The following is a 59,892-nucleotide window of genomic DNA, read 5'->3' on the forward strand; positions in this document are numbered from 1 at the left end:
TGGGGGCGACTGAGAGGGGTGCGGGAGCCCACCGACCACGGGTGAACAGCAGAGGAGGATGAGTGAATTTTAGATCCTTCCCTCACGGTGGGAAATTTTGATTCCGCTGTGTGGGATGTCTGTGTTAAAGTTTATCGTGTTCTGTGCTCTCTATTATTCATATGGCTGTATGATGACAACACATTTCACTGTACCACTTGGTACATGTGACAAATAAATGCATCTTGTATCTTGTATCTTGAGTCCTACCATTCACTGTGAAGGTTCGGCCCAATTTGACTTCCCAAAATCCAACACCTCACACTTGCCCATGTTAAACTCCAGTAATCATTCCTCAGTCCACCTGCCTAACTGATCAAGAGCCTGCTGCAATTTTTGATAGCCTTCTTCACTATTTTACAAAGTCTGGCTTTGAATTTCCACTGAGAAGTTGAAGTAGCTTACGATTTGTTGCTGGTTTTGTTAGGCGTCCATTCTGTTCAATTTATGATGCGCTGACAGAAATTAATTTCAAAGCTGTTAATGCAATAAGTATTATTAAGTATGAATATCCACACATAAATATAGGTGAGTTGGCGACTGATGGAGAGGCAAGGATCAGCATTCATTAATCTGGCCTGTGGGGCGCCGGAATGCGGTTAAGCGTCGGCAGTGGCGGCGGCGGCAGGTGTGGCCTGGAAGTGGCCAGAAGTGAGGGTGCGGGACGGAGGCGGCGTTGGTAGGTCCGTCCACTATAATCAAAACCCGTTATAAAGAGGTCCATAGAGACAACGGTTTACCGTAATAATGTAATTGTTTGCTGTACAAAGCTAATTGTAAAGTATTCAAATTGTTTTGTTGAAAAGTGTGACAAAAATAATGAGACATCACCAAGCTGATGTAACCAAGAAGCCAACTTCAAAGAAAACACAGTATGCAATTCTGAATACAAAGATGACATAATATGTACAGATTATGTACAGATTATGCACTACCTCTTGTCTCTTCCCAGTTGATTGAAACAATTGCTTCCCCAATCCTAGTGATTTGGAAATTTACATATGAAGGGAGGATTTATTTCCTACAACATGCTTTTTGGTGTCTGGTGTCAATTACTTCAAATATCTATTTCTTTAAATATTCACTTCAGGTGTGAACTTAATTGTGGCGTATTAAAAACAGGATGTGCATAAATAGATTAAATAGTGAGAAATATTTATTTTAGCAGAAGTATCTATAACCAAAAGTAAAGGGTGAAAGCATGTTTTAACCATCATCACACGATAGCTAAATTGAAGACACAAGGAACTGCCGATGCTGGAGTCCTGAGCAAAACACAAAGTGCTGGAGGAACTCAATGGACCAGGCAGCATCAGGGGAAGAAATAGACAGGTGATGTTTCAGGTCGAGATCCTTCTTCGATGTTTATGCTTTTGTCTAAAAGGAAGTCCTCTTAAAATACTTTGGAGTATTAAATACAGAGAAAATAACAAAATAAGTTGATCCTGACTATGGCTGCCAACTGACATCGATATGGAAAACTGTCAGTTTTTTTCTATGTTGGAAATATCAAATTTTGGGATGGCACGGTGACACAATGGTAGAGTTGGTGCTTTGCAGCGCCAGAGTCCGGGATTCAATCCTGACTACGGGTGCTGTCTGCACTGAGTTTGTATGTCTCCTCATGACCGCGTGGGATTTCCCCAAGTGCTCCGGTTTCATTCCAGACTTCAAAGACGTACAGGTTTATAGGTTAATTGGCTTCTGTAAATTGTAAATTGCAAAAGTAAAATCAGCTAAAATTAGTAATGTGCAATTATGGAGGCAACGGCCATTGGAAGTAAACTTTTGTTTCTTAATTGCGATTGATCTCCTTAACACAAATGCTTCTTGATATTAATAAGCATCACGGACATTCCGGGCAGAATTACTGTCAGGAGACAATATATTTAAACACAATAAATAAAATATCCTTTCATTCTACATTATTTTTTTAAAGGGAATACTTCTCCAAAAACATACTTTGTTGGTCGGTCTAGAAAAGCATCATGTCCCTTTCCATCTCCTACTTCATCCATCTCCATATGCCAGCCCTTAGAGCCCTTTTTGGCTTGAAGGGCCAAATGGCCTATTCCTGCACTTATTGTCTATGTCTATGTATCTAACCTCTATTGGACCATTCATTGCTTTATTACATTTTGCCTTGCACCGTTACCCATTGACTTCTGGAATCAGACTTGTCCTCCACCCTTCCCCTCACTCAGTTTTCCCTGGCTCTGTTTTTGCAAAACAAAAAGCTGTTAATCCCTAACACCATCTAGTTCTGAGGGAAAGTTATGCAGCTGAAACATAACCCTGCTTCTCACTCTACAGATGTTAAGTGCTGGAAACCAGGATTCCAGTATCCAAAACAACTCCCCCTGTTTTCTTTCAGATAACATCAGTAGCATTTTGTTCCTGTTCTCCTTTTTGATTTTGTTTCAACTGACCTTTCCTCATCCCAGCCTCTTACGGAAAATTATCATTGGCAAATGTTGCATGTCCTAATGTTTAAGCACACCAACAAATCAGGTCACAGATTCATGTTATTGTTATTTAGTTTAGGGATAAAGTGTTGAAACAGTCCCTTACACAAGCGCAGATACGGGGATTATGTCTAGATGCAGATCTTGGACTCTAATTAACTATAACCGACATTACTTATATTACTTGCAGTATATCTTCCATTGCTTTACTGTAGATGATAGTTAATTTTTACAGCTTTATATACATATGATTCCTGTATGCTTTATGTTTGACCTCTGGGCAAAAGCCCAAAAGGGGGATGTAGATCAAACAGTATTGCTGATTTGATCCGTGTCTGGGTTTGTTGCTGATGACCTGATCCATGATCCATGATCCATGTCAGGTTACCCACACCACCGCCACCTCGTGCATGAGGGCAGCCATGTTGGTTTTAGTTTTAACTTACGATTCAGAGCCTACTCATCTCGATGGTCTCTGTATGTCTACAAATTAAAGTACCTGTTATGATATATAATGACTGTATCATAAGTACTTTGCACAGGGTATACCCAGCATAGATCACACGAGCAATCTTTTAGGGTTGAAATTATGTCCTTCAGAAAATCGGTGGCGGTATTCTTGCACAATTCACACTCGTGGCCAACATTTGTCTGGTGACTGATGGTCCTGATACATTATGGGTCATAAACTGTACATTTCAATTATTCCACTGCAGTTTAGCTACAGGGGGGCAATCTATGACCCTTGCAGTTCATTCACTGAGAAGGGAGGAGAACATATGAGAATCATAATAGACAATGGCCCAATGCTGACAAACAGGGTTAGTATAAGTAGAGTTTTGACTATAATATGGCTCTGGATTCAGAAATAGGACAGCATTTTCACATAGATGTCTTGCCCTATCTGCCACCTTCATTGTTCAGATCATCTTGGTCTGAAGAACAGGCATGATACTCAGGTGCTTCCTTCACTAATTGCAGTCTCTATGTTCAGGTCAGTCCTGAGCTGCATGGGGTGATCACCCCGCCTCTTAGTCAGCCTGCACCCACTGTGGTTTGAGGCCGTGCGTCACATTGTGTCCGTCGAGCCAGATGATCAAGTGTGAACTCCAGGACACAATGGGGAGCACCAGGATATCTCTCCTTCCTCCCAAAATGTATTTTTCTTTAAACACAAAGTATCTATGGCAGGAATGGATGAGCAACGTTTCAGGTCAGGACCCTTCTTCAGAAGGAAACACTTTGTGTTTTTTTCAAAATTCCAGCATTTGTAGTTCCTTGTCTGCCTGAGGTTTTTCTTTATTTCTCGGGCAGTCTTTTTCTGCTACTGTACTGAGGCTGCCATGTGGTGAATCTTTTATGTTCTGACACACAACAGTCAGCACAACAGCTATGAGCTCCCAAAGGCCATTTATGCTTGTGAATCTTTGAGCACAAGACCACACTGTTACTTCTAAGATTTTTGCCGAATTTTCCAGATACATTTAGGTCATCTGAGTGTAGATTAATGTTGAATTACATGGCCAGAGCACTAAAAGCGGGTGAAACTCCAGAGCACTAAAAGCGGGTGAAACTCCAGAGCACTAAAAGAGGATGAAACTCTTGTTAATGGTAATGATTACAATCATTACAGTCAATCTGAAGAAGGGTCCCAAACCAAAATGTCACCAATCCACGTTCATGCCACAGATTTAGTTTATTTTAAGTTTAGAGATACTGTGCGGAAACTGGCCCTTCGGCCCACCGGGTCCACACTGACCAGTGATCCCCACACACTAACGCTATCCAACACACTCCAGGGATAATTTTTTTTTCTACATTTACCAATTTTTTAAAAACCTACAAACCTGTACGTCTTTAGAATGTGGGAGGAAACCAAAGATCATGAAGAAAACCCACGCGGTCACAGGGAGAATGTATAAACTCCGTACAGACAGCACCTGTAGCAGCTCTATCGCTGCGCCACCGTGCCGTCCAATGCTGCATGTCCCACTGAATTACTCCAGCGCTCTGTGTCCTTAACAAAACACAACTTTGTTTGCAAGTCCAATGGAAGAGTGTGCATAATTGGATAAAATAAAAACTGCAACGTACTTTAGATGACCAAAGATTTTAATCTCCCTTCCAAGCTCTTTTTAATTGCATAATATACATTTCAGTCTTGTTTACCCCATCTGATCATTTTGCAGCCAACACATATTTCCATGTAGTTAAATATCAATTGACAGTGGAAGTTTATAAATGTACAAGTCCAAACAAAGATACACCAGGTAATCTGAGAGAAAAGGAACATTTTATTGTTAAGTCATGCACACAATTTTATAAAATTATTAAAGAAGTTGGAGGCTTGTAAGTCTATTTAGTTTTATACATATATATGAAAAAATATACAATGTAATGCAGTAACAAAAATCAAAGTGGTTGAACAGCTATCCTTACCCCTGTTGCCCGACGCAATATATTACATTTAAGATCATCAGAATTTGCACATGCAGATATTCATTCTGACAGTTTGCAAGATACCAGTTGAAAGAAATAAAGAACTTTTTGTTTTTGTGAAGAGCTAACAAAATAAATCTGAAACTAATCCTAAAGTGGTGAATCTAATGCATGAATCCTGGGGTTCCCAAACTGTGAGCCTACCCATGCAATCAAGAAGAGCGCGCAGGGTGAGCATGGGAGGAGAGGAAAATTGAGGAAAGACTGATTTAACGCTAAACCTACTTCTTGGCTTGTTAGCTCTTTGTTAAAATACAAAATGTTAGACATATTTTAAAACATAGATGTGGTACTGTGTCCTCATGTGGAAAACTTTGAGGCACTTCGACGTTTATTTAAATTTATTTAAAATGTCATTCATCCAGTTAAAATATAAAACATGATGGTAAAGGCACTTTTAAACAGCTGAACAGTTTCATGCTCAGCACAGACATTGGGGGCCAGAGGTCCCGTTTCCTGTGCTGTACAGCTCCATATTCTATGGTAAATTTGAAAGCAGGTATGCCATAAAAAATAGTTTGGGAACCTCTCATCTGAATCACTGTTTCTTTAAATCTTACCTTTGTTTGTCACTCCTATACCACCACACTTTGGCTGATCAATTACTATGCAATTAAGAACTTTCACAACAAAGTTCTCTTTATTTTCACCTCATTCTGAATCCTTCAGCCATTCACTGTATGAACGCACTGAAACCATTAAGTTCATAAGGTCGTCAATAACTAACGATTGATAGAAGGAAAACAGTATGACAGGGGTCACGTGCTCCCAATAATGGAGCAAAAGAGTACTCTGACCAAATAAATACAAAGCTTCTGACAAGCACTGAGGGCAACTGAATAAAGAGGGGATTATGACGGTATTGTGGTGAAATGAACAATTTTTACCAAGGTCTAGTTTATTTGCAGAACATTAGATGGATGAGGGTGAAATGCACAGCTGTGTGTGGTCTTCCATTAATTCGAGCTGGTATTTACATGAGTGACACAGCCACAAGACACTTACAAAGCCCCAGTCAATGAGGCACCACATCCACACAAATGCACCTCATTCCTCGTTCGCCAAAGCATCCAAATTCCTTATTTTTACCTCAAGTCGTGCACCTTCTGTTTTTCATTTTAACCTTACTCCTGTCAGGTGCAAGTGTGTGCCAATGGACAATTGGTGCAGAGGGAGAGAAGATTATGGACAAGAAATCCACTTATGCGGGGAATGAGGAAATGGGTTTGCACATATTAGAATGCAACAGACCCATGGGAGAATAATCTACTAGCACAAAATGAACATTTGGAACCTCAAATGATCAAGCTAAATTTTGCATTATTAGCCCTAGAGGTTCCAAGTGTACTTCCACGCACACTGCCAGTTTTATTATTGTTGTGCAATTGAAAGCAGCTTTAATGTTAATATTTGGTAGCCTGCACGTCCACCAAATTTATTATGTATACCTCTGGATGAAAGATAAAGCTACCATGGTATTGAAAGCATCATGAAGGCCGAAGGCCCTGCCTTGACTGGCCTCCAGGATTTGTCACCTGCAATGTGCACGCATGGTACTTTGCTCATTGACCGCAATGCAAATAATCATACAGGAGCAATGCACCCATCATTTTCAATGAAAATCATTTGCACTGATATGAAGATCAAACTAGGAGTAAATACTTAACTATATTAATATTGAGCCATATAATTTAGCAGCACAGCTGTAAATAACTATATTTCTGCTTTTAAACAAAATATTAAATTTATTATGTACAATAACGAGAGGAATATTCGAACCAGAGTCCACTTTTCATCAGCAAATGAGATGCAAGGTTTGTAGTCCGAGGATGGGTTCAATTCTTCGTGTGATGAACATGTTCACTGCTGTTACGTGCGCCCAGTTTAGTTACTTTAGTTGCTTCCAGAATAGTTCTGCCAGAGTTCATTTCTCACTCATGCCACTGCAAATACTTTGAAGGCTTTTCCATTAGGGGGATTTTTTAAACTGAAAGAGATGAAATACCAATGTCACATTAGCATCCAGCGGGTAGACAGTCAGAAAGCATTTCCCAGGATGGAAATACCAAATACTAGAGGGCATTTCTTTAAGGTGAGATGGACAAAATTTAAAGGAGATGTACAGGGCAAGTTTTTGTTTTTAAACAGATGGTGGTATCCAATCAATGTGTCCAAGTTGCATTTCAATGCTTCAGAATAAGGACAGTCGAGAAAATTATATCAATCTGAATATCCATGGTGCAGAAGTCATTTCAGAGTCTCAAGATTAACAAATACCAGACAGCACCTCATTAATTTTTGGGTAGTGACATGAAATGGTCAGTATTATGCTTCACTAAGGAACAAAAAATATTTTCAATTGCATCATGCTGATAAAGCAGATTGCATATTTGAACTTCGAAAAAACATTTCTGTAATTACGAACTTAAATGAGCAACACCAATAATATAAACATGTCGAATAGTCTTAATCTAAATGGACACGTTGATGATCAGAGTTAATAAAAGAACAAGGTTAATGAAATTCCAAATTCAGGGATTATTCAGATCAGATTTGCACCTGATGTTTTAACCGAGTTTGCAATAATTGAGTAAATAAAAACTGTTCACTATCCACCAGATCATTTCATTATGTTTCTTTAATTGAAGAATATTTCTCATCAACTATTTCCCTTTACTTCAGATAGACAGAAAGTGCTGGAGTAACTCAGTGGGACAGGCAGCATCTCTGGGGAGAAGGAATGGGTGGCGTTTCGAGTCCCGAAGAGTCCTGTCTGAAGAAGGGTCTTTACCCGAAACGTCACCCACTCCTTATCTCCAGAGATGCTGCCTGTCCATTGAGTTACTCCAGCACTTTGCGTCGATCTTCGGTTTAAACCAGCATCTGCAGTTCTTTCATACACATTCCCTTTACTTCAGTTTGGCTTTCTCTATATAGCCACAATCGTCATTTTATAATAATTAAATTTCTAATACTGTGCAAGAATAAATCAAAGGTTTTTCATCCACTATTCTGATGTTTACCTCTCCGACATAATTCCGTTCTCAGAGGTCCCCTTATATCGGTTCTTTTTCTCCACTGGCATCACATCCACTAGTCCTCCAATGTGGTTCTTAATAACACCGGCATGCACCGCTGTTCGACAGATACTGGATCTCTAGAGGATAGGCAGAGAAATGAGTTGAACAATTTAGTGTTCTGTACAGCTCAGCTATTGCAAACAACTGAAATTACATGTCCACTTTAATACGGCAAAGATAAAATGAGCCTTTGTGTTCACGTTTCTTTGCTGGGGGGGGCGGGAATACGCATTTTTATGCCATTTGCCTCCAATATATCTGTCATAGTCTTAAATGAGCAAGAAACTGTCTCTCAGTTTTGATGTAAAGTGCTAATAACCTTCATTCAAACCCATTTCAAAAAAGCCAGGTTGACTGGTTGGGTGGCACCAGAGAGTTGGAAGGGAAAAGCATCATCATCCTTCTTCAATATAGCAAGAATAGGATAGAAAATAATGAGGTTGCGTCATTCAGAATAGAAAAGGGTTCTTCCATACAATAAGATACAGTCTAATTTACATTGGACATTAGATTGTCGTACAATGTGGAAACAGGTCATTCAGCCCAACTTCACCATACCAACCAACATGCCCCATCTACACAAGTCTGTTTGGTCCATATTCCTCTAACCATTCTACGTAACTTATTCTAAGGAAAAGACTGTGCATTTACTCTATCTATTTAATTCTCTATGGACATAATGCGCTACAATGCCGAGAACTTTATTCTGCACTCTGTAACTTCCTCTTTGCTCTATCTATTGTGCTTGAGCTTGCTCGATTGGATTTGTGTCTGATACATCCGACCTGATAGAATGGCATGCAAAACAAAGCATTTCACTGTACCTCGGCATAGGGAACAATAACAAACCTAAACCTAAACTTTATTTTGATTTGAATGTAAGATTGCAGGAAAGAATTTAAGACTGACATCCTGTCACCAAGTTGAATTGTTTCTATCCCAGACAAACATTCTCGGCATCTGCACATAGTTGAAAGAATCACTGATCAGGTGGACAGGACATGCCAGAAGAATATCTGATGACAGAATACCAAGGCAGCTACTGTAGGGAGAACTTTATGGAGACTGGTTTAGGGCAAACGATCATGTGGTGGACAGTAAAAGAGATTCAAAGACTCGCTTAGATCATTCCTGAAGTTTCAACATTGGCACAACGCGCTGGGAACAGCAATAGATAATCCTGTTTACCCATATAAAATGAAAGACCTCACAGTGCCAGATACCATGGTGTGAAGAAGGGTCTCGACTTGCAACATCACCCATTCGTTCTCTCCAGAGATGCTGCCTGTCCCGCTGAGTGTTCAATGTGACATTGGGTAATGTCTGCGTAGAGTTTGCATTTTCTCCATCCCACCGTGACTTTGTGAGCTTCCTCACACATCCAAAAGCTGCGGGGATTTGCAGAATATTTCACCTCTGTAAATTGCCCCTAGTGTGTATGAAATGGACGAGAAAATAGAATAACAGAACTAGTGTGAATGGGTGATCGATGGTCGGCATGGACTTGGTAGGCTGAACGGCCTGTTTCCATGCTATATCTTTCAACCAATCAATCCCAAAGAGATGTGGGTTGGTAGGTTAATTGGCCTCTGTAAATTTCCCCTAATGTAAACAGGTGATCGATGGTCGGAGTGTACTCTGTGGACTAAAGGGCCTATATCCATGATGTATCTCGAAACAAAACTAGAATGGATGAAGCAAAGGGGAAAAACAAATCTCGAAAATTAGGAACCACTGATGTTACAGCATACCTGCACTTCTGTCACTTGTGTGGAAGGAACCTTGGAAACCAGATCAGTCATACAGCCATCTCCGTTAACATCACAATACTGTTAACCGGATGCCATGGTTTTACTCAAGAACGAGTGACAACAACATGCTGCACAAGTTAAATCAAATAATATTTCCACTGGATATTGATGGTCTCTGTTTTGATAGACCTGGATCAAATCAAATGCAGTTGCGCCTCATAGACAGTATACAATTGGGTATTTAGTACATTCAAAATATATTTTAAACATGAAGTGCGCATGTCTTCCTTCCCGAAGTCTGTGCTACACTCCATTTGACAGAAGGCACCATGTCTGCACCAAAGCCAAGTCCCTCAAGAACTAATTTAGTTTAATTTAGAGATACAGCAAGGAACAGTCCCTCTGGCCACAATGACCATCAATCACCTATTCACACTAATTCTGTGTTAACTCACTTTTGCATCCATTCCCAACACACTAGAGGGATTTTTTTTTTTTTTTACAGAGGCCCATTAACCTACAAACCCATACATGGGATGTAGGAAGAAACTCGTGCTCACAGAGAGTACATGCAAACTCCACACGGCCAGCACCCGAGGTCAGGATCAAAGCTAGGTCTCTGGTGCTGTGAGTTGATGGATAAGGACTCAAATCCCATAGCTCGTCTGCAATTTTAAGCTTTGCCATTTTCAATGCAATTAATTTGGTTAGGCATCTGCCGCAGCAATGTATAAGGTCTTACGTATTAAAATAGATTTTAAGCATCTTCTCAGCTACCACTGTGAACATTAAGTGGCTGGCAAGGGATGACAAGAGAAGCTATTAATAGAAACTGCTCTGGGGAAATAGAAATATACGTCATTAGTTATATAACGCCAGCAGTGACTGGAAAAGAAACACAATTATAGTGAAATTATGAGAAGGAGGGAGGGGGGGGGGGGTCTCAATACACCTTGCTGATCACAAAAGACAGAAGGCAAAAAGCTATATGCTTTCAAGTTTAGAATTTGAAATGTTTAATATTTGGTTTTCTACAGCATCCAAATATTAATCCTGATCCCTTGGGCTAATACATAATACTGCCTAAATAAGCTGGGAACACAGATTTTTCTTGGCCATGAACCAAAAAAACCTGAAAATACTGAAAAATATGCTCGCCACAGTGCCAATAAGTCTGGGATGTAAACACACCTCGATAATTAGCCCACCAGTGACTCGTCAAAGAGTCCTTCATTGTATGATGAGTCGAAGGAAATCAGGATTCACTAAACACCCTCTCCGCAAGCCCACTGGTACTGAACAATAATAATCACAATGATATTGCCCAAGAGCAGAGACCTGCAACTTTCCATTAGTTTAATAAGACTCTGGTGATTTTACTTCACCACAGCTTAGTACATTTTCAGAAAATAATCACATGCATATTCTCCCTCCCCATCCCCCGTTCCCCCGCGCCTCATAACCAAGGCCAAGTTATGGATATCATCCCTTTGAGATGCACCGATGTACTTCAATAAAAAACATCCAGCTACTTGTAAACTTCGGGGTAATAACAATCCCTATAATCCTTTCTTCAAATTGTTAGCAGGCAACTAAATCATCCTGCAACAACCAGAAAGCAGTACTGAACTACTGTCTATCTCATTGGTGACCCTCGGACTATCCTTGATTGGACTTTGCCGGCTTTACCTTGCATTAAAAGTTATTCCCTTATATATCTATACACTGTAAATGGTTTGATTGTAATCATGCATTATCTTTCTGCTGACTGGCTGGCTGGCACGCAACAAAAGGTTTCCACTGTACCTCGATGCATGTGACAATAAACTGAAATAAACTAAACAATCTGAAGAAGGATCCCGACTTGAAACATCACCTACCCATGTTCTCCATCAATGCAGCCTGACCGGTGAGTTACTCCATTATTTTGTATCTTAGTAAACCAGCATTTACAGTTCCTGGTTTCAACCAGCCCACTGGTGACCGGAGAGTTGGGGAGAGATATTCATAACTTGCATAAATAGCATCCAGAGAAAACCCACACGGTCACAAGAACAACGTACAAACTCTGTACAGACAGCGCCCGTAGTCAGGATTGAACCCGGGTCTCTGGCGCTGTTCGGCAGCAACTCTATTGCTGCACCTCTGTGCTGCCCTGCAAGGGGAATATGAGGTGCTGTCCCTCCAGTTTGCGTGTGGGCTCACTCTGGCAGTGGAGGTGGCCCAGGACAGAAAGGTCAGTATGCGAATGGGAAGGGGAGTTAGAAAATGGTTAGCAACTGGGAGAAATGATGACGGAAGCAGAACAGTCTTGCCAGTGTTATTGTCTAACCACAACTTGATGTCCTCAGTTGATCATGGTGCTGGATGATAGACACAAAAAGCTGGAGTTACTCAGCGGGTCAGACAGCATCTCTGGAGAAAAGGAATGGGTGATGTTTCGGGTCGAGACCCTTCTTCAGACTGATGATGATTGATATAAGATATATGTGAAAACTGAACAAATATGTAGATATAATGTCACCAGAGGACAACAGGGTCGGTGAGGAACATTAAAGAGCCAATTTATATTATTAAGGAGCCAAGAATATTTGGGCATTTCAGATGAAGAAGCAGGTGTTTTCAAACACCATGTCTAAATTCAAGTTTTCACAAGTCTCACATCTCCCTGTGTAAATATAAAGGCAGACTTCCTGTTATCGTAACCACTTTGCAGTTTAGAAATAGGAAGAATTTGTTTATTGCTGGGTCATAATTCAACCAAGGGAACGTGTAACAAATTGACTTAAATATGAACGACACAGAATGGTCAAATTTCCCAACTGTTAAATAATAAAGCAACCATTATCTTTGGTCAGGGTGACACAGGTCTGAGTGTACCACAATAAAAAGAACTGGTCGTACACTTAAACAAAAAAAAAAAACTTTTTACATTCCGGCTAGACAACATGAACGTCTCATTGTTCTTTTGCTATTTGGACACTGGTGAAGAAGCTCTGCTCGACTGCTGGCAGAGTTCCACCTGTCAGCCACGATTTACTGCCACTGGGTAGAGCAGAGTACTCTAGAGATGTGCAGGAATGCGTTTACTTTAATCAGTCACACAGTGTCTCCATACATTAGCAGAATTTGAAGAGTCACGAGGATTTATCACAGCCAGGCCCTTTCCCCAAGAACGGCAAACGGCTGAACAACAAAATGGTCTGATTTTAAACTTAAACTCTTGGGTTTGCCACTTCTACTAAAGGGACAAATTTATTTCACATTTAATTTTAAATGGTATTGATCATTAATCTGAAATTATTTTAATAATCTGTTTGAAACTGGAACTCTCTGCCACAGAAGGTAGTTGAGGCCAGTTAATTGGCTATATTTAAGAGGGAGTTAGATGTGGCCCTTGTGGCTAAAGGGATCATAGGGTATGGAGAGAAGGCAGGGATGGGATACTGAGTTGGATGATCAGCCATGATCATATTGAATGGCGGTGCAGGCTCAAAGGGCCGAATGGCCAACTCCTGCACCTATTTTCTATGTTTCTATGTTTCTATGAAATGTTAGTGGACTCACAAGTTATAGGAGTAGAATTAGGCCATTCGGCCCATCGAGTCTACTCCGCCAGTCAATCATGGCTGATCTCTGCCTCCTAATCCCATTTTCATGCCTTCTCCCCATACCCTTTGACACCCATTCTAATCAAGAATGTATCTATCTCTGCCTTAACAATATCCACTGACAGCCTCCACAGCCCTCTGTGGCAATGATTTCCACGGATTAACTCCTGACTAAAGAAGTTCCTCCTCACCTCCTTTCTAAAAGAGCACACTTCAATTCTGAGGCTATGGCCTCTGGTCTGAGACTCTCCCACCAGTGGAAACATCCTTTACACATTCACTCTATCTATGCCTTTCATTATGTTGTAACTTTCAATGAGGTCCCCCCTCAACCTTCTAAACTCCAGCATGTAAAGGCCCAGTGCTGTCAAATGCTCATCATATGTTAACCCATTCGTTCTTGGAATCATTCTTGTAAACCTCCTCTGGACTCTCTTCAGAACCAGCACATCTTTCCTCAGGGGCCCAAATTTGCTCACAGTACTCCAAATGCAGCCTGACCAGCAACTTATAGAGCCTCAGCAATACATCTCTGTTTTTGTATTCCAGTCCTCTTGATATAAATGCTATCATATAATTTGCCTTCCTTACTACCGATTCGACTTGCAACTTAACTTTTTGGGAGTCCTGCACCAGCACTCCCAAGTCCCTTTGTACCTCAGAATTCTGGATTCTCTCTCCATTTAGAAAATAATCTACGCCTCTATTCTCATTACCAAAATACATGTCTCCACGCTTTGCTATACTGAATTTCATCTGCCACTTCTCTGCCCACTCCCCTAACCTGCCCAAAGTCCTTCTGCAAAGTCCTTGCTTCCTCTACACTGCCTGCCCCTCCACCTAGCTTAGCATCATCTGCAAACTTGGCCACAAAGCCTTCAATCCTCTTATCCAAATCATTGGGCTTCTTTTTGGTCTAAACATACCAAGGAAAAATATCCACATGCAAATATTTATTACTTGCTTTTGTTGCTTCATATTTGCAAAAATGGTTTCACAATATTAATGTGCAGGCACATTCTATCATGTGGAGCAAAATTGTACCGAATAGCTTAAAATAGAGACATCGTGACTGTCAATAGGACACAATATCAGACACACTATTTCCTATTCTCCAATGAACAATGGGTGTGGATTTTTTCAAATTTGTTTAGATGGTGATTGCACAGATTGAGAACGGGGTCTAGAAGGAAAATGCTCAGCCACGATTGAAAGGTGGGGTAGAGTCGATGGATCAAATAACCTAATTTTGCTCCTGTCTTATGGTTTTAGATTTTAGCTATACATTTAGAGATACAGTGCCGAAACAGGCCCTTCGGCCCACCGAGTCCATGCCGACCAGCGATCCCCGCACATTAACACTCTAGGGACAATTTACAATTTTACTGAAGCCAATTACCCCACAAACCTCAACATCTTTAGAGTGTGGGAGGAAACCAGTGCTCCCAGGGAAAACCCACATGGGTCACAGGGAGAACGTACAAACTCCATACAGACAAGCACCAGCAGACGAGATCAAACCCAGGTGTCAGGCTCTGTAAGGCAGCAATTCTACCGCTGTGCCACCGTGCCAGCGCAATGTATTAGGTCTTCACCCAGAATTGTAAGTAACCATATCAAGAAATTTAACGACTGAGTTGATGTTTAAAACATATGCTTTAAGCAGAATAATTTCCTTGTTGTTGGAACATTATTATTCCAGTAACACTTGTTGTTATAACATGGTTCAGTAAATGGAAACAACATCTTGGCTCAACTCTCCCTTATAAACTTTATGACACATTTCTCCCTCTCAAATGCCCTGAATGCGTAGATTTCCTTGCCAACATTTCTCTCTCTTTTACACCAATACTGATGCTATCTGAGTTTGTTCCTATTAAACTTTTATTGCTTTCCCTCATTTCTTCTATTCTTTTGACCTGATTAATGCATAGCACACCCTTGCACTTCTTTGACCAGACAGGCCATTTAACATCGAATTTGCTTCTGACAAACTACTTTTCACCGTGCGTTCTACATATAGTTAATCATTCCTTTTGTCTCTTTAGTAATATGGTCGGACAGAATCAAGCAAGTCCTGTAAAAGCAGTTCCCTAAGGGGAATGCAATTGGAATAAATTTGCAAATGCCAGCAGGAGGGTCTTTTTGGCTGAGGATGCATACAATCCCAGTTGTCCTCTAGACAAAAACTGAATCTGCGAAATATATGACAATTCACCAAGGATTCCACCATCATATAATTGGAAGATTCCCGGGATGCTCCATGCGGCCGAAAGGCTGGCGGGCCGAGAACAACCTGGTGGAACAATGTCACAGAGAATAAAGAAGTACCCAGTGGGGGTTGCCGAGAACAAAGAGGGAGCCAGCGGTGCTGCCGAGACAAGCAGGGACCCGGCACCACCTAGGTGAAGTCTCCTGTATGATTTCACCGGATTGTATGCAAAAACAAAGAATTTCAATGTACATGGGTACATGTTAAAATGAAGTATAATTGAGTCATTGAATTACTTGATTAATAAGTCTGCTGCGTTTAATGCAAGTGAAGCATGGACTAAAACTGATGGAGATTATTATTAAACCAAAATGTAGGAAAGAACTGCAGATGCAAGTTTAGATTGAAGATAGACACAAAATGCTGGAGTAACTCAGCGGGACAGGCAGCATCTCTGGAGAGAAGGAATGGGTGACGTTTCGGGTCGAGACCCTTCTTCAGACCAATGTCAGGGGAGTGGGCGGTACAGAGATAAAATGTAGTCAGAGACAGTAAGACAGGTCAGAGATCTGGGAAGGGGGAGGGGATAAAGGGAGAGGGAAAGCAAGGGCTACTCGAAGTAAGAGAAGTCAATGTTCATACCGCTGGATATGTTACCCTGAACTCTGGGGTTTGACTTATTTTGAAACAGAGAGGAACAAAAAAGCTGCGCAGCACATAAAAAAAATCAGTAACATAACCAACGTTTTGCATTAGTACTACGAAAATAAATTGATAAGGATTCTGCTGAAAAAGTTTAAATGATTCAAATAAAAATGTCATTAAACCTAATTACTAAATCATGGCATGTCATTATTACCACACACATAAATACTCATTAAATTCTGAATATACAATGTCTATTTAAATTTGAAAGGGTTCACTGGTAAACATCTGATTCTATATTGAGTTCTCCTGGCTTTGTTCTTGCTGCAGACAGATACAATTGTTAAGCTCAATTACTACAACTACAGACTCCCCACTTAAAAGGAAAAATAAACTTAATTTAAGGGTTCAAATTAAATTGCTCAATAATTCTTCCTCCATATTTATTCTAATTCACTGTTTTATTTTCAGTTTGTTGCATTCAATCCCCCAGATCTCTTTTTCCGTTGTTTTTAATTTTACAATTTAGGACACTCATCAACTATTACACTGGATTTTTACATCATCAGTTTACACAGGATTTGAAGCACAGGGAAGAGAATGCAGATCAAATCCCACCTATCAGCCAGACAATACGTAATTTCGGGGAGAAGGCAGGAGAATGGAGATGAGAGGAACAGATAGATCAGCTATGATCGAATGGCGGAGCAAATTCGATGGGCTGAATGGCCTTATTCTGCTTGTCCATCTCATGGTCTTACTCCATCTATGGTGGATCCAATTACCACTGGGGAAATGCATCAAAATTTGAATCTCTTTTTTGCTCTTTAAAACCCCTCCACCAGCAAAGTAGGAACATGAGTGGTGTAGAATATCAGAACCAGGTCTCCTGCAATGAACCAGTGTTGAAACCACAGCTGGCTTTCAAATGCAAAAACAAAAACTGAGAAAGAGTTTCATCTCCCTGGAGGTTCAAACTTTCTGTATATGAATCAAATAACTTCAGCTTGGCCAGTTCTGGCTTTAATTTCCCCGCTGCTATACTCCAGCAAGCAGAAAAACGCGGTCTTGACATTAACGGAAGGATGGAGCATAATGAAAAACAGAATATTCTGTCAAACGTTTTATGCAGCTAGATTTTCCTCCCCCATAGGAAACGACATTGGATTCACATCAAAAATGGAGAAAGCAAACAAGGATCATCCATAACCACAAGAGGGGTGTGGGCGGATTGAGATGTCTGGTCTTTTTGCTGTGTCAATATTGTATAAAACGCTGTTGTTTGCAGTAATGCCGAGGCAAACATCTACACACTGCTACAGGATCTCGATCACAGAAGAGAAAATACAGTGAACTTACGTCAGAATAAATCACGTTGCCAATGACTCGCGCCCAGAAGGGAAACTCCTCCAAACATTTCGGTGGGCAATTAATCCTATAAATCAAAGTAATCAGTCTCTGAATTGAAAATTGCCCTATAAAATATCCATTAATTGCATTAATGATTAAGTTTGCAAGTATAATGCATGACATAACAAATTTCCAATTAAGCACATGAGAAATTATGCATAAAATATTTACAGTAAAATCAATTGACGTAGAAGAATGGCATAATATTAATAACAGATTATAGGAGCAGAATTAGGCCATTTGGCCAATCAAGTCCACTATTCCATTCAATCATGGCTGATCTATCTCTCCCTCGTAACCCCATTCTCCTGCCTTCTCCCTATAACCTCTGACACCCGTACTAATCAAGAATCTATCTATCTCTGCTTTAAATATATCTGCTGACTTGACCTCCACAGGTTTCTGTGGCAAAGAATTCCAGATTCACCGGTCACCACCCACTAAAGAAAGTTGAAGCAAGGTCCTGGTTATGTGTATTTCACCATGGACACAAAAGGCTAGAGCAGTATAACTTTTGGATTACACTTGTTACAATTCGTAGCTTAAGAAGTTCTTACTGCTTAAGCACTTCTGAAACTGCAAGTCCATTGGCTTCCTTGAACTTGCTGTAAATGAATGGTTTAGTTCGCTGGACAACAAGTGTTTACAGTGGGATGACATATTCAAGTTCCACTCATTAATTAATATCCTCAACCACAAGCAAAGGTGCAGTATCATTATTGACGTTAATATCCCAAGCTGCTCGATAAATGGAAATACATGGAGAAGACGGGTTCCTGGCCTTTATGGAAGAGTTTGCGTGGAGACGGTAGGAAAGATACATTTTGAGACATCTTTAAATGAGAAAGAAAAGTAAAAGGAAAGAGAGACCCAGAGACTGTTGATGGTTTAATGCAAGACACAGGAAAGGACGCACACAAAAAAAGAATCAGAAGAAAGAGACACAAGAGACTGCAGATGTTGGCACCCAAATCAAAAAGCAAACTGCTAGAGGAACTCAAAGGTCAAAACAGCATCTGTGGTGTGAAATGAACAGTGCTCATTTCAGGTCGAGACCCATCATCTGGACTAAAAAAAGTAGAGGTGTGATGGCAAGTTTAGTTTAGTTTTATTTTGGTTTATTGAGAGGGTGAGCGAGCGACAGTTAGTTCAACCAGACAACTGTGCATGTTGGAGGCAGGGAACTGAGGTTTGAGTTTGAGTTTAGTTTATTGTCAGGTGTACTGAGGTACAGTGAAAAGCTTTTGTTGCGTGCTAACCAGTCAGCGGAAAGACAATACATGATTGCAATAGAGCCATTCAAGGTGTTCAGATACATGATCAAGGGAATAACGTCAATAACATTTAGTAAGTATTAAGAGGTGGGGGGGGGGGGGGGGGGGGGGGGGGGGGGGGGGGGGGGGGGAGGAGCAATGGGACAAGTCCCAGCAAGCGATCCAGGTGATGAGGGGTTGTTTGGCAGATGCAGGAGGTAGAGATAGTAACATAGACCAGGGGGCGATAAGTGAAGGCAAAAAAGATGATGGAATCTGATCAGAAGAGAGGAGTGGAACCAAATGAGGATGGGATGGTGGACAGATTGGAATAGTTATGGGAGAGGATAGGGGACCCACAAACTCTACCCACTGGGTTGGGGTGGAACCACAATGCAAGCCATTGCTGGGATGCATTGACTGGATTTGGAGAGGTTAAAGTGGTTCCAGCCTGCTGAAAGATGCAGTGGGGAAAAGTACCATACTCGAATAGAAATACTACTCAGGTCAACTATATATTAAAGAGCAGAAATGGGTTCTGCACAAAATGGGAGCAATTAACCTATTCCAAGCAATGTCAATGGATATGGTTAACACTACATAATTGATTATAATAAAGGGCTACTAATCATCAGCCTGTGCTTTGGCCAGACTTAATGATTTGCTTTAGAATAGCAAAGAATGGTTTGGGTTTAGCGATACAGCGCAGAAACATGCCCTGCGGCCCACCGAGACCATTAATCACCTGCATACTAGTTCCATGTTATTCCACTTTCTCATCCTACACACAAGTCATTTACAGAAGCCAATTAACCTACAAACCTGCACGCCTTTGAAATGTGGGAGGAAACCGGAGCACCCAGAGGAAACGTGCACGGTCATACGGAGAACGTACAAACGCCGCACAGACCGTACCCATAGTCAGGAATGAATCTGGGTCACTGGTGCTGTGAGGTAGCCGTTCTACTGCTGTGCCGCCCAAATGCATTGTATAAAATCATCTTTGTCTTATTTTCATAACCTACCTCATTATCTCAATCCAAGTTTCACAATAGAACCAGTGAATTGTGATTAGAATATATTTTCACCCTTCTTAAGGTCTGTTTAACATGATATGAAGGACAGCTCGTGATGTGTTAAACAGTAGAAAAAGGTTTTGAAACTAAATTTCAATCATTTAGTTTTAAATGTGAAAAGCCACCACTTAAAAGTTAAATACAAAATCTATCAGTGCAAAGGAGATACAAGGATCTGCAGGTATTAGTTTACAAAGAAAGGCACAAACTGTTGGAGTAACTCAGTGGATTGGGACTACATCGATAGGTGATGTTTCAGGTCGGGACCCCTAAGAAATAGGCAATCTGAACTACACAGAAGGTAATGGAACAGAATACTGCAATGAGAACCTCAGGTGATTGTCTTCAGATGTGCCTCAAACTAAGATGTGTCAGATGGCCACAGCTAATTGAAAGGGTAGTTAGAAGACAAATGGTGACAAAGCCATAGTCAAAACCCCACAGATAAGGGTCTGAAGAAGGGTCCAGACCTAGGGCAGCACAGTGGTGCAGCAGTAGAGTTGCTGCCTTACTGCGCCAGAGACCCGGGTTCAAGGTGGACTACAGGTGCTGATACATTCTCCGTGTGACCATGTAGCTTTTCTCCGGGTGTTCCGGTTCCCTCCAACACTCCAAAGATGTGCAGGTTTGTAGATTAACTGACTTTAGTAAGTTGTAAAATTGGTCCTAGTATGTAGGATAGTGTTAGTAAACAGGATGATCGCTGGTCAGTGCAGATTCCGTGGGCTGGTGTTCCTGTTTCTGCGCTGTATCTCTTAAGATCTAAAGACCTAAAATGTCACCGATCCATGTTCTCCAGAGATGCTGCCAGACCCGCTGAGTTACTCCAGCATTTTGTGTCTTTCTTTACCTATTAGTACAGTTCTTGACTAATTGTTCGGGAATTGCTTGCTCTGACATTGTGCGAAAGTAGTGCGTTAGCACTATGGGAACTTCACTCACCCCCCTGCAGGTAATATACAACAGGATGCCTTACCAGAGCACAAAAAAAATCATACCCTCTTCCACCCCTGATACGGACAAAGCTGGTCAGCCGTTGCACTGTGGTACGGAGACAAAGGAGTTTCTCCCAGACTGCAATTCGGACTGTAAACGCCTTTCTCACCAGGGCTAACTGTACAGAACGGAAAAAAATACAATTGTGTTTATAATTTGTTTGGTTGTTTTGTTGTTCCGCGAGCATTGCCACTTTCATTTCACTGCACATCTCGTATGTGTATGTGACAAATAAACTTGACTTGACTTGACTTGACTTGTAATATTACTCTGCATTGTGCGAAAAGTTTAGCAAAAATTTGAAGAAATGATCTTACTGGACACTTCCGAAAGGACAAAGCTGTAAATCAACTGACTGGGCTTAAAGGAAAAAAAATACAATCAGAACATTGAACTTTTCAAGCTGAGGGGTTTTTGAAATTAAGAAATGTTTACTGGTCACTTCCGAAAAGTAAATCCATTGGCTTCCTTGAACTTGCTGAAAATAAATGTTGCTCTTATTAAAAGATTAATGGCATTTTATTAAAATACAGTGATCTTAACTATGGCTGTTACCTTTGATCAATAATTAAATATTATGTATAAGACTGGAACAAAACCTTAACTCAGTCTACCTAAAGTCTGCTATCCTGTCTTCTGGTGAACTATTATATAGCCCAAATGAAACACAAACAGCCAATAAAACAGATCAATAGTGCAGATTACCACCTTGCTCCAAATTGAGAGAATGTGAATGTGTGCAAAGGAAGAAGATGGAGCTGGTTTTAAATAACCAATCATTCAAGTATTAGTAAAATATTTTTTCCAAACTGCTGCCAACGTTCAGTCAAAAGGTCAGACACACTCCTCACATCTTCAAGTGTTTATTCAGCTTACGGATAGTATCCTACATGATAATGGGCAATATTCCCGCAATGGATACAAGAAGTGTTTCCTTTGGCCTTGTTAGCCCATTTGTTACCACTATACCATACCTCAGGCCAATGGAAATTGAATCCAGGTGCATGCACACTGATTTTCTGTTATTTCTTACCAAGCTGTCTACATTGTTAATCTCTACACAAGTAATAATCCTAACCTATTTAGAGTATCAATTTAATTTACTATTTGCGTGTGTGTGTGCGTGTGTGAACACTGATATATAGGCTCGTTTATGGATAACCATTAAGATTTTGCTGCAGTTTGGTCAAAAACAAGGGAAATGCATCCAGTTTTAAGAAAATGGTGAAAGACTTGTTTTCATACCTTCTTTTCCCTGGTCCTATCTGGCAGAAAGTACAGAAGCTTGAAGCGCGCACCACCACACTCAAGAAAAGTTTGAACAGATTGTATCTGTACATGGCATATGTTTGGATAGCATGCTTAACTAAGCTTTTCGTTGTACATGTAACAGTAATAAACCTAAACCTAATTTAGGGTTCTCTCACCTTATGGATCGAATGTGCTTTCTGGTGGACTTGACAAAGAATGGGACTTTTCCTGTCCGGGTGATATCCACAAGTCCTCCGTCTTCATTCTTAAATATTCCTTGGTGTATTGCAGCCCGACAAATGCTAGATTGCTGGAAAGATGCAAAACAAATTGATTCGTACATCTCCTGCACTGTTTGACAAAGCCCCTAAAACTCCCACTTTGGCTCCAGTATATATTGCCCAAAAACTTGAAATAAGTCCACCATAAAACTGAGGTCCTACTTTAAATTATAAAATTCTGGATAGGCTTGATTAAAAATCACCTCAACCTGTCCTTAAAATACTACTAGGGAAAGATTAGTGGTGGAAGAGAAATGTCTCCACAGTTTTTTTTGTTTTTTTTAATATTTTATTTTATTAGAAGTAAGTACAGTCATATGGCACCAAAGTGCCTAATATATATTTTCATCATACATTTTATGTACAACTTCTTTTTTTTTGTTACATTGAAAAAAGATGAGAATAAGAAAAAGAAGTTAGATAGTAAAGGATAGAAAGATGTGAAATATATAGTGTGTGAAGAAAGAAAACGAGTAAACCACAGTTAGTATTGAGCAGTGGTATTAGTAATCAGGTCTCTGATGCCTACAATCAAGCATTCACCTGTTCTATCTTCCTATTCCTACCCTCACTAACACGTGGCACCACAAGCAATCCAGAGATTATCACCTTTGAGGTCCTGCTTTTTAACATTGTGCCTAATTCCCTGCATTAACTCTGCAAGACCTCATCCTTTTCCCACCCTCGTCTCAGGTGAAGATCTAGATCTCAAACCTGGGCAAGATAATTTCATTTATTAAAAAAAATAGCAGTTGTTCCTTTCAAAGGAAGAAATTGAGCCAAGATATATTGGGCCAAGATGGACCAGGGCTGGGGAGGGTAGAGATATGTACATTCAAGCTAGCTCTACACCCCATTTCTGTTTAGGGGATATGTAACGAAAGATGAAGTTTATCCCAGATATATCCTTGTTACAAAGATCTCCGTATCTCAGTCCCACCCACAATCCCATACAGTAGGTAAGGTACAGTAGGTTAAGGTCAGTAGGTAGAGGCACACTGACAATTTATGCTGGGAAGGGACCTCGAGATATCTAAATAAACATAGAAAATCCTTACCGCTTCATAATAGATTGTTCCAATTACTTTAGCAGTTGAAGATTTGCAATTAACCGGGCACTTATACCTATTCAATAAAAATCATCAAATTATCAAGCATCAAACGTCGGCATTTATAGACTGATTACAAACACAAGAAAAAATCTCAGGTCACACTTTGAGCATCTATTCAACTGCTTAAAGTGTTAAAATACATCTTTACAAAATGTGCTCCTGCTGCTTAATATTTTCTGCACAGATAGACACAAAAAGCTGGAGTAATTCAGCCAGTCAGACAGCATTGTTGGAGAAAAGGAACAGATGACATTTCGGGTTGAGATCCTTCTTCAGACTGAACATCACCTATTCCTTTCCTCCAGAGACACTGCCTGTCCCACTGAGTTACTCCAGCTTTTTGTGTCTATCTTTGGTTTAAACCAGCATCTGCATTCCTTCCTACACACTTAATATTTTCTGTCTTCTATTCCTGCATAAAAATCTCTCTGTAATTGGTATTACAGATTCAATAAGAGCAATTAGTGGCTTAGAAGGAGGTTATCACGTCCCTGAAAGGATAGTTTGTGTAACAGTTTCAGCAGTGAACATTTTAATGTCATAATTTTAATAAATAGTACAGTATCTCTGTAACCGAAGTGAAAATGCCAAAATAAATAAATGTACTGAATTCATGTGACAAAGCAGTAAAATATTCAGATTACATAAATGTGCTCCAGCCTTTTCTAAGTTCACTGTTCGAGTGTAGCCATAGAATTTGAGGTGGCTATAAAGAAACCTTTACCTCATAATACAAGGGCAAATATTAACGCTGTTTTGGTGAACAATTTTGTCACTTGATGAATGGCTAAATAATCATATTTAACAAGGGGGTCTGTAATATGTTGCAGCAATCGCACCATTCCTCATTATACAATTTTATCTTGCATCGCATGACTGATTGATCGCTCATTGGATAAAGAATTTTACACAAGGATTTCCACGAGAATCACTTATTGATTTTATATCCTGAAACAAAGAGATTCAATAACTTTAGATGGAAATCAAATCACGCAATAAATACTATCAGGTACGAAATGTATCAAATGTATGAACCACTGTGGTGTCCCTGGTAGAGCTGCTGCCTCACAGCGCCAGAGAACTTGGTTTGATCATGACCTTGGGTGCTTTCTGTGTGGAGTTTACATGTTCCCTTTGTGACAATGAGAGTTTCCTCCTGGTGCTATGGTTTCCTCCCACAACCCAAAGATGGGCAGGTTTGTAGGTTAATTGGCCTCTGTAAAATTGCCACTAATGTGTAAGAAGTGGATGTGAAAGTGGGATAACATTGAGGTCGTGTGACTGGGTGATCGATGGTCGGCATGAATTTGGGAGGGATGGGGACACAATAGACAATAGGTGCAGGTGAAGGCCATTCGGCCCTTCGAGCCAGCCCCAATCAGTTACCCCGATCCTGCCTTCTCCCCATATCCCCTGACTCCGCTATCTTTAAGAGTCCTATCTAACTGTTACAGCCTGTTTAAAATACTGTATCTTTCCATCAATAAGTGAAAAATCTGAGTGCAATGAGGATTAACTAATTACTTTGTGCATGACATTCTGCACTCCAGAACTTTAAATCACTGAAGAACACTGCATAATACATTTATTTTAATACATGCACTTTCTGAACAGGATTTCTATCATATTACACATTACTGGATCATTGATTCCAAATTCTTGATTCCATATTCTTGATCATTATTCCAAATTATTGCTGTCAATGTAGAACCCTGTAAATATTGAAAATGAACTAATACATGTAAAATAATAAATGCAGAGAGAACAATAATGATACCTGTTGCAAGTTGTCCCTTTGCATTTGTCTCTCATTTTCATTTCACATGTGATGGTTTGAGCTGAAAGGCAGTAAAATATCATGTCATGATCTTAAAGCATAACAATTCAAGCCAAAAGTGAAAAGAAATGGCATGCATACGATATTCTGGCTGTCATGGTAAATCCATAAGACCCTTTGTAAATGAAAAGGTATTGTGTGGATATAGGAAGGATTGATCATTCAATACCAAAGTACTGGGAAACTGCCTCGAATAAGGAAACACAAACTCAAAGAAAGACTAGTACAGCTACTTTCAATTGAAGGTAAGAGTGATTTAAGATCATAAGGTCAATGAATAGAAGTAGAATTAGGACATTCGGCCCATCAAGTCTACTGTCCCTCCGAACCTCTTTCTCCTGCCTTCTCCCCATAACCCCTGACACCTCAAAAGATACAAATGCATGAGGAAGGGCAGATAGAAATGAACTGTTACCATTGTTGCACGGTCTAGTTCAGGGGATGCGGACGACTTGAAATGGAAGAGATTTAGGAGAAAGAAAAATAAATATTTTTGCACAATTATGGAGAAAAATAAATGCATGTGTATTAAGCACATTTTTAATGTCAATCCTACATTTACATTTCTTCGTAGATTGATTGTAAGGGTCATTAAAGTAATAGGCGAACAAAAACATTATGGGGATATTGCAAGGATTTTATGCCTCTGACCATTGTAGAATGACGCATCAGGATGAATCATGTTGATCAGCTCATGTATTTTGACACATAGCTTTAAACAGAATCGGATCCTAAAGAGACCCATTGGAAGGAATGTGATATACCTTTCACTGAGTACTCTATAATTGTCTGAGCAGATTGAGATGATTCGGGTTAAAGAGTGAATGCAGTTGCCAAGGTCTAAATCTTGAAACTGCCTCCCTACACACTGTAGCAGGACCTTTACCTGAAGGTCTGCAGCAGTCAATCAGGTAAACAACCTCTGGGAAGAATGAGATGTACAATAAATGTTTGGCTTGACATCCAGATGAATAGAAAAAAACTAAAACTACAGCACATGAGAAATATGTAGAAATGAACTGCAGATGCTGGTTTATACATATAGATGGGCACAAACTGCTGGAGTAACTCAGTGGATCAGGCAACATCTCGGGAGAAAAAGGATGGGTGGCTCTACAAAGAGGCCCGACCTGAAACGTCACCTATCCTTTTACATCAGAGATGCTGCCTGATCCGCTGAGTTACTCCAGCACTTTGTGTCTATCTTCCACACATGAGAAATCATCTGATAAAGTGAATTCATAGAACCCACTAGCATCTAATCCATAGAATGTGAAATTGGCACCTTTTACAAAGACTCAAAGGACACAGAGCACTGGATTTCATAACTACCCTACCTCTGCAGGTCAGGTGGCATTTGTAAGAAGGGAACTGTAAAAGTGAGATCTTCAATCTGAAATGTTAACCGTTTCTCTTTCCACAGATGCTGCCTGACCTGCTGAGTTTTTCTTTCATTTTCTGGTTTAATTTGAGATTTCAGGTTGCAATGTTATTTTAAATTCAAATTAGCGTCTTTACTTTTTGCAACCAATCAAACCTTGGATAATTGAGTATAAACCATCAAAAGGAACTATTTATTTCACACCAATAATTTTCAGACGGCCACTTTTATCTGCAAACAAATCCAATCCAGCTTTTATTTGCTTTAAAAAAAACATATTACAATACTTACGACAAAAACTCCACATAATCCTATTTTTTTCAATGCTAAATAAAATATATTTAGATAAAGCACATTTTCAGCAACAATTTATAAATGCTTATATTTAAACCATACTTGAAGAGGTAGTGTTATTGTAATAGAAAGAAAATATATTAAGTTCCAATCCATGAAACCAGAATTTGCTCATGGGCTTTGCTTTGTCCTGTACTGCATAGATAAATAATATGACTTGGCATTTTCTTTCTGAGTCCATTAGGAATCTTCTGTTCCTGGACAAACAGTATGCTGAAGGGCTTGCTTGAACCTTACAAGAACCTCAACTAATGTGCTTTAGTTCTTTACAGTTTTGCAACCTACGCAAATCCCTTGAAGCTCAAAAACAGGCAATCAGCCTAAAAAACCACAGGCTGGTCCGAGCTCTAGCCAACAGCAAAGACTACGTCCGAGAGAATCGGACACCTTCCTCCTTTTAAAGCTGAATGGTACATGATACTGAGAATTAAAAAGATCTCTCACACAAGTATCAGCCACAAATGTTAAATTACAACCAGATGTGGGGCGAAAGTTGTTGGCAAAAAATCATCTAGCCATAAGACCATAGTAAGGACACTCTGAAACATGTCGAAAAACTGGCATCCCAAAATATTTAATTATGTTGTTGGTGAAATAACATTCAGGAAAGATGCACAATGAAGGTATAAAATGTCACCAGGTACTTACACCCATCATTGGCAAAGTTCATTAAAACCTTTCAAGGGGACATGAGCAGTTTAGTTTAATTGAGTTTAGTGTCACATGTACCAAGGTACAGCGGAAAGCTTTTTTGTTGCAGTCAGCGGAAAGACTATACATGATTACAAGCAACGCATCCACAGTGTGGATACACTATAAAGGGAATAACATTTAGTGCAAGATAAAGTTCAGTAGAGTGGAGCAGCTGGGCTTGTACACTCTGGAGTTTAGAAGGATGAGAGGATATCTCATTTGAACATATGAGATTGTTCAGGGTTTGGACACACGTTAGAGGGAGGAAACATGTTCCCGATGTTGGGGGAGTCCAGAACCAGGGGCCACAGTTTAAGAATAAGGAGTAAGCCATTTAAAACGGAGACGAGGAAACACTTTTTCTCACAGAGAGTGGTGAGTATGTGGAATTCTCTGCCTCAGAGGGAGGTGGAGGCAGGTTCTCTGGATGCATTCAAGAAAGAGCTAGATAGGGCTCTTAAAAATAGCAGAGTTAGGGGATATGGGGAGAAGGCAGGAACGGGGTACTGATTGGAGATGATCGGCCATGATCACATTGAATGGCGGTGCTGGCTCGAAGGGCCACATGGCCTACTCCTGCACCTATTGTCAATTGTCCAATTGAAGATAGTCCGAGGGTCTCCAATGAGATGATAGCTAAGGAATTCTCTCTGGTTGTTGACGGGATGGTTCAGCAGCCTGATAACAGCTGGGAAGAAACTGTCGCATTGTAGGAACATTCCCAGATCCCAGCAAATGCCTGGACTACAGCAAGGAAGTGCCCGGCAAAGACCCCAGTGCCATAGCTATTACATGTGGATGTGGAAGCCCTTCCAGGAAATCTAATCCCTGTCACAGTGTATGAGAGGTTGGTGGGGTTGAAGAAGCAGGAGCAAGTCTCTTCCCAATTGTCACATTAATCACAACTATAATAAACAGAAATGATGGCGCATGCACATCATGCCCCTGCACCACTATTGATGCGTGCATTTACCCAACAAAGGTCCTCTGCATTCCTGGTGCCTGATAGTGGAGCTCATGATCCATAACTGCTCAGCTAACATCTGGGGAGAGGGGATGGGGCAGAGAGTGACAGAGAAGAGAGAGACTGGGAGAGAGAGAGGACAGTGAAAGAGAAACAGACAGACAGACAGACATACAGACAGACAGACAGACAGACAGAGACAGACAGACAGAGGCACAGGAGGACAGAACCAGACAGAGAAAGAGAGGGATAGAGGGAGTCAGAAAGACAGAGACAAAGAGATGGAGTCAGAGAAAAAGAGGGACAGACAGAGATTCAGAGCGAGAGAGAGAGAGACAGAGAGAGAAATTGATGATTATAAAGTTCCCTGCTGCACAACTTTATAAATATAAAGATCATCTTAGAATCAATAAGATCTCAATCCCAACAGCTTGAATAATTTCCTAGCAGAACATCTTTTCCATTCGCACAGTTACAGCTTCTTCTCAGAGCTGCGATAAGAAATCTTATTGCAAGCGAATGGGCCAGCCTGACAAATGCTTTAGTGCTGAATTACTAAGGCTGCAAACAAACCCATTCTCATCCTATTTCAAATTAGGCATTGCAACAAAGACCTAGCTTTACCTGTGCTCCAGAGGCAGTCAGGAGCTGCACCAGGTTAGTTTTGGCACACTCAAACCTCTTAAAGATCCCTGTAGTATTTGAGTAGATTACGCATAAAACTTAAATGCTTCCTTACTCATCATTTTGTGGGTGCGAGATGTCTTCTTTGAATGTGGACGAGATGGCGGCTTTTGTTGCTCCACCCAAGGATTTAACCCATGGTCCGTGGGAAGCTCAATTTCATTCATATGTTTCGGCTGTGGTCTTTTCACAGTATTGCCTGGGAGAAAATGGTGAAATATGGTTAAACAATCTTTTATGCAGATGGGTTAAGAATTCCACTTCAGAGACAGTGATTCAGGATCTTTTCTTACTGTTTATTTTCCTGTGTTTTTTTTACCCCACTTTCTTGTTTTCCACTTCCATGCATTCAGCAATATGTGCACAGCAGCATTGTCTGCTCTGTCGTCAACCATATGCTGTTTATGCGCACACTGTTTGGGTGGCACGGTGGCGTAGCGGTAGAGCTACTGCCTTACAGCGCCAGAGACTCGGATTCGATCCTGACTACGGGTGCTTGTCTGTATGGAGTTTGTACTTTCTCCCCATGACCTGCGTGGGTTTTCTCCGAGATCGTCAGTTTCCTCCCACATGCCAAAGACGTACAGGTTTGTAGGTTAATTGGCTTGGTATCAATTTAAATTGTCTCTAGTGTGTGCCGGATAGTGTTAGTGTGCGGGGATCGCTGGTCGGTGCGGTCTCGGTGGGCCGAATGACCTGTTTCCGCGCTGTGTCTCTAAACTAAACTAAATACCCTCAGCTTGAGACCAAAACCTTTTGAATGATCACTCCTTACATCACCATTCACCACTCTCAAACTGTTCCTGAAATAAATGTAAATAATGTCAGCTGTATTTATGTTTTAAACACTGTCTGCAGTCATGACTATACCTTGGTCAAAAGAACCTTAATCCTGATCCTTCCATCATTCTACCTCTCCATGCACCCAACTTGCACACAACCAGAAGATCTACAAATATTAATGCACTCAATGGAGCTGTTCAAGTACTTTAAATTAAGTTTATAGATGAACATGGATAGCAGCCCTTTGGCCCACCGAGCCCATGCCAACCATCGATCACCTGTACACTAGTTCTATGTTATCCCACTTTCTCATCCACTCCCTACACACCAAGGGCAATTTACAGAAACCAACAAACCTGCACGCCTTTGGAATGTGGGAGGAAACTGGAGCACGCGGAGAAAACCCACGTGGTCACAGGGATAACATACAAACTCCGTGCAGGCTGCACCTGTAGTCAAGATCGAGTCCGGGTCTCTGGTGCAGTGAGGCAGCAACTCTAACATTGCACCACCCTTACGGAATGCAAAATCCATTTGCAGTTTGGATCCATTGAAGACAATGTTTAGAGTTAGATCCTGATCCAAGCAACAGGTTAATCAAACTGCATCACACCCAAGCACGTCCCCAGACACATCTTATTCACCATCCACACATCCACACACTTTCTTTGATTAGTACATGGAACGGACAAAAAGGCATCCTTTAGCCATTTTGGTGGATGAATAAGTAAAGTAGGGCACCTGTGAGTAAAAATAATCCTCAACAAAAAAAATCTGGCATTGAGGTCATTTTTGCTGTGTTTTTTTCTGATCCACTAAAGATACTTTTTCTGTACTTGGGTCGGCTTCCATGCCACTGTGTTTGGACAGCTAATTATCCTTAATGCTTTACTGCTTGTAAAGTTCATTTAGTGGCAAATCAACTGTTCACACAGTAACTGACAGCTCAAAATGGAGTGTTCTGTTTAGAAACAAGCAGCTATTCATTACAGAAGTGGATTTTGCCGGCCAAAATCAACTGGATTCAACATTTTAAATGAGCAGACTGAAAATTACATTAATTTATGCCGAGGACAAAGAAGTAAACATTGAAATATTTTCCTATTAGCAAACAGAAATAAATATGCTGGAAACCACATACTAAATAAAACCCATATTTATGTCTGTGCTAAAGTAAATCTTAAACTCCTTCAGTAAAACCAAATATCGTACAACCATGGTTAAAATTCTGTGCTGTTTCAGTGTTACAAAATGGACCTGTATACGGATATATACAGTGCTGACATATAATTGCTAGAATATTTTTTTATTAATTAAAATTGAATTACCAGTAAACAAACAATGAGTTGTAAATGTTACACCAAATTAAAATTCTCAGGGCTTTTTGTTTCCCTTCATTCTTTTTTACCAGCAGTCCTGAATACGCTATCTTTGATTTTATATAATTCTTGTCCGGTTTGTTTAATATAGCATTGGTGTTCTCCTGTTACAATTGTTGTTCTGTTCGGTTACATTGACACACTCCGTATTAGTGTCACTGGGATAGTCTTCATTGCATTGCAGTAAATATGTGTTTATTGTTGTTTTTATTGTATGTATGACTGCTTAAATTTCGTTCAGACTTCGGTCTGAATGACAAATGAAAGGCTATTCTATTCAATTGTCTGTAACTCTGAGCAGGTTTAAAGGTCAATTGACCTTTCCTTATTTCAAAATTAAAATTCTTATTTTCCTGTCTGCACTCAAGCTACACCTCAACTGCCAGCTCGTCTGTTGAGTCACTTAATCTATCTCCGAAACTGCTATTTCCCACCCTATTTTCTGTGAATCCTAACTTTTTTTGCTCAACTTCCCATAGTGATTGCAACTCACTCTCTCATTCACAACAGCTCCTTGGCCCACGAACATGCATCAACCAAGAAAAGTGTCTGTAGCCACTGTGATGACTCAACACTGATTCAGTGACCACCCTTGTCTCGGTGATATAAAATATTAAACAAACAGCATTTGGGCGGCACAGAGGCGCAGCGGTAGATTCACTACCTTACAGCGCCAGAGACCCGGGTTCGAACCTGACTATGGGTGCTGTGTGTGCGGGGTTTCTACATTCTCCCTGTACCTCAGTTTCCTCCAACATTCCAAAGACGTGCAGGTTTGTAGGTTAATTGGCTTCTGCAAAATTGCCACAAATGGGTAGATTAGAACTAGTGTACGGAGATTGTTGGTTGGCACAGACTCGGTGGGCCAAAGGGCCTGTTTTTAAGCTGTATTTCTAAACTAAACTAAACATTCAAATATAATAACTCCTACGTGATGTTACGGGCATCTGTAAAATAGTTTTGGAAGTAGGAGTGGTCACATTAAGTTTTGAAGTTAATTTATTTTTTATTGGGATGTACAATATGATTACGTACCTTTGTCGCAGAGGTTATCCCTGCAACGACCACCATAGCTGGGTGGGCACTCTGAACATGGGCGACCAGGCTTGTATGGAGCGTCCCCAATCCAATTGCCCCTGGTTGATTAAAAAACAGCAAAGAATCTCAATGCAAATTCAGGTTAATTTGTTCTTATTCTTTAGGACTTTGTCCCAAACATGAGGAGCAATAGGTAAGCCAAATAAAAGCTGCAACATCCTGAGCAAGACTGATACCATCATGAAAGCAAGCAACTGAGATCAGAATTGGTATTACATGCAAGGATGCCGAAAGGCAACCTGCCATTTCTCTCAATCCCGACAGGTTTAAGTTGAGAGGTGCGAGATGCATCTCCATTGTTATTCAAGAATTGGTTCACATATAACAGCAAATGAATAAGGTACCAAAGAGGAGTTGACAACCCTAATGAATAAATGCTGGCCGTTTCCTTACTTCTTCCCCATGCTGGGTCACAATAAACAGCCCCGATATGAGCTAAACAGTCACAATTATATTTAAAAAAGCAGCAACTGTGTTGGCATGCTACAGTGTAATATGTAAAAACTGGGGAATCTTATTTATTTAGACTAGTTTAGAGATACAGCGCGGAAGCAGACCCTTCAGCCCACCGAGTCCAGGCCGACCAGTGATTCCCACAAACTAAACATTCCCTACAGAATGGGATAATTTACAATTTTTTTTACTGAAGCCTATTAACTTACAAACCTGTATGCCTTTGGAGTGTGGGAGGAAACCGGAGAAAACCCATGCAGATCACAGAGCGGACGTACAAACTCTGTACAGCCAGCGCCCGTAGTTAGAAACATAGAAACATAGAAAATAGGTGCAGGATTAGGCCATTCAGCCCTTCGAGCCTGCACCGCCATTCAATATGATCATGGCTGATCATCCAACTCCGTATCCTGTACCTGCCTTCTCTCCATACCCCCTGATCCCTTTAGCCACAAGTGCCACATCTAACTCCCTCTTAAATATAGCCAAAGAACTGGCTTCAACTACCTTCTGTGGCAGAGAATTCCACAGATTCACCACTCTCTGTGTAAAAAATGGATCGAACCCAGGTCTCTGGTGCTGTAAGGCAGCAACTCTACTGCTGCGCCACTGTGTACCGCCCCAATCTATGTTTGAGCATTATTAAGAGGAGCATCTAATAGCCCAGAAAATCTGTTAGTTCGGCACTGTCAAAGTTGCAAGAGTAAGATTATTGGTTCTACTGTACACCATGTAAATCAGCATCAGCGTAAATAGTCGGTTTGTTATTACACAACCGTAAAGACTCTCAATGATAAGTACAATGTTACAATAAATAATTTGCCAAATACATTGTACACAAAAACAGTTGGACACAGCCAAAGACTCTACTTCATTTATCAATTATCTGACAATAAACCAAACTAAAAAGCAATGGTAATGATAAACAGCATACTTTGGCGAATAATTGCACACTAAATAGACAGCGTTCTGCCAGATTGATCCCCACACGTTCATTCTTGGGCAAACATGGACAGCACAGCCAACTCGGTTTGTTGTTGCCCATACCAGCTGCAAAGAAATTAAAATAAGAAAGCTGTTAAATAAAGTATCAGTGATTAACTATGCATTTTTCTCAAAAAATAGCTTACTGCTAATCAAGTAAACATATACACTATCTAAATTTTACTAATTTTTTTAAAAGATAACTCCATTCATTATTAGCTTTTCTCATCCAAGCCAAGGTTTGGATTTAATAAATTGCAAAATCATCAACAGCATTAAATCTCTGGTAAAGGAAGAAATGAAGTGAGGTCATTAAGAGTGCAACATTGTCACACAGGGCTTCAGAAAGGAATAATGCTCAATTATTTTTTGATGTGAAGCCAAAACAGTGCTTTGAATAGTTGATGATTAAATTGATAAGTGCAACTCTCTGCAGCTGTTTGCAAATATTGTGGTATAAAGGATGGTAAAAATATATCTAAACAAATATTTGAGAGTATGCAGACCAGATATGATAATGACGTGAATTAAGGAATAGCCCACTACAAAGTACATTATGATCTATATCAAAGTGTGTGTACTGAAACGCTGTAAGACTGAAACACCCTCCCTAAATGTAGTCTCCAAATTTAAACGTGTTTTCAGATTTTACCTCTCCGAGGCTCCTAAATATCCAAAGACCAATTGTTTTAGGATTTGGCAGCAAGCTTCATCTGAAATTTGTTGCAAATTTCAAAAACCCATGTTCCTCAATGCAGTGATTATTTCAAGAAGGTCAAGCCAGGGATGGTGGTAGGGGCAGATACGATAGTGGTGTTTAATATGGTTTTAGATAGGCACATGGAAGCACAAGGATAGAGGGATATGGATCATGTACAGGCAGATCAGATCAGTTTAACTTGGCATCATGTTTCGCACAGATATTGTGGGCAGAAGGGCCCGTTCCTGTGCTGTTATGTTCTATGTTTTAAGCCAAGCTTCATCTTACAATGGACTAAAATGACGATTAGATAATGGACACATTCTAATGATGGCAGATCATCAGTTTAAAATATTGATGCTAATATGACTGCCTAAAATGGATTCTTTCTAGAATTAAATCTGTAGATAGCAAAATCTGTACATGTGTTTCGCTTTGGAGAATAGGTGTTAGCAAATGGATGGAACTTTTGAATCTACTCACTATCGATTTGTAATCCATTTTGTGCTGAGATTTGTTTCTTTACCCCATTATTAAAGGTGTTAACAATATTAACAATTGGGCAGCACAGTGGTGCAGCGATAGAGCTGCAGCCTCATAGCGCCAGAGAATCAGGTTCGATCCTGACTAAAGGTGTTGACTGTGCGGAGTTTGTACGTTATCCCTGTGAATGCGTGGGTTTTGTCCTGGTGCTCCGGTTTACTCCCACATTCCAAATGCGTGCAGGTTTGTAGTTCATTCTTGAACCTCAACAATATCGCTCTTCAAAACCACTATTCAGCCAAGATGCAAGAGATTTGCTGCTCAGTTATAAATTACTTACTTGAGTGTAATGGGTGCACATTGTGCCAGAACATCTTTCTGGACACCAAGGCCTGCACTCATGTGGGTATGGGTAGGTGTAATCTTTGGCTTCATCATACCATGTCTGCACTTGCGCTGCTGGAGACACATATCTGAAAGCACAGATACAGCACTCTGTCACAGACATTGCTTGCAAGTTGTACTATTTATGAATCAGTAACTCCAAAAATATGTCAGTCAATTTTCACCGATTAAATACATTGAGTTATTTGCAGGGAAAAGATGCCCAGTCAGTGGTAGGTCAGTTGGCAACTGCAAATTACCACTTAGTGTATGGAAGTGATAAAAGAAGGCGGAAGATAAGAGAGAATGAAGTAGCAACATAACAGGGGTAGAGGAGGACTGGGAATGGGATAGATGAGATTCCTCTGCTGGGAGCCAACATGGACTCAATGGGCCAAATGGCTTCACTCAATGTCACATTAAGAGGGAAAGCAAGATTCAGATGACTGTTCCTAAGTAATAATTTTATGATCGTAAAAATAGTAATATTACAGTAAAAATCACTGAGATTTGATGAAATATGTAATGTTTGTTGAAAGAAACCATGTGCGGCACAGCATTATTTAGATATACACTAAAATCAATTCAGTTCAGTTTGGTTTAATGTCACATGTACCGAGGTACAGTGAACAGCTTTTGTCGTGTGCTAACCAGTCAGCAGAAAGACAAGCCATGATTACAATCAATCCATTTACAGTGCATAGATTTATCATAAGGGAATAACGTTTAGTGCAAAATAAAGCCAGCAAAATCTGATCAAGGATAGTCTGAGTGTCATCAAAGAAGTAGATAGTAGTTCAGCACTGCTTTTTAGTTGTGGTAGAATGATTCAGTTGCCTGATAACAGCTGGGAAGAAACTATCCCTGAATCTGATGGTGTGCGTTGTCACACTATGCACTCTGATGCACAAGCTACACTGGTGTTTATGTTGCTCCCCCTTTAGGGCACCTCAGTTTTAAATAAATACTTTAATTGGGTTTATGATAGGTAATATTTTCCTCAATGAGTTTTACATTGTTAAATGATAAATAAATAAATCAATTAATTCATCTTTTGAAACTATTTATTCCGTTCATAATGTACTCCATAATTTATTCCATTCATAAGGTTTTGTTTAGCTGTTTCACTCTTTCAACAAAACTTTTGTAAAGTATAAACAAACATGCACGTCCAGATTTAAGTTTTAGTGATTTAGAAAATAAAAGTCAAATTACACAATGTTTTGGCTTATTTGTTGGATGATAGTGGTGCTTAAGAGGCTTTTAGATAAGCACAGGGATGATGCAGGAAATTGATCGATATGGATCATATGCAGACAGAGGAGATTCATTTATCTTGGCATAATGTTCGACACAGACATTGTGGGCGGAAGGGCCTGTTCTCTGCTGTACTTTTCTATGTTCAATGTTCTAACACGTGGGTGTACAAGTCACACCTGTTATAAACCTACCAAAGATACACATGAAAGGGACATTTACATCAGTTTTTAATAATGCCACAGCCATGCATCGGGGAAAGTGATTTACGAGATGCTGCTGCAACCCTCATTGGTGAGTGGTTTTAAATGCAGAATTACACATTTACTTTAGTAGTTTTTAAGTCGTAATTGTAGATATGGAAAGTTACCATGAGATTAAAATCTTCTGAATAAAAGGACGTACCTTGAAAATGAAGACGAGATGGAATTTCTTTGGTGAGGGTGGTAATTCTGTGGAATTAATTGCCACATATGGCTAAGGATGCCAAGACATTGTATATTTAAGGCAGAGATTGAGAGATTCGTGATTAGAAAAGCCATCAAAGGTTATGGGGAGAAAGCAGGAGAATGGGATTGAGAAGGAAAAATAAATCAGCCATGATTGAATGGCGGGGTAGACTCGATGGGGTGAATGGCCTATTTTTTCTCCTAAGTCTTATGATCTTATAAATTGACAAACTGTATCCTGTGAGAACCAGAAGGATGTACAGACATAGAACTTGTAAAATGATTTATATCAACGACTGGGTAAGATTTATTTCCTTACCCAAATGCCTAAGATATGGAAATTGGTAAATCAGGAAGGGGTTTCCTAGATTATTCTCTGCAAATTGATTTGATTTATTGCTTCTCTCAGTAGCTCACAGTACTGGACATGGTGGGAGTCGTACACAGCAGTGTGACAAAGTATCCCACTATAGTGCAACAGTTTGGGTGTAACAAATTTGTCTTCTCTGCCCCTCCTTGTTTGGATGAACACAAGAACATTGGAGGTAAGAGCAGGAGTTGGCCATTCTGAGTGCTCCAGCATCCAAAGACCACAGCCAAAGTGACCTTGGTGACTGTCCTGTTCAATTTCCAGAATCATTTCCACAATGAGGGAACAAATGAATATTGAAAAGAAACGTCCTGAGGTGGGCTTACCTTCCCGTGTGTACTGCCAGATTCTGGCCTATAGACTTGAGTAAATGAGAAGGGCCATGATCCCATATACACTGCTTGGCCCATCTTTCTGCTGACTGCTCCAACTCTTTGTCCCACTCCTACAAAACAACATGCCACACATAACATTACCAAACGATCTATGACGAAGATAGAACAACCGCAAATAAGTCGCAAAAGAGCATGCATGGTGGAAATCTGAAATAAAAACTGAAAATTCTGGAAACACTCAACACCTATGGAACGAGGAACAAAGTCAATGTTTCAGGTTTAAGACACATGTGTTGCCCTCTGCCACTTTTACAGCTTCCAATTTCTGTGTCCCAATAAGCTCACCTTTACAATGGAGGTGCAATACTTTCACACTTCCATCCCACACCAGGCTGTTCTGAGAAGCCTCTGTTTATTTTCTGAGCAGAGCAGCCAGGCAACTCTTCAACAAAAGTCAAACTATCCTTTAATGTCATCCAGACCTTTGGGTCTGAACGAAATTTGGTTGCCTTGCAGTCATACATATAATAAAATAACAAAACACACAATAAACACAAATTTAACATCGACCACAGTGAGTTCACCTCCTCACTGTAGTGGAATGCAAAAGTCTTAAAGTCTTTGTCTCTTCCCTCCTTGTTCTCCCTCTGCGCTGATGCGATCCAGGCCTCCATTGTTGTGACCCCACCGGGTGATGGTTAAGTAAGTCCCACGGCTCAACCGTGCTCCGCGAACGGGCCGGTTCAAACTCCGCGGCCCGGGGTGGTCGAAGCTGCTGAAGCTGGTTCATGTGCTAGTCACAGAAGTGAATCTGCAATCATGCATTACAATTGTTCCACTCTTTTAAAACTCTACTCCAACAGCAGAGCTGTACACTGTGGAGGTGTCGATTGCAATCATGTATTGTCTTTCCGCTGACTGGATAGCACGCAACAAAAGTTTTCACTGTACCTCGGTACATGTGGCAATAAACAAACTCAATCTCAAGCCTCAGTTCTCTGCCTCCAACATTCACAATTGTCTAGTTGAACTAACTGTCGCTCGCCCACCCTCTCAGCCACTTAAAATGCTCCAGTTAGTAACCTTGCTCTTCCAGTCTTCCCCAAGATGCATCCTGACCTGTGGAGTGTTTCCAGCATTAATCACAATTTTAAAATTATTTACAATTTCCCAATCGTATAGTTTTGTATCAATCAGATTCATTATATGTTTTCCATGCACATATCATCAAAGATTTCCTTTTAACGCTGTGAACTGAAGAAGAAATATAGTCAATCTAGGTGGGAGGACTATTTATAAGGGCATTCCAGCCTGTCTGCATGTTCCTTTCAACCTTTTGAAGATATTTTATGAAGATATTTTATTCGGGGATGAAAGAATAAATGAGAGGGATTCACCATATTAATCCTGGCTATCTAAGTTTCATTTTCTCACGACGGTATTGAAAAATAATAATGTTGCTATTTATACAGATAGCTAGCAGTTTTTTTTTGCCAGTTCAGTTCAATCACCAAACTCAGTTTCTCTGCATTATAATCTCCATTGAGCTGTCTACAATCTAAAGAGACAAGTTCAATGTAAACTCTCCAATCAATCAAACATTGGGAAGATTTGCCAAGCAAAGGGATTTACTAGAAGACAATAAAATGTGGTCTCAACATACTTTGCCATGTTCACTCTATTTGATCTGCTGTTCTGGGCAAAATAGTATAAGCCATGAAAACGTTATGGTAGATGGGGCCTTAATGGAGCTTTAGGAACAGAACTCTCTTCCTCAATCTTTCAATATTGTTAAAACAGAGAAAGTTCATAAGTTCACAAGACATAGGAGCAGAATTAGGCCATCTGGTCCATCAAGTCTGCTCTGCCATTCAATTATGGCTCATCTACCTTCCCCTCTCAACCCAATCTTCCTGCCTCCCCATATCCTTTGATGCCCTAACTCATCGAGTACCCGTAAATCTCTGCTTTAAAAAGCCCCAAAGATTTGGCCTCCACAGCTGTCTGTGGCAATGAACTCAACAGATCCACTACCGCCCGGCTAACTATGGTCCTCCTCATCTTCTTTCCAAAGGTACGGCCTTTTATCCTGAGACTGTGCCTTTGGTCCTAGACTCTGCCACTAGTGGAAACATCCACTCCAAGATGGACATTTCATTAACACGTGGGATGTGTAGATGGGAATGTGGCCAATCAGGTTGGCCATGATGTTATTAACTGGCATGAGGGACCAAGTGGCATATTCCTGCTCTGAAATCAGTGTCAGTTTGTGCTACAAACAAGGACCATTGCAAGATAAAATGAAAGGCCAAAATGGAGCATTGCGCTGAATTCTACACAAAGCACAAGGATAGCTGATTTCACAAGAGTTTATAAGTGACAACCCAGCTGACAATTTCTCATCCCTGGTTCCACCTAACCTGTTGAGTTTTAATTTGGATTTCCAGCAGTTACATTACTTTGCAATGATATCCACTTGCCCAAGTGTATGAAGGGAATAGATTGGGTAGATGCCCAGGTTCTCTTGCCTGGAGTAGGGGAATCGAGAAGCAGAGGACATAGATTTAAGGTAAGGGTGGGGGGGAACGATTCAATAGGTATCTGAGGGTTCACATTTTCACACTAAGTGCAGTAGGTGTATGGAATGAGCTGCCAGAGGAGGTAGTTCAAGCAGGGACTATTGCAATGTTTAAGAAACAATTAGACAGGTAAATGGATAGGATACTTTTAGATGGATATGGGCCAAACATAGACAGGTGGGGACTAGTGTAGTTGTGACATGTTGGTTGCTGCGGGCAATATGGGCTGAGGGGCCCGTGTCCACACTGCATGACTCTATGACTCTCAGTCTCGTTTCTCACTCCATAAGCACACAGAGACACTTAGAAACATAGAAACATAAAAATTAGGTGCAGGAGTAGGCCATTCGGCCCTTCGAGCCTGCACCGCCATTCAATATGATCATGGCTGATCATCCAAACTTCTTCATTAAAAATGTAAAGCAATTAAATAGTGGGAAGTAGAGTAGAGTTAGACTGAACCTTCTGAATTAGAGAGTTTCAGCAACAAGGTGAGGTTGGATGAACTTGGGAATGCTTTCTCTGGAGAGTAAGAGGTTGAGGAGAGACAATAGAAGTATATAAAATTATGAGAAGCATAAATACGGTAGATAGCCAGAACCTTTATCCCAGGGTGGAAATGTACAGCATTAGAGGGCATACCTATCAGGTGAGAGCAGAAAAGGTTAATGGAGATGTGCGGGGCAAGTATTTTTACACAGAAAGTGGTGGGAGCCTGATACGCATTGCCGGGGGTGGGGGGGGGGGGGGGGGGGGGGGGGAGGCAGATATATGTTTAAGAGGTTGTTAGACGAGCACATAGCTGTGCAGGGAATAGAGGGATTTGGATCATGTACAGGCAGATAACATCAATTCAGCTAGGCATCATCTTCAACAGAAACATTATGGGCTTAAGGGCCCGTTCTGAGCTGTACTTTTCTATGTAACTAATTGTTTTTAATTTCTGTAGAACAGAGCTTTTCTAGATAAGATCCATTTTTATTTGAGAATCTACAGACCACAGAGTGTTCCAAAGTATCTCCATGCCCAATGAGGTGCAATGGGGGCACGGAAGAAGCATCTCGACCTGAAACGTCACCTATTCCTTTACTCCAGAGATGCTGCCTGCCCTGCTGAGTTACTCCAGCATTTTGTGTCTACTTGCAGTATAATGGGAACTCCAGACACTGTAACGGTGAGGCCTGTGGCCACACACACCAGGGCAGCTACTCACCATGTACTCCATGTTGGAAGATGAGGGGCTGACCTGTCCCCGCAGGTGGTTGTGTAGCTGCAAAATATCTTCTTTGTCGACCAGGGTGATGGCTCGCTTGCTCCTGGAATGGATGGACTGAAGCAAACTTTCAAAATGCGAAGCATTATGCAAAATCCTGCAAGTCGACTGGTGAGTCAGGCCAATTAAGATGGCCACATGGATCCAGGTGCATCCAAGGCTCATGGCTGAGAAATGGTGTGAATGAGACCAACCTTCTGTCAAGGTTTGTAAAACCTTAAGATGACAACCTAGAAGAGAGAGACAACACGTGGTCAGATTACCTGCTGCTAAAAGAGCTCCACCCTATATCCTCATGAGGACATGCCTGCTGTACCAAGGCACTATGGTAATAAACTTATTCATTCATTCATTCACTTTGTTCAACAGAGCTTCACTCATCTTCAACCCAACTAGAGATAGGTACCAACACGGGAAGGATGATTGGACATTCAGATGGGATTTTTTGCTCTGTAATTTGCCTGTATCTAAATGAAGGCAAGTCACCAAGCGCTAACTGTTGCTGGCCATAAACAAATACAAAGAGGAGATGAAGTTGTTTTTTTTAAAGTCTCTCTCTCACGCTGAAGAAGCGGGGTCTCTCCATTCCCCACCACAGATGCTGCCTGGCCATCTTCCGTGAACACGTCCAAATACGACACTAATGTGCCACGCTAGTCTGAAGAAGTGTCTAGACCCGAAACGTCACCCATTCCTTCTCTCCAGAGATGCTGCATGTCCCGCTGAGTTACTCCAGCTCTTTGTATCTATCTTCGGTGTAAACCAGCATCTGCAGTTCCTTCCGACACGACGCCAATGCATGTATGTACAGCCTCTGAGAGTGTCGGAGGCACTCTAGTTTTGCATATATATTTTTTATTCTGAACAACGTTTAATTTGATTTTTTTTTTTAATGCTGCCTGCCCCGCTGAGTTCATCCAACTGCTTGTTTTTGATCAGTAAATACAGCCTCGATTACCGTTCAAAATACAACACAACCAGTTCAGGTGACCATCAAAATACTGGAGCAACTCAGCGGGACGGGCAGCATTTCTGGAGATAAGGACATTTCGGGTCGAGACCCTTCTTAAGCCATTATTTCTTTAAACCATCATCTGCTACACCAGGTGACCACCTGATATGCATTGAGACTTATATTTCGCGTCCTATATCTCCACCTCCGCCAGTGTCGCCGACACACAGCAGTTCCTTCGCATCTCCCCTTACACTCACCACCCCCCTCCCACTGAGGGAGCCTTCAACATGTTAACACATCCAACACGGGTCAAGCGGCTTGTTTGCGCTGGAAGGCGGCTTAACGTGAGAAGGGTTTCTATACTGACTGTGGTCCTTACCTACCCCGATGCTATCAATGCCTTCACTGACTCTTCAACTAACACAGTCAGGAGAAGGGTCTCGACCCGAAACGACGCCCATTCCTTCCCTCTAGAGGTGCTGCTCACCCGTTGAGTTACTCCAGCACTTTGTGTCTACCCCCTGATTTTTGCTCCTGACTTTAGTCTGTAGGAAAGGACACAAAAGTGCTAAAGTAACTCAGCGGGTCAGGTAGCATCTCTGAAGAACATGCATAAGCGATATAATTGGTGTGGTGATCCTTCTTCAGTCACTGAAGAAGGGTTTCGCCCCGAAACGTTGCCTATTTCCTTCGCTCCATAGATGCTGCTGCACCCGCTGAGTTTCTCCAGCTTTTTTGTGTAACCTTCTTCAGACACTTCTCGACTCGAAACGTTACCTATCTATGTTCTCTGGAGATGCTGCTTGACCCACTGAGTGACTCCAGCACTGGGAATGTCCTTGGCGTATTAACCAGCATCTGCAGTTCGTTGTGTCTACGTTTAGTTTGGAGGAGTCTCTCTGCTTTAAATAAAATGTTTAAAAAAAAAGGAAAATGCTTCAAAAAGTTATGTAAACAGTGCGGCGTTTCCTTTCACTCACCTTGCAAGGAGACCGAGATGATTAAGAGAGTTCAGCTTCCTCGCTGGAAGGGTTGGTTAGAGACTGCGGGAGGGGAGATGGTGAGTTGTGTGAACGCTCGCACTCAGTCGCAAGCGGAGCTGCTGTGCCGCTGCTGTGCCGCTGCTGCTGCTTGCTGTGTGAGCTCAGACTGCCGGCTCTCTCCGCCGCAGTCGGCTGCCGAATTTATATCTGCGAGCAGAAACGCCGGTCATATCCTGCCAAGTGAATTTGTTGGCGCCGGACAACATTTGATATGCTCGGGGGGGGGGGGGGGGGGGGGAGTGGTTCCTCTTTCAATGCACCTACTCCTGGTCTTTACTGGCGCAGCAGCAAATCTGGGACAATAGCGCCCAGGAATATTCCCATCCCGTCCCAATCTCCGTTGGGGATATCGGATCTCGCCTCCTTCCCTATCGATGCAAAGACACTCGTCCCAATTAAACAGGGCGCCCGGCTTGTGTGTGTGTGTGTGTGTGTGTGTGTGTGTGTGTGTGTGTGGGGGGGAGCAAACAAAGTTCGATCTCATACACGTGTATTGAAAGCGTAATTGCTATTCTATTGATATAGAATAAACTATGAATGCTAGACTCATGAGTACAACACAAAGCGTTGGGGTAACTCGGCGGGTCGGGCAGCATCTGTGGACGGAATGGATAGTCGACTTTCTCACCGCAGATGCTGCTTGACCCTCTGAGTTACTCCAGCACTTTGTTATTACCATTCTAAAGTTATTTTAATCGTTTTATACAACACCTAAGGAGGGAAGAAACGCAGAAAAGTAGAGCACATGGTCGTGATGCCAAATTAAACCAATCCCATTTGCCTGCCTCTTAGATGTTGTTATTGTATCTGTTTCCATTTTTAATTTCCCTGCAATTGCCACGTAATCGTACATAGAATGATGGATATTGATGTTTTGTGATAGTAAGTTTAAAATGTGTGGACAAATAGAAGGGTCCCGACTCGAAACGTCACCTGTCCACTCCTTCCACAAATATTGCTTGACCGAATGATGTTTCTTGTGTCTTGCTCAAGTTAAAATGTGTAAATCCACACGGATAAACTGGGTACAGAACAAAAAAGCAGATATTCAATTCCAAAATGATTCTGATTCACCCAAGCAAATTTACAGAGATGAACCCATTTGAATAACACGATCCTCGTATCCATTCCCCTTGTTTGTTTTCTTTCTGCCTTCTTTCTTTCGGGGATAGTTGCAGTCCACGTTGTAACGGTTTAAATAATTGGATACAAAATGCTGGAGTAACTCAGCGGAACGGGTAGCATCTCTGGATAGAAGGAATGGGTGACGTTTCGGACCGACACCTTCTCATTACCCATTCCTTCTCTCCAGAGATGCTGCCTGTCCAGCTGGGTAATTCCAACATTTTGCGTCCATCTCGGTGTAAACCAGCATCTGCAGTTCCTTCCTCTGGTCTAGTATCTCCAAATGCAGCGTCGGACTTCGTGCATACACTAATCTACATGAAGGAACGAGTTCTGAGTGCTTATGGTACGCGACTGAACTGCAGCCTTATGTGTCTTCCTCCCTCCACTGATGCTGCTTGACCTACTGAGTATTTGCACCATCTTTAGTGTGCATTTCCGACAAGGAGTACCTGCTGTATTTATGCGAGAGTGCAATTGTGCTTTATGCATTGTTCTGATTACAACACAAGATGCAAACTTGTCAGTACGCTGCTCAATTTAACCATAAAGTAATATGGTCAACTTTATCTTAAAACTTTGTAACAGCAAATAGCCATTACTTTTTTCAGGCGAGAATCTTGCATGCGTAATTACCATTCTATCAAACTTTAAAACTTTGATTGGAGCTAACATAAATGATGAACGATTTTAAAGTCCTTTCTGTTGCACCCATGCGCGCTGTGATAGTGATACTCGATGCACATTTAAATCTAACATATTCTCGCTAAAACGTCTCGTGAACATTAATTGCCATATATTTTTGGATTGTTTTATGCTTGAATATAATGCTTATATCAAAAATTCTGTACAGTATAATTTGCCCGTAGTAAAACCTCGTTAACGTTTTAGTTTTGCTTGGGTAACTCAGCGGGTCAGGCAGCATTTTGTATCTATCTTCGGGGTAAACCAGCTTCTGCAGTTCCGTCCTACACTCCTCCTCCCCCCCACCCTCACATCTGTCTGAAGAAGGGTTTCGAACCGAAACGTTGCCTATTTTCTTCGCTCCATAGATGATTCCTCATCCGCTGAGTTTCTCCAGAATTTTTGTCTACTTTAAGTTTACTTGGTCGTTTTATTTTCCAGTCCATGGTTTGTCTTGCAAACCTCTAGCGGAGCTGCCCTCTAGCGGTGAGACTAAATGTACTACTTTTACTACCTCTTCCAGCTTTCTATCCCCACCCAGTCTGAAGCAGGGAACCTGCCCTAAACATAACCTATTCAAGAACACGACGCAAATTCAAAGAAGGTTCTGAACTGCGCTAAAGAAATCAACCTCTAAAGTGCAAATTCAGAGTAAATGAGGTGAACTACGTAGGCCATGTGTTCACCATCGACGGCCACAAACCCAATCCATCAAAAACCATTGCTATCAACGAGTTACCAGCACCCACAGATGTGCTCAGCCTGCAGAGATTCCTTGGCATGGTAAATTACTTGGGGAAATTCATTCCAAACTTCAGTGAACTATCGGCCCCACTGCACCAGCTAACCCAACAAAGACACTGTTTGGGCCTGGCATGAGCAACAGCAGAGGGTGTTTGACACTCTCAAACAACAGATGTATTGTACCCCCACTCTCACCTACTTTAATGCTAAATTACCGGTCACACTAACTTGTGACGCCTCGCAGTACGGTTTAGGAGCAGCTTGCCTCCAAGATGATGGTGACGGCAACAGGCCTGTTGCCTATGCTTCGCGCACCATGACAGACACGGACCAATGCTATGCCCAGATTGAAAAGGAGCTGCTAGTAGCAATGTTACAAAATTTTGAGATTTTAAAAATCAAGTCTGCAATTTATCCCATCAGATAAAGCACAAAAATTGATACCTAATTCACTTTCATATCTTCAGTATTAAAAAAGGTTATGCCCATTTTCATACTCGGAAATTAGCATCTTGTTCCCTTTTGATTTTCCATTGACTTAACACAAAAGCTGTGATCAAGGACAGTGAAATGGCCATAACTTTATTAAAAATTAAGAGAACTGAGAGAAATTTTCAGTTAATATAGATTGAAGCATTCTGAAACAAATATTAAACAATCTTACTTGGATGACCTGAAATTAAAGCATATAATTAGTTAGTTTCCCAATTGTAGCTAATTCCAAACTTCAATTACTAGATCTAAACATCTATCCATTTCTTAAGGAAAGATTAACATTTTTAAATAGCCTGTGTCCAAATAACATTCACAAATAATTCACATGATTTTAAAATCTCATTTACATTAATTTATAGGCCAAATGGAAATAATTTGGTGTTCAATTGCTGTAAATTATTGACCATTTAAATCAGCTTTATAGTGGGATCCTGTGGAACTCTGTGGAACGCGCTGGTTTGGAACGTTCCCATTGCGGTGGATTTGTACCTCATAAGCCCAGAAAAATACTGCAGGATTTAATGGGCCCCCAAATTAGCTACTTGCAACATAAAATGTTGTATAAAGGGATCTTAAGAAGCCCTTTTTAATGTAAAAATAAACAACCTACCTTCCGTTGTCCCCTGCATGAGATCCATCCCATTGTCGGTGGTCGCGGGTTTAGCGGATGATTTTTAACCTACTATAACAATTAAATGAACCAATTTAGTTTAAAAATACCTGCAGCAAATGAACCTCGCAGCGATTTTTCATCAGCAACTAAGCAGGCTGAACAACCTTGATTTGAATAGCCTAGAGAGAAAATCGCATTTTAAACCCGCCCCCTCTCAAAGGCGCCAAAATCATGCACACGGGCAGCGACAGATCTGCAGCGCCGCTGAAGGTAGGTTTTGCAACATAGCTAGTGCTAGTGGTCGTTTTCGCATGCAAGAAGTTTAATGACTTTATCTTTGGACAAACGGTCTCGATCAAAACTGACCATCAACTCCTAATCAGCATTTTGAACAAACAAATACATGCTTCTCCAGGACGTATTCAATGGATGTTGCTACAGCTTCAGAAGTATGACATTGTTCTAACCTACAAACGTGGCAAGGACATGCACCTGGCTGACACCCTCTCGCGTGCTCCTCAAAAGGCCCGCGAGGGTTCATCCACACCAGATGACGGTTTTGTGGTTATGACTGTTCCCTTTATTCCCTCGTCCTGCTTTGAGGACCTGGTAGCCCACTCTGCTGCTGACGATCATTAAGCGTGGTTGGCTTGACAAGCAATACAATCTACCACTTCCAGTTCGGCCCTTCTTTTCCATTCGTGATGCACTAGTACTACAAGATGGCATTATCATAAAGGGCACAAAGCTGTCGTTCCTGCCTCTTTACACAGCAAGTATTTTGATGCCGTCCATGCGGGACACCCAGGCGCAGAAGCAAAAAACATGTCCTGCAAGCAAAAAACATGTTTTTCTGGCCTGGCATGGCCGATTACATTCACGAGAAATGTCACCCATTCCTTCTCTCCAGCGATGCTCCCTGTCCCACTGAGTTACTCCAGCTTTTGTGTCTTACTCAGTGTTTTGTTTTGTAAACCAGCAAGTGCAGTTCCTCGTTTAAACACTTAAGGGCAATTTTTTTCGGCAATTTCTGGCATAATTGACTGACGTTTCAGATCACCGAAAAATACGCGACGTGGTGACGTATGACTCGGGTGACGTTGTCAACATTTTATTGTCACCGCTGGAATCTTTTGGCGACGCTGATATGACGCTGGTAAAATCACCAAGTGGGACAGGCCCTTTAGACTTCTTTACTATGTCCTCGCAGCAAATTTTTGGGTGCGGTTTAAAATTGAATTAAACAGATAACGTCAACTGCAAGCTTTTCAGATAGTTGACGACTCATCAGATTTCACCTCCTTGCCCTGTCTTTAATCACTTACTGGGAATATGAAGAAAGACTGCCATAATAGACTGGAAATACAAAATGCTTCAACAATAGAAATCTGAAGTAAAGCAGAAAATATTGGAAAAGTCAGGAGGGCAGGCAGCAGTGCTGGAAACGAACCAGTGTCAATGTTTCAGAGCAACGAGTTTTTACCACAACTTAAATAATTTACCAATCAATAGGGAAGGTCTGCCTTTGATGGGCATGAGATGTGCTTGTATGTTACGTATGGTTCTTACTGAAAGAGGATGAATAATGAAAGGAGAATACTGGAAATCATGAAAGTAGAGGGTAAAAATGTGAATTCTGGAAAAATGAGATCAAACATGAATTGGAAGTGGGAAAGTCGGTCAGCCCTTGGAGTCTGCTCCGTTCTTCAATAAAATAATGGCCGACCTGATTTGCATTCAAGAGTTGAGTGGTTTAATGTCATGTCTTCTTCTTGCGTACGGCGTGCGCAGCCTAAAGTTGTAGGACAACTTGTTATATTTGATCGTGCACACCAGGTTCATTGCATTCGTCGAAACAGGGTGGACCACGTGAAGGTTGTAATCTCCCACCCCACTATCATATGTATTGAAACAGAAAAATGAAACTTACTTGCATCATATCAATTTATAGCTGCCACGTGTCCTCTCCACACTTGCATTCCCACCAAACCATGTAGGGTCAACAAATCTAGCAGCCAAACCTTTGCTGATTCATCCAAATCAACCATTTAAGTGGTAGAAAGGTGAGGCACCATCACAAATCTTTGTGGTGGACCATTTGTTACATTTAACCAACAAAATTCATCAATCGCAAATTTCATGAAGTTCTAAACCTCTGTACAAATGCTTTGTTGGTTCCATGTCCTGTGTCTCTTGCTTTTATATCCTCGACTTCTAATGGTTGATTTTTCAATTACTGCAAATGGACTGGTATCCCCCCCTTGCAATATTTTAAACATACTGGATCTTGCAAGGCTTCCTTTCTAATGAATCCCATCTGCACAGGTTATTTGCAAATGTATTCAAGTGTTCAAAGGTGGAAGAAAGTTAGGGTATTTCTGAAGATCTTTCCTGGACCCAAAATACTAATGCAATCATAAAGAAAGCACATCAACACCTTTACTTCCTGAGATTACAGAGATTACTTAGTATGTCAGCGAAGTTCTCTTGAACTTCTACAGGTGTAGAGTATAGAGCATATTGACTGGTTGAATCACAGCCTGGTTCCCAAACTTGAATGCCCTCCTAATGTTAAATACTCCTATCAGGTTGCCCCTCAGCCTCTGATGGTTCAGAGAAAACAATTCAAGTTTATCCAACTTCTCTTTATGGTTGATACATAGCAGTCCAAGCAACATTCTGGTGAAATTCGTCTGCATCTTCTCGAAAGCTTCCACATCCACATCTTTAATCTGTCTCTATCTCTGGCTACGGTCCCCAAGTGCCTGAAAACAGCTACCATAGTGCCGGTGCCGAAAAAGTCTAAAGTCACCAACCTGAACGACTACCGCCCGGTTGCCCTAACTCCAATACCAAAGAAGTGCTTTGAAAGGCTGGTCCTCTCCCACATCAAATCCAGCATCGCTGCCTCACTGGACTCTCTATTTGCCCTGTATGCAAATTTATGATCGACAGAGGATGCCATCTCTCTGGCTCTTCACTGTCCTGACTCACCTGGATAGACAGGACACGTACGTGAGGATGCTCTTCATTGACTATAGCTCTGCATTCAATACGGTCATCCCCACCAAGCTCACCACCAAACTCCACCAGCTAGGCCTCAGCTCGCCGATATGCGATTGGATCCTGAACTTTCTGACGGAGCGACCGCAGGCAGTGAGACTGGGCCCGCACCTGTCCTCCACTATCACCCTGAGCACCGGCACACCACAGGGCTGTGGACTAAGCCCCATGCTCTGCTCCCTCTTCACTCACAACTGTGTTCCTGCATTCGACACCAACACCATCGTGAAGTTTGCAGACGACACAACAGTGATTGGGCTGATCACCGACGGTGATGAAACAAATTACAGAGCGGAGGTGCAGACACTGGCGGACTGGTGTGCATGTAACAACTTGTCACTAAACACCTCCAAGACCAAGGAGCTGATTATTGACTTCAGGAGGTCCATAATGGAGAATACGCCCCAATCTCCATCTACGGGGAAAGTGTGGAGAGAGTGTCCAGCTTTAAGTTTCTGGGCACTCACATTTCAGAGGACCTCACGTCTATTCCTTGAAATGCCACTTCAAGCAGGGTGCAAGGCCACCAAATTCCGGTGCAGTTTCATACCACTTCAAGCAGGGTGCAAGGCCACCAAATTCAAATGCAGTTTCATACCATTTCAAGCAGGGTGCAAGGTCACTAAAGAGAGTCGTGACCTCTCCCTCCCCCTTCTGCAGAGACTGAGCCACGCCCACACTTCCAGGTTTTATAGTCCCTCCCACCAGAAGGGGTGTGGCTTTCATGGCGTGATTGACAGGAGAGAGAATCTCAACATTTTTTAAACACTAATAACTCATTTATTTTTCATCAACGGAAAAATCCTCGGCACCTGATGAGCGGAGGGGGACTCTGAGTAAGATGGCCAAAATTCACAGCCGTACGTGGTAGCTTTTTCCTAAAATCAATATACAGCGCAAACAGGAAATGGTCAAGATTAGACTTTTAATTATATAGACGGCAAGGCAACTTTTGCATTTTCAAAACAACTTTTCAATTAGGCAGGGCAACATTAGCATTCTCAAACCAACTTTTCAATTAGTCAAGGCAACTTTTGCATTCTCAAACTAAAAAAAACTTTTGCATTTTCAAACCACATTAAGTGCACTGACAGGTCAGTAAAAACCACTCACAGTTTCGTAGACACGTGTTCAGTGTTATTCACAGCACAGACTGAGAATTGCAAACTCTTGCTCCCCCCATCTTGCAGAGAACTAAGGCACCACACTTTTGGGTTTAATCGTCCCTCCGGAAGGGGCGTGGCCTTCAGGAGAGAGAATCTCAACATTTTTTAAACATTAATAAGTCTTTTCTTTTTCATCGATGGGGAAAATCCTCTTATCCTGTCCAGCGGAGGGGGGCTCTGAGTAAGGTGGCCAAAAATCACAGCCGTATATGTGGTAGTGTTTTTTCTAAAATCAATATACTGTGGCGGCTCCCAAGGGTCGGGCCATCCTAACTATTGATCCCCTCGGCACGGGAGTGGATCAGTCTGGAGGCGGCCCTTAACCAGAGGGTTTAAAGGCAGGGGTTTGGGTGCCATCTTTCTCTCGTGTGGACTTCCCTACAACCGGGAGGAACACAAATAAAGGTGCCTCTCGAAATACCTGACTCCTCTCTTTCGTTTCGAGACCTACGCACCACATTGGTGACCCCGACGCTCCATTGTCGTCATGATGGAGAAAGCAGAAAGCAGAAAGCCCTCCCACCTCACAGGCCGGCCAGGCCCTGTCTCTGGACGCAGTCTCTGTAAAATTCCCCAGCTTCTGGACCAACCGGCCGCACATCTGGTTCCAGCAGGCGGAGGCCCCGTTCAATCTGCGGGGCATCACAGTCGATGCCACCCGTTTCTATTACCTGGTAGGGGCCCTCGACCAGGACACGGTTGAAGAGGTCACGGACTTCCTCGCAGCCCCCCCCCCCCCCCGGCCACCGATAATAAATACCTCAGCCTTAAGGAGCTCCTGCTCCAGATTTATGGACTCAGCAGGATGGAGCGTGCTGCTAGGCTCCTTCATATGGAGGGCCTAGGCGACTGACGGCTATCAAGCCTCCTAAAGGAGATGGTTGCTCTCCTGGATGGGCACACGCCGTGCCTATTGTTTGAGTATACTTACCTCCATCTGCTGCCAACCTACATCCGTCTTCAGCTCACGGACGCCTCCTTCGCCAACATCACGGCCCTCGGGAGGCATCCCGACGCGCTGTGGATGGCGCGCCCTGATGACGTCAATGCGCTGGCCGATGCACTGATGACTTCACCCCGGCAGCTCCGATTTCCTCCAGTGGGACGGGGGAGCTGTGGAAGGAGTGACAGCTCCAGCCCGACAACCCGTAAGATCGCCCCCCCCCCCCGCGACCGTGTCGGGTACTGCACCTGCAGTCCAGCACCAGCAAGCTGCAGGTGCCACCAACAGGAGCCAGCAAGCTCCAAGTACCACCAACGTGTGGCGCTGGTGCTACTACCATCAGCACTGGGGTGCTGCAGCACGACAATGCCGCCAGCCGTGCACGTTCCCAGGAAATGCCAGGGCCGGCTGCCAATAGTCCCCGCAGCGGCCGGCCAAATTCACCGCCTCTTCACCTGGGATCGGCGCTCCAGGACCCGCTTCTTCGTTGATACTGGAGCGGAGCTCTGCGTCCTGCCCCCTTCACTGGCCGACATTTGTTCCGGTAAGCGGCAAATGGCAGCCCCATCCGCATGTATGGAGCGCGCATGGTCCCGATCGTGTTCGGCTCCTGCCATTTCTCGTGGCGGTTCACCATTGATGATGTTTCCCAGCCGTTGCTCGGAGCCGACTTCCTCCGGGTGCATTCCCTCCTGGTGGACGTCAGGCGTCAGCACTTGGTCAACGCCGCTACGACGGAGCCGATCACGTTACGTTTGGATCAGCCGGTGGGACGCCCCCTGTCGTCCGTGGATTCCCGCTTCGCTCGGATCTTGGCCGCATTCCTGGATATCCTGACCCCAACAGTTTCGGTCATCGACCCCCAGTCACGGAGTGGTACATTTTATACAAACTACCGGCCCACCTATCCACGCACGAGCACGCCGACTGCCGCCGGATAAACTGCGTCTGGCACGATGGAGTCCTTGGGGATCATCCGCACTTCAAGCAGCCCATGGGCGTCCCTGCTCCACATGGTCCCTAAGGCAAGCGGGGGCTGGCAACCTTGCGGGGATTACCAGCGGCTGAATGCCGCAACAACAGCGGATCGATACCCCGTACCCCACATCCAGGACTTCACCGCCCATTTGGCTGGGGCTACAATATTTTCAAAAGTGGATCTGGTACGGGGTTATAACCAGATTCCGGTCCACCCGGAGGATGTACCCAAGACGGCGATCATCACGCCATTCGGACTTTATGAGTTCACGCGGATGCCGTTCGGCCTCATGAACGCTGCGCAGGCTTTTCAGCGCTTAATGGACGGGGTGTGTTGCGACCTCGATTTTGTGTTAGTTTACCTGGACGACATCCTGGTGGCCAGCCGCTCGCAGCAGGAGCACTGCGCCCACCTCCAGCAGCTCTGTCAGTGGCTCAGCTAGCATGGTTTGGCTATCAACCTCGCCAAGTGCCGTTTTGGGGTAACTGAGATCGACTTCCTCGGCCACCGCATGACTTCGCAAGGCGTGGTTCCCCTGCCGGACAGGGTCGACGCCATCAGTCGGTTTCCCCGCCCACGCACGGTGCGTGGCCTGCAGGAGTTTGTCGGCATGGTGGCATTTTATCATCGTTTTGTACGATCTGCGGCCCACATCATGTGGCCGCTGTATCAACTTCTGGCGGGTGGGCAGCATAAGAACGCCGAATAGACCCACGAGCCAGTGGCAGCATTTGGTGGCGCGAAGGAGGCCCTTGCTCGGGCCGTACTGCTGGTGCACCCGCGGGTAGATGCCCCGACTGCTCTCACGGTGGACGCCTCGGAGTCGGCGGTTGGTGCCGTGCTGGAGCAACTGACGGGCGGAGGCTGGCGGCCCCTGGCCTTCTTCAGCCGGCACCTCAACCGCGCGCAGACCAAATACAGCGCGTTCGATCGCGAGCTCCTGGCTCTGTACCTGGCAGTGCGCCACTTCCGCTATTTCCTGGAGGGCCGCACGTTCACCGCCTACACGGACCACAAGCCGTTCACTTTCGCCCTGGCGAAGGTTTCCGACTCCTGGTCCGCACGACAGCAGCGGCAATTGGCCTACATTTTGGAATATACAACATCTATCCGCTATGTCGAGGGGAAAGAGAATCGGGTGGCCAAAGCATTGTCACGCCCCGCTATCTACGCCGTTTTCGAGGTGGCACCCGGAATTGACTATTCTGCCCTGGCTGAGGCACAGCTCACGGATGGTGTGATGCCCTCCTACCGGACTGCCATGTCCGGCCTCCGCCTCGAGGATGGCCCTCTCGGTCCTGGAGGAGCGACGATCCTGTGCGATGTATCGTCCCTGCAGCCGGAGGGTTTTCGAGGTTATCCACGGATTGTCTCACCCATCAATCCGGGCGACGACGGCACTAGTGGCCGCTCGTTTGATGTGTCACGATCTGCGCAAGCAGGTTGGCCACTGGGCTCGTACCTGCATTCCGTGCCAGACGGCGAAGATTCAGCGCCGTGTCCGTGGGCCTCTCCAGGAGTTTGGCGGCAGCGATTCGACCATTTCCACGTAGACATTGTAGGGCCTCTCACGCCATCCCGGGGCATCACCCACCTCCTCACGATGGTGGACCGCTTCATGTGGTGGCCGGAGGCCATTCCGTTGGCCGCCACTTCAACAGCTACGTGCACGCACGTTGTTCGCGCACTGGATTGCTCGCTTCGGGGTGCCAGCGCACATCTCCTCCGACCGGGGGCCACAGTTCACCTCCGAGCTGTGGTCAGCCATGGCTCGCTTGCTCGGGGTGCGGCTGCACCACACCACGGCTTATCACCCGCAAGCTGACGGTCTGGTGGAGAGATTCCACCGGCAGCTCAAGGCAGCGCTGAAGACACGACTCTCCGGCCCGGAATGGATGGACGAGTTGCCGTGGGTCATGCTGGGCATCCGGACCGCTCCTAAAGAGGACTTGGCCTCATCATCAGCGGAGCTCGTGTACGGGTCGACACTCTCAGTGCCCGGGGAGTTCGTGCCGTCGGCGCCGGGGCAGCAGGGAACACCCTCATCCACCCTAAAGCGCCTTCGCGAGCGAGTTGGCAGGCTCGCACCCGTCCCGACATCCCGCCATGGGACATTTCGCCTGCATGTGCCATCAGCCCTCCAGGACTGCCCATACGTCTTCCTGCGCCGTGATGCCCACCGGACGCCACACCAGAGGCCGTACGAGGGCCCGTTCCGGGTGCTGGAACACGGGCAGACGACCTTTGTCCTGGACATGGGGGGCCGGCCGGAGACAGTGTCGATTGACCGGTTGGAGCCGGCACACCTGGACATTGACCAGCCGGTGCTGGTTGCCCAACCTCGGCCTCAAGGGCGCCCCCCTTCACGGCTCGCTCCGCCTTGTCACTCCACCTGTCCTCCCGCCGGTCCCTCAACCTATCCCTCAACCTGTCCCTCCGCCTATGCCTCCGCCAGCCCGATGATCGGCTGACTTCCGCACGCTGGCCGGCCGGGTCCTGCACCCGCCGGTGCGTTTCGTGCCTCGGGTTCTGGGGGGGGGTCCTGTGGCAGCTCCTAAGGGTCGGGCCATCGTAACTGTCGAACCCCTCGGCACGGGAGTGGTTCAGAGGGTTTAAAGGCAGGGGTTGGAGTGCCATCTTTCTCTCGTGTGGACTTCCCTACAACCAGGAGGAACACAAATAAAGGTGCCTCTCGAAATACCTGACTCTTCTCTTTCGTTTCGGGACCTATGCACCACAATACATTGCAACAGGAAGTGATCAAGATGAGACTTTTAGTAATATAAATATTGAGTATAAAAGTTGGAATGTTATGTTCCAATCATACAACACAATGGTGAGGCCATATTTGGAGTATTATGTTCAGTTTAGGTTCAAGTTCAAATTCACATTCACTGTCACATGCACCAATTGGTACAGTGAAATTTGAGTTACCATACAACTATACGAATAAAAACACTATACACAATAGGGTTTAACAGAAACATCTACCACAGCGGAATCAATGTTTCACACTGTGAAGGAAGGCAATAAAGTTCAGTCATCTTCCTCTTTGTTTACCCATGGTCGGGGCCTTGAACCCTCCGCAGTCGCCACTATGGACAGCCCGATGTACAGACCTTCTCGCCGGGATGATCAAAACTCCGGCGTCAGAACGGAGGAACACACTCAGCGGCTTGGAGTTTCCGAATCGGCCGCTTCTCAACGGAGACCGCAGCTTCCGAAGTCCACAGGCTGAGCTGGACAGAGCTCCAACACTGGCGATCCCTGGCAAGGGATTGCCCCGCTCCACGATGGCAACTCAGCGCTGTGCCCGCTGCTCTGGGCCGGTCTCCGGTAGGAAAGGCCGTGCCAATCCAGTTGGTAGGCCGCGAGGGGCGAAGATGAGACACAGAGAAAACACGCATCTCCGTCCAGGTAAGTGACTGAAAAACTGTTTCCCCCTATTCCCCCGCCCAAAATATATGCCGAACATGACACCAAGTTCTTATTTAACTGCACAAAACCTATATCCCTCCATTCCCTGCACGTCCACGTGCCTATCCAAAAGTCCCTTAAATGCCACTATCATATCTATTTTCAGAATAATCAAATTATGATAAAACTTTTTTTTGGAATTGAATTTGCTCAGTGCAGCTTTATGATGGAAGATCACTGATGGATTACTTAACATGGAAGTTTTAACAGAATTAAACTTGCTAAACAATTTGGGATAAGAAAGAGTGTTACAGCTGTAGTTGCCAAACAGCCTAATCGAAGGCAGCAAATTTATTAGCAACTAGATGGGCTTTGAATGGTAAAATGATTATTTTGTCGTCATTTGTGCAATTATTAATCTGGAATTAAAATTGAAAACAAATCAACTGTTGTGAAGGGATTTCACTTAATCCGTTTAACAGTCCTGTAACTGAATTAGTATGCTCCATTAATAAAACAATAACATGGAATAAATGAAAACAAGTGACAGATCTACGTCAAGAGAGACAAAAAAAGTGCATAATGTAAAAAATAGGTAACAGCAAAAGATTTTAATATTCTCAGCTGTTTGCTGGCTGGAACTTGTATGCAGCAACACATGCATGTGCAAGCTTGCTACATATTTTAAAGGAAAAAGGTAATTACTAATCATTCATGAATACTGAATATAATCACACCAAGCCAACATGGTTTTATGAAGGTCAGTCACATTTTAAAAAATAGGCTTGAATTCTGAGGATGTGACGGGCAAGACTTGATGTGGTGGGGGAATCTATATAGTGTATTTAGATTTCCCAAAGGATTTTGACAAGGTGCCACACAAGTGGCTGGTGCACAAACTAAGAGCAGATGGGATTTTTGAGGAAACACATTAGCATGGTTTGAAAAATGCTGTCACTTAGCAGAGATGGAATAAATGAATCTCCTGCAGGCTCCACTTGTAACCAGTGGACTACCAGAAGGATGTGTTCTAGGACCTCACTGGTTTACTATTTACATTGATGACCTGGACAAGAAAACAAAGGGATGGGTTTCAAAATTGGCTGGTGATACAAAAGTAGGCAGAAGGGCAAGTTATAAGGACATTGTGATTCTGCAAAAGGGTAGAGAGATTTTAGTAATTAGGCAAAATGCTGACAAACTTAGTTTAAATGTGGAAAAGTACGAGGTCTAGCACTTCTGTATGACGAATCAAAGGGCGGATTACCTAAATGGAGAGAGACTGCAAGTGAGTAAAATTCAGGATTTAGCTGTTCTCATACATGCATCACAAGAAGTTAGCAGGCAGGCCCAACAAGTGGCTAAGATAGCAAACAGCATGTTGACCCTTGTTGCAAAGCATTTAAGAATAGGGAGGTTATGTTCGTTTTCAGGGTGTGAGTGAGGAATCTATGCAGTATTGATCCCCTTGCACAAAACAAAATATAAAAAATTTGGAGGCAGTCCAAAGGATATTTTCCAGGCTTAAACATAGGATGTTTTTCCTATCAAAAGGCTAAACAGTTTGGATTTGTATTCCTTGGATGGGGGCTAGTGGCCAACTCTTGCTATTTCGCTGTGCTCTTTCTTACAAGTCTTTGTGCTGCAGCTTATGATGTCAAACAGCCCAACTCTGAGTGGCTTCTGCCATTGCTATCCTCCACACCGATGCCAATGTGATGAATCTCACTAATTAACAGAAGAGACTAAAATCTGAAGAAACAAGATTCTGCACTTGTATAAAAAAATGTAAGCATCCATATTAGTTTAGCTGTAATACTCAGCAGTCTAAAAAAAAAAAACCTTGCACTGAAAATGAGACAGAGACAGATATATGTTTTTAAAGTATTTCTGAATAATTTAGTTGCAGCAATAAGCATTTCCATTCATTGAAGTTTTATCTAAATTTATTGGTTTATAAAGTCTAAACGAAAATCTCCCAAATTTTGCAGCTTATCCTAATTCGGGTCAACATGCAAACCAAAGAGGAATCGCTTACACTTACAAAGTTTAACTAAAGGAAAAGATGCATTGCCATAACTAACGTGATTCAAAGCAATCTGTTGTTTCTGAAGGACTGGGTTCTGGGCTGCACAGCCAATCCAAACATTGTTCTGAGAACTTTACGTCAATTATGTCAGTTTTATGAATTAAGCTCATATGGAGTCACAAAATAATGCTCCATGCACAGGCTGGCTGGCAGCTGCCTGTCAGACGGTGTTTGACTTAATTTCAGTTGGCCAAAGTAAAGCAAGCAAAGCATATAAATAAAAATGTTTTTTCTTCCCCAAGATAGACAATGCCACCGAGCTGCCAAAATTACTTCAGCAAACCAATGCTGTAGAGCTGGTTTTGTGGTGCATGACCCGAGTTTAATTGGAGATTTCAAGCTTTTTATCAGCTGTTTGTCCAAGTGGGAAAGTTTCACAAAATCCTTCCCTGTATCAATTGGTAAAGTTGATCTGGTACCAAATCGAATCACTCAGAGCTCCGTGATGAAGCTGT

The 59,892-nt window shown here is 42.6% G+C and overlaps 1 protein-coding gene across 1 annotated transcript; it reads right to left on the reverse strand.

Moving 5' to 3' along the window:
* Nucleotides 1-4,598: 4,598 nt before the first annotated feature.
* Nucleotides 4,599-44,259, reverse strand: LOC129705369 (cysteine-rich secretory protein LCCL domain-containing 2-like). Its single transcript, XM_055648914.1, is given in 17 exon segments — nucleotides 4,599-6,990; nucleotides 8,027-8,160; nucleotides 17,662-17,758; nucleotides 21,050-21,082; nucleotides 21,379-21,397; nucleotides 21,473-21,487; nucleotides 21,490-21,515; nucleotides 22,465-22,598; nucleotides 23,628-23,694; nucleotides 25,459-25,519; nucleotides 29,650-29,793; nucleotides 32,792-32,892; nucleotides 34,242-34,357; nucleotides 35,815-35,947; nucleotides 38,261-38,379; nucleotides 42,062-42,351; nucleotides 44,057-44,259. Coding segments are annotated over 16 exon segments (1,476 nt in total). The 5' UTR covers nucleotides 42,287-42,351; nucleotides 44,057-44,259; the 3' UTR covers nucleotides 4,599-6,938.
* Between the last annotated feature and the right edge of the window lie 15,633 nt (nucleotides 44,260-59,892).

This window comes from Leucoraja erinacea, chromosome 17, assembly GCF_028641065.1.
Source record: "Leucoraja erinacea ecotype New England chromosome 17, Leri_hhj_1, whole genome shotgun sequence".
NCBI lineage: Eukaryota > Metazoa > Chordata > Chondrichthyes > Rajiformes > Rajidae > Leucoraja > Leucoraja erinaceus.